The sequence below is a fragment of the Perca fluviatilis genome, chromosome 6, assembly GCF_010015445.1.
Source record: "Perca fluviatilis chromosome 6, GENO_Pfluv_1.0, whole genome shotgun sequence".
NCBI lineage: Eukaryota > Metazoa > Chordata > Actinopteri > Perciformes > Percidae > Perca > Perca fluviatilis.
This window is the reverse complement of record NC_053117.1, coordinates 4,017,435-4,089,523: the sequence shown is the minus strand read 5'-3', so window position 1 is coordinate 4,089,523 and position 72,089 is coordinate 4,017,435.

Genomic DNA, 72,089 nt, shown 5'->3' with positions numbered 1-72,089 from the left:
TTAAAGTAAAACAAATGAATGTTGCCATATTTTATTACTTTAAGATACAACGAAGCACCCTCAGAAAGTTGATTACAAAGTCGGTAACTGTAAGCTCCTACTTGGTCAGAGAAACTGAAGTGAGGCATCACTGACAGGATTATGACAAGTGAAGACTTTTGACAAAGCTTTTAGAAAAGGAGTACTTTACATTATATTCCACACTATGAGGAATAGCGCTTAATGGAGGACCTCATTGGATGATTGTAGGGATGAGGCCAAGGCTCTTGGGTAGCCACTTCCCTTCAGCTCTTGAGTTGGATGCAAGCTTCTGCTCTTGAATGATGAATGGGCTCCTCAACTAGCCCATCTGTAATGAGCCATTCGCAGCCATGACAACTGGAGTCTGCAAAGGTTGGAGGTGTAAAAGAGAGAGTAGAGCTGCACCATGCATTCATATATTATATATATATAAAATATTATATATAAATGATTCATAAGTCTCGGTGGTCAGCCCCCATTTTTAAGCAATAAAGATAGTTAGACATCTTTTTTCTTATACATAGTTTAGTACTATTTCTTTCTGGAAGAATTTATCATTACAATCAACTTAATTATTTTCTGGATTTTGTATCGTCATGGTCCCTAAACTTCTGTAGAAGGGACAGAAGGGCGTAGGTTTCTGTTCAACATTGGGTGGGACACATTATAACTGGTCAAATACTTCATTTCCTGCATTCTGGTGAATTTTTCTGCATCAATTTATGGTGCAAATGTCTTTAATTATGTAAAGGAAATTATTATTATCCTGTTTTGTCCAAAACTCTCTGCATATTCATCACATGTGTTGGATGTTTTTTTTTAGGAATGGTGTACATCGCAACAACAAATCTGTTAGATAATGAGACCATGTTAAAGCCAGAAGCTCCGAAGTTATATTACATATATATTACATATGTTATGTATATATATATATATATATATATATATATATATATATATATATATATATATATATATAAATGAGAGACTGAGAGATGATTTTTAACAAGAACTGTCTTTGTTGAAAGATAGCAAGGCTTTATTTTTTCCGAGACCTTCTGTAGCATTTTCCCCCTCTGGTTGGAGGGAGAGAGGACAACAAACCTGGCCTGTATTTTCCTCTCGGTTATGGGCCTGCCCCCTTGTGCCTGCAACTGCAGGGCGGTGGGTGGTGGTTGCCTGTTTGTCAAAGGCCCACTAGCCTTGTCCATTTTGACATTCACATGGGAGCAGTAATGATCCTAAAAGCTGCAATTAAGCTGACTGTTGCGTTCCGGGGAAGCGCCTGGTGCCGGCACTGTGCTGCACCTATTATTCCCAGTGGGAATACTCCTTAGAGAACAGCATTTTCTCTCCTTCTCGCTTTTTTTTGTTCTCCCCCCCCACCCTCCAGCTCACATAACTCGATTTCTCTTTCAAAATATTCTGAAGATAGAACATACATTTTCTGCTGAGCTAGATATAATGGATTTTAATTTACAATCATCAAAAATCAGAAGCATGTTTTTTATCAGTCATGTCAAAGGAGCCTAATATATACAGCAGGTGTTATTGCTGAACTAAACTGCTGTAATCCTGTACTATACTGGAATGGCTACATTGAAAACATGTTCTACTGTTCAATGTTCAATCAATATTCTCAAACTGATTTAATTCAATGTTTATTGAAAATTTCAGCAAACAACATTTGATATTGTTTTATATTTCATGTATTTAGTTAGCTGTTTAGTTATGTTATCAGATCCAGATCTTACAGTAGCAGTGGTCCAAGAGTTCAAATATCTGGGAATAATAATAGATTAACAACTCCCATTTGAAACACATGTCAAAAAGGTCGTAAACAGAATCAAATTTGACTTAGCAAATTAGGAACATTAGGAATAATTTAACCAGAGGCCTCACAGTTATAAAATAATGCTATGATTTTCTCACATATGAATTACTGTCTTACCAGTTGGACACAAACAGGACGGACCACATTACGATCAGTTGAAGCACTTTATTAATAGGCCTTGAAAACATTGGATAAAAAGTCAAATTCACATCACCATTGTAAAACCTTAATTAAATATGATCCGTTCAGCTGGGAAACATGATTACATTTGCACATACTTTACTTGAATGTAAAACAAATCCATCCACCAGAGCATCTAGAGGGGACTGTAAAATTCCAAGTAGTAAAAGTAGTTTTGGACAGTCAGCTTTTTCCTTTCGAGCAGCCCATACATAGAATATCATACCCACAGAACTAAGGAACATCATATCTATCAAATCCATCTCCAAATCCATAAAACACTGGTTATTGACTAATCCAATATGCTGCTGTAATCTGTAATAATGTGTTTGTCTTTGTTGCTATAGTAGTGTTAATACAGAGTATGTTCTCATGTGCTTGGTGCTTCTGTGTTGTTGATGTGTTTTAATGTGTGTCTATGCACTTTTACCTGTCTGCTGTATATGCTACTTGTGTTGTGTTTTTCTCATGCCATCAACCAGCCAGCTGTAATCACCTGGAATAATGCTTGTCATTTGACTTGTCTGTGCTTATGTGTTTTATCCTTATGTGTTGTATTGTTGTAGCCTATCTAATGTTTAAACCACCAACCTGCTAGGGACTGCAGATAAAGAATTAGCCTGCATGATCTGTTTTGTATTGAATCTGCCAATAACCCCCATGTGTTTTTAGCTGTGTCATGTTAACTCCACCTAAGTTGCTTGACCCTCCCAAATTGCCACAGAAAATACTGAGGACGTGACAGCAGTGTCCTTAACAGTAGCTACAGTCCTGTCTCTAAAGGAGGGGAGTGTATTGCAATATAGGAACACACATTACAAATCAACATTGATCAATATATCAGACATACCAGGTCACTTTTGGCCCAACCCAACATCACACACTTGTTAAATGCCTGATCACTGACTGATTCTGCTGTTTGACCACTAAATATCCATGAAGTGTAACTGAATCGAATATAAGTCTTATAACTGCTTGTACTACACCATAATCAAGAGATACACAAGTTATTTTCAAATGTCTACAATAACCATCCAGACATATAGCTGTGTATGTCAATACCATTTAGAAAAAATGTATTATCAGGAGCTAAACACAGAAAACAGAGGCTTATTGATTGGTTATTGGCTATGCTGATGGCTACATTAGAGTACAACAGTAATAATGCATGGCGGCCTGGGAATAGTGGATCCACAGTGAGTGGGAGGCCTCCACCGGGGGGAGGGGGAGCAGGGGAACGAGACGTACAGTAAAACAGCAGGTGGGCAAATCTATCAAAGCCCCTTGGCAAAACACAGAAAACAGACAAGAAGGGGGGAAATCATTTTAATTAGCTGAGTGAATGTGATTTGCTGAATGTGAGCGGAGCTGGGCTCTCTGCCCTGCGCATTAAAATTGGTCTAATTTTCTGTGCAGAAAAAGTCCCATCTGAGCAGCCCTGGCCGCAGTCAATCATGTTAAAAGCTACGGGTGCTTAATTTGATTTACCAATATAAAATGCAAATGAGGTGATCAAGTGGAGTGGAAGCCAGGAGTAGGAGGCTCTTTTAAGCCATCAAGTTAAATGGGAACAGACAGTGGACTGGCAATGTAAAGAATGTTTTAGCATATCCGTTTGATTAGCGCTACAAAAATTTAATTAGTATGGCTAATTGCTTGACAAATTGCTCCACATCCGAAAAAAAGGCAGAATATATTTTTAATACACTGCAACACGTTCTCTCAACCCATATGTTACATTTTGTAGCCCAACCTGGGTCTTTCTAATATGTGAAAAGCCTAATTAAATAAATGGAAGATGGCACAACAGTCCCTTACAAAAGTGAATGAGATAATGCCTGTAATTAGGCCCGCACAAGCCTGGCCATATGCCTCTGTACAGCACTTAGGCAGGACTAGGCTGTGGCTGCAAGAACAAATCAAATAACAGTGTGCAGGGAATGCTCCTGGGATTCAGCCTTCATTTGTTAAGCCACCTAACCAGCTATGCACCATTGGTTTCAGTAATACAAGCACACACTGGCCGTGCCACATGTGCACGACTGAGATACGTGGAGTAACACAGCAGCCTTACGTGTTCAAACAAAGGGAACATGTTTGCAGAGTTATTTTATGCAGTAACTCAAAGCTATTTGGCTGCAACATCCGATTGAAGTGTCTATCCACAGACTAAAATAATAGTCTGTTGCCTGGAGACAGGTCTAAAAACGACAGCCCACGTACTGCAGAGTCACACTGAGACTTATTACATCTGACATTTGGTGTTATCATCCAGTGTCATTGTCTTCCTTCATCGTTTCCCCAGCCGTCAAAAAATTACAGTCTGATCATTGCACCTGCAGATGCTTTGTAAGTTTTTATGAGTTTGTTCATTAGAATAGCTACAAACATGGAAATTACATTTTCATTACGTTATTTAGTGCATGAGGAGGTATGAATCTCAGGGAAACTTGCATAGTTTAATTAATGTCTTCAGCTACATATATGTTTGTAAGTTTATCTTTGTTCCATAAATCCCTTTATTAATATTTAAACCCTGTCAGTCTATGCACGAGGTCTTCAAAAATGGTATTAGATTATCTCGTAGATTATGAGATATTTTATGGGATCAGTTTGACAATTTGGTCCAAGGAGCACATAGAGTGTCCACACTGGTTATTATGGTTAATCTTCTGAAGTGCATGAATGTTGCTGGCAATCTGTTGCTTACATTTTGATATTTATTTTGAAAAAAATTGTCAATTTAGCATGGATAACAGTTCTAGACCATAAATATCTGCAGCAAATATCCAACGCAGCCTAAAATATCATATATATATATATATCTTGCAAAGGAAAATAAATTTCAAAATACTTATGACGGACCGTGGGAACGTTTTATGATGGAGACAAAGGAGGACAGGTCAGGGGCAACGGACGATGTTAGGGTTTTAAAGGAAGCAGAAAAAAAGAGTCAACAATGACAAACCAAGCATGGTCATGGAGTAACTACAAGCAGCAGTGACTAGGACTGGGTACCCAATTCAATACTTTTTAGGCAACGACCGAATTGCCTCTAAAGTATTGAGTTTCAAAAAATGCCTCGTCATTCAATACCCAATTTCAATACCTAAGAAGTAAATCTCATCAGAGTCAGTGAGCCAATCAGCATGCAGCATGCTTCTATTGAGATCTAATAATGTGGGTGATTGGCTGTCTAACGTTACACGTTGTAGAGACACGCAGGAGAAACTCTACGTTACACAGAGACGACTCATGTAGTCGGAGCTGGAACATAAATACAAAGATTTGTGCCGTAACGTGTAACGTTCAGGAACCGATATAGAAGTCACTATATCGGTAGCAGTATCCAACTTTTTTTGGAAGGATACCCAGCCCTAGCTGTGACCACTGCTCAGTCTGTATCTTAGTATGTCTTCAATATATACCCACATGGCAGATGATGTTTGCATCGGATACATCAGAAGTGAATAGCTACTGTGCGACCCATCATGCATCTTAATTTCTCGCTGATGGGAAGCGCATACTGTAGCTAATGTTGGCTAAGTTGTCAGATGTGCTGAAAATGACAAGCTGAGTGCTTTTAAATGAAGATGTGCTGGGGCTTTGAATCATCAGTTTCAAGTAGTTTACTTAAAAAAACAAAACAATGTTAACAATGTCATTATCTGAGCTCAAGGAGTATTGTTCACAGAGCATCACTAGTGCCCATTCAGTTCATTCATATGGGCCCGTTCAGGCACTTGTACGTCGTTGATAGTGACAGTAAATGTGACCTGGGATGCCGCCCTGTAAACAACTGGGTCAATGATGTTTGCCTTTTTGGATTCCATTTAGTGCTTATGTAATGGGGTAATTGTAGTTTCCATCAGATGATTCAGTGAGATTGCCATTACAGTAGAAATTGGATAATAAATGCATTCAGATAATATGCTAATTAATCTTTTCACGTGCGTCAGGTCAGGGTAGAGGTTTGGAGACTTCTCACACGTCACAGACTCTTCAACAGCTTCAACCAGTTTTACTTGTTACAGTTTATTCAGACAGACTTTTTTTTTAAATGTTTTTATTGGCCTTTATTTTACCAGCAATATTCCCATTGAGATTCAGAATTTATTTTCCAAGGGAGTCCTGGCCGAGACAGCAGCATAAAACATTGCTCATGAAAGTAATGGATTAGCAGTGTTCAGTAACAGGACATGTACACTTAGGGTGCCGTGGCTCGGTCCGGGGCTTAGCGCCACCCCAGACGATTGTGATTGGTTTAAAGAAATGCCAATAAACCAGAGCATGTTTTTCTCCCATCCAGGAATGCTGTGTGGACTAACCAGACCCTCCTCCGCAGCGCTGTGGAGGAAGGTCTGGCAATACGAGACTAGGTTTGGAAGAACTTGACTGGCCTGCACAGAGCCCTGACCTCAACCCCATCTAACACTTTTGGGATGAACTTGAAGGCCGGCTGTGAGCCAGACCTGATCCCCCAGCATCCTGGTTGGACCAGTTTGTGTCTGGATGGGAGATAGTCCCTGCAGCCAGGTTACAACATCTGATGGAAAACCTGAAGCCTGAAACCAGAAGAGTGGAAGTAGTTATCGCAGCACGTTTATGCCCATGGTGTTGGAGTCACATGTTACCCTCACTGGTGGACTGTAACTGTGTACATTTACTCCAGTACTCCACTTCAGTCCAAATGTTGAGGTACTTGTACTTTACTTGAGTCTTTTCTTTTCATGCCACTTTCTACTTCTACTCCGCTACATTTCAGAGAGAAATATTGTACTTTTTACTCCACTACATTCATCTGTTACAGTTTTAGTTACTAGTTACTCTACACATTAAGATTCCTGCACACAGAACACATGTAGTTTATAAATTCCATACCATTAAACACACAACTGGTTGGATCCTTTACACTTTCTACAATGTTTTAATACTTTAACTACATTTTCCTGATGATACTTACAGATTTTTTAAGTAACATTTTCACTTCAGGACTTTTACTTGTAACAGTATTTTCACAGTGTGGTATTTGTACTTTTACTGAAGTAAAGGATCTGAATACTTCTTCTACCACAGGTTACACTATCACATACAGTTTGGGTGTCCACAGACATTTAGCCAAATAATGAGATAAGGTGTAAAATACCATTACTTGTAAAATACTGTCTTATTGTTATATGTATGAGACAGCATCTATATTTTGCGTGTAGATATTGTGTTTGTGTGTGTGCTCTGTGTGTGTGTGATTATGTAGCATGCTGTTTTATGAGAAAAACCTATACAAATCTATATGATTCTGCAGCTACAGAATGTCCAGTACTGAGGTCAGAGCAGCAGCTCTGACACGGCAGCGTCACAGCTGCACACGGCCGTTACACGCTGCCAGCTTTGTGTTTGTGGTGTTCCGTTACAGTTCAAGTTTCAGTTTTGGGTGAGTGAGCCATATGTTACATAGAATAAAAGTGGCAATGCAAATGATCAAAATGAACCATGGTGCAGTTCAACATATCTGCTGCAAAGTAAACTCCCACACACTGTCTAACTTGCAAAAAATATATAAAAGTAGGCGACGTTTCGGTACTAGACCATCTTCAGGCAAATGGTGTTCCATCCTGAGAAGCCATCTTTTGTAGGAGGGGACTGTTTTTCTCAACAACTTCAACATGGAATCAGTCATAAATACACAGCCTGTTCTCATGAGCCATTCGTTCAAAAAGCTACGAAAAGTTAAGCACTGTAATCCGTAAGCATTCCATGTTTTTTTTGCTGTATTCACTACATTGACGACTGCTGTATAAGAACGCAGCTGGCTGTGTAGGGAGAAGGTCGGGGAGGATGGGTGGGTGTTAACACACAGCACTTTCAAGGCAGGGAGCAGAGTTTGCTTCTCGGGGAAAACTAAAGTCTTTCACCCAGGAAATCCGAAATATGTAGTTTCATTAAAAAAAAAGATTCAGTAATTTCCTTATACAGCTCTTGAGCAAACATTACTCAAACAGGAGTTACTCAAAATGGCAAAGGATGGTGTATGTGGGAGTCAAATTTATATTGATCTTTTCATGCCACTTTCTACTTCTACTCCGCCGAAGAGTGGAAGTAGTTATAGCAGCACGTTTATGCCCATGGTGTTGGAGTCACATGCTACCCTCACTGGTCGAATGTAACTGTGTGTAACATTTACTCCAGTACTGCACTTCAGTGCAAATGTTGAGGTACTTGTACTTTACTTGAGTCTTTTCTTTTCATGCCACTTTCTACTTCTACTCCGCTACATTTCAGAGAGAAATATTGTACTTTTTACTCCACTACATTCATCTGTTACAGCTTTAGTTACTAGTTACTTTAGTTACTCCACTACATTCATCTGTTACAGCTTTAGTTACTAGTTACTTTACACATTAAGATTTCTGCACACAGAACACATGTAGTTTATAAAATCTGATGTTTGATTCTAAAGTAAACTAGCCAACAATATAACGGCTACAAGTCCAGCTGAGATGATGAGACCATTAAACACACAACTGGTTGGATCCTTTACACACACTACAGTGGTTTAATACTTTAACTACATTTTCCTTATGATACTTACAGACTTTTACTCAAGTAACATTTTCAAAAATAGTTCATCATAAAAAACAGGGTTAAAGTGCACATACGCAGGCTTGGAGAGTAACATTATTAGGATATAAAAAAAAGTGTACTCTGTTAAAGAAAAACGACATAATCAGATTACCGATACATTTAGTAAAAATGGGGGATTATTAGCAGGACTAGGATTTGAAAAGACATTTAAAAATAAAGAATGATAGCGTGTACATACATGCATCATTCACGGGTCTCCCAAAACACCACACTGGTCTAAAGTGAAACCATAGCTAATAGTTAATTATTGTTCATTATGGCATCTGACACAATGCTCTCACTGGGTGGACATTTAACTGTTCTTTAGTATACACAGCTGAAAAGAAGAACAACATCACAGAACAGTGCAAGTGATGCCCATATTTAGTATTGAGGTAAACCAAAAGTAGCATAAAGTAATCAAATGGCGTTACTTGAATATTGTGAAACTTGGATTAGGTTACTGACTACATTTTTTTTACCGGGTAATTAGTAACTGTACTGCAATACATTTTTATCCCCCCCAACTAGGGCTGCACAATATATCGTTTTTGTATCGTAATACTGGCACGATAACCATTTCGCAGAAGACACAGATTCTTTGTGAAAACTGCACTTTAAAATGTAACTGTTTTTTTTAGTGGTTCCCTTGTAATATTCAATTCAATGTTCAATTTGTTCAATATAAGAATGCTGTGAATGATTTCCTTTCATTTGTTTTCAAATTCAACAAGCAACTTGTTGAATTTTAGCAGAATACTGAAAGCAGCAGAAATGCAGAACACTTTAATATCTGTCTATTTATCGCAAGTAATATCGTTATTGTAATATTCAACAATGTTACCGCGTATAGCATATTTTCCTCGTGTCGTGCAGCCCTACTCCCAACCCTGCGCATGAGCATGAAGGTTTCTATGGTTTAATGCAACTAATGGAACAGATAGCTGCTTTCTTCGGATGGCTGTAAAGAGTCTCGCATTCATCCTTATTCTGTCTGCCTGGCAATAGTGTGTGTGTGGGTGTGTCATTACAGAGCTTTGAGAATACATTATAAGGAACACACATGTACTGAGCTGTCGACCTGCCTGAATCAGGTGCGCTTATTTTTGCCACCAAGATTGCACTACACTGCTGGGCTGACATCACTACGCCTTCTAACTGCCCTTCTCCTCCCACTAGGGCACACAAAGATACCAAACTGGCGAAAGCGTTTCATGCTGTGTGCCGATACCAAAATAGAGCCCTCAGTCTTGTTTAAGCATATTGTTTACGGATCAGAAGTCTGCATTGTCAGTGTTTAGTCATAGTTTTAGTCATTTCTCTGAGCATACATTGTAGGCCTACTTAAAGAACATGAAGGTGTGAATCTTTTTACTGCTTTCCTTGTTCAAAAATGGTGAGACCATCTGGTTTTGCACCTGCTCCAAAAAGTTTGAAAGTGTGATACTTTACTGCAGAGCTGTAAACAATACCAGGCTAAGCGCTCAATGAAATGAGATTAATTTGACGCACAACCCAAACAGTTTAATAAGATAACCATGCACACACATTGTACGACATGACACAACATGGTGTTCATGGGAAATGTAGGATTAGAACTACAACCAGTGTTGCCAGATAAAGATCCAAAAGCACACAAAACTGCCCAAATTTCGGACTTGTCCCATTGTTTCTGCAGCCAGCCGATTCAAACAGACGCAGAGTTATCGCCGGCCAAACTGGCTCGTATCTTTACAATGTTACCTGCCAAAGTTCATTTTTACCCACATTTGGCGGGTTGGCGGGTGTCAATTTAAAGCCCTGCATGCACATATTAAACAGTTGATTAGGATCACAGGTTGTCCAATCTGCACCTTATTCATTTGAACAACTGAAGCCACATTTCTGGGCTTTGTCACTGGAGTGCATGTGTCAGCATGAGTCAGAGTGCACTGAGAGCCCGCTCTCCAAACAAGATAGGAACCACTTAGTAGCATCTAGGACCCCCTTCTTCCATAAATGCCCTGCCACTGTAGTTTGTGCTGTCCCTGTTTAGGGATTCAGATACAACACACAGAGATTATAGCAGGGCCTCTTATCCTCTGCTTGTCAGCAGCTGAGTGACATGAGCTGTTAACTTTCTATTTTAAGGATCTGGCTTGGGTGTTCTCGTCAATCGGAGCCCCCTGCAAAACAGAAGTGATTTTGTAGTTTTCTTTGTTCTCCCGGGGGTAAATCCTCTCCTCTTCTCTGCATTTGTCTTTTCAAGAGGAAAGGCTGAGCTCAGCTTTCATAGCAATCATAGAGGGCCTATCTCCCATTCAGCAGCCAAACAGTGCTCAGACATGTATGCCAGAGATGACAGCTCCCCCTCTATTTGCAGATGGAGAACATTGCATTAATTGTGCCCTGGCCCTGTAAAAGCTAACAGATTGCAGGCCTTTGCATCCATTTCAACGGGACGCAGGGAGCGCCGCGATGACATCTGAAATGACAACTGCATCTCGGTTTCCGCCTTAACATACCCACCTTTCTATGAGAGAGCTTGAGCAGGGATGCAAATGTCATTGGACAAGAAGACACAAAGGCTGCGTCTCTCAGCGCTGTCTGGTCATTGATAACAATTTAAAAAAGGGACAGAGGAGACTGGTGCCATGTCTGAGCTGGGAGGTCACACTAACCGTCCTCATGTGAAAAGAGAGGAACACGTCATTGTATGGTAGCGTTTGGGAATAAAAGAATCACCAGTTATGGAGACAATGACATTATGTGTCTGTGAGCCTATGAAACCTGCCCTTTGTCCACGGTAAACACATCAGTGGTGGAGTGGTGAAAAAGGAAGGAGGTACTGTACACTGTGACTATTTGTAGAGATGAAAAGTAAGAAAACATCCATTATACAATACTTAGATCAGGCGATCTGATTGGTCAACTGGACATTTAAAACATGCTCAAATCGGCATGACAGCACACCATGTTGATCACTAGAATATATTATAATAAAAATAACATTAAAATTATTACTTCGAGATTTTCATGTCAACATTCCAGAGTTGAATCAAAACAGTTTTTGAAAGATTTCATAAGCTAAATCAGGAACCACAGTACTCTCCGACATATTTATATGCCGACTTATTTCTTACAACGCTCTGGAGTTAACTGTTACTGGCAATGTTTGGATCAGCAGTGCCTGTGACTTGGCGCTATGGTAAAAATAGCTGCTAAATCTGTTGATGTAAAAAAAAAGCAGATATCTTACTTATAACAGGATAGAGCTAGCAAAGCAGTTGGGTGTTTATATGTGAGATAGGCTATTAATTCAGTTTGGGAAATCCCACGATCTCTACAAAGCTAATATAGCCGCTATAGCCACGACATTTCATTTAAATCCAGACAGCTAGCTAGACTATCTGTCCAATCTGAGTTTTCTGTTGCACGACTAAAACTACTTTTGAACGTACACATGTTCCAGCAAAACAAGGTCCTTCCCGAGGCTATTTTGCAGAGACACCGTTGCCTGATCTCCACAGCGCTGCGGAATAAGGTCTGGCTACACCACAGCTGCATTCTGGGATAGGAGAAAAAACGCTCTGGGTTGGTGGCACCCCTCGAAATAAAACGCCACATCCAATATTAAATGAATTTAACACAATACAGCCAAGTGAGTGAACATTTTCAGCATGCAGCTCGCTAGCTCGAAGGTTGTTGTTGTTTCCCATATCGAAGGGATTTTGACAAAGATTTTTGAGCTCAAGACTATGGTGCTTACTATGTATACTGTTTCAATTGAAAGTCTATAATAAGCTAAGAGCACTTAAAGGATAACTACCGTTTTTTTTTCAACCTGGACCCTATGTTCCTATGTTTTTGTGTGTAAGTGACTGATGGGAACAACAATCTTTGACATTGGTCCAGTATTAAGCGTGAACGCTTTAACCAGCAGCCACAGACCGGGCTGCAATGTAACCCTATGGGGCAAATATGAATCGTGCTTTATTTTGTCACTGACAGGCTCAGATTAATATTCTAAGTGTCTGACAACATTATAGAAAGGATCCCTTCAGAGATAGAGTTTTTTTAAACCTCTTTGAAACCTTTCTGTTTAACCAGAAACAGCTCTGAAATCGCTAAACGCTAAACCCACCAGACTCCATTAAAAAAAACAATACTTTTAGCGTGTATAGAGCCAACATATTTTCACATGTAAATCAGTAAACTATGTGTTTATTTCAACCAAAACTAGAGTTGTGATGTTGAAAAAGTGGAAAGATGACCCAAAACGGCTTTTCATAGTTTTATTTTGTTTCTGTCGACATTGAATGAAGTGTATTTTACAGTGCTAAAATTACGGTTTATTTACATGGAGTCTGATGGATTTAGCGAATGCAATTTCGCTGATGTATTTTTTGTTTAAAAAAAAGGATCTTACTCTTTAACAGAAAGGTCGACCTCTTTAGAAATCCTTTCCATAATATTGTCAGACACTTAGAATATTAATCTGAGCCTGTCAGCGGCAAAACAAGCACTTTTGTGAAGGTATATATAAGCTGCACAATTGCCCTATTAACTTACAATGTTGCTTGTTTCGCCGCTGCCGACTGCAGCGATCTCACTTAATACTGGACCAATGTCAAAGATTGTTGTTCCCATCAGTCACTTAGACACAAAAACATAGGAGAATAGGGTACAGGTTGAAAAAAACGGTAGTTACCCTTTAAAGTAGCCCTACTCATTTTATCATGGATGCTTTGGGAGCTGACTCGTGTCAACCTGGCATGCCAACAAGTCCTCTGAATTAAATTCCAAAAAGTACTTTGTTTGTAATTGCCCTTATAAACGATCTGAAGCTCCTGTCAGCCGGCAAAACATAATTTGTCTTTACCTTGAAAAATGAATCTATTTTATGTGACAACGCCATGATTACGATTTGGTTTCCCTTATCTTAACCATACAGTGCCATGCACAGATATTGTCTAAATAAATGATTTTAAGAGCTTTTGTTTTGGACATCGAGGATCATGGAAGGAAATGATACAGGGGCTCGTAAGCTGTACAGGTTATATCTATTTAGTAGTACATAAATAGGGTGGTCAGAAGACAAAAACATGAGGGCAAAAACTGAGCGAAGACATTCTAGAGGAATCCCTCTCAGTAATGTGCAGGGTGTTATGAGCTCTTTGCATCTATACTGCTTAATTGTGAACTCTGGATTACACACTGGTTAACACATTGTGTTCTGTAGCTTCTTTTCTTTGGAGGGCACACAATAGAGCGAGGCTGTGAATACACATCAGGAAGCAGGCTGGCAACCTTGTGAATCTGCGTGAAAGGAGAGCAATAAAATCTTGCGATATTTAATTATTTCCCCACAAAACCTTTTCTCTGTCAGAACCAAGGTTTATTCAAGTATTGAATTGATTAACAAGGTGTTGTTAGAATACAATAGGATATGATAGATAGAGCCTGCTATATTCACTGCCTATCAGACATATACCTGCTCAGGGCCATGCAATAGCAGCCGCTGCTGCAAACTAATACTGATAAACACATTCTGGTCCTCTCTCTGGGGAAACTTATCTGAAATTCTATTTTTATGTTTCAACTTTCTTCCCACGTATGTTTTTTTCACTGATTTATGCAGACAGGCCTTATCCATAAATCAAAATGACCTTTTTTCATCATGGAAATTAGTGTTATTGTCAGTTGTACATATTCCCTGTGTTGTACATTCCTAGGTTAATAACTGTCATGCCTGTTGTAGTCCACATTTTATTTGCCTATATCTAGCAATTTGACTTTTGAGATCGGAATAACTACATCCATTTGTTGCCACAAATATTTCAGGTTAAAAGAATGACAAGTAAATTCAGAGAAGTCACAGGGAAAATGGCACATTGCATTTATGTTCCACTACTTGAATTATATTTGTAGGGAATGTTCAAGTAGATCTCAGCTATGTTCTGCTATATGTATGGAGATGAGCTAATCTACAGTATTTAACTCAATAGCTATGATTTGAATACAGTTTGTGCAGCGATTGGCATTGCAGTATTCTCCCCTTGACAATAAAGATTAACCACCCAGGTCTGCGATAACAGCACACATGTGGCCCCTTTGAATAATTTGAACCAAGAGATATCAGAGAATCACAAAACAGCAGCTGTACAGCAACACTGGGAAGGCTTGCAGCTGGCAAAACTGCAGCTCTACAACGATGAATATTTTCAAACAACACATATTCACTCCTTCACATATTTGCATAAGGAAGTCGATCAGTTTTACAGCTGGCAAAGCAGTGACTCAAAGAGTAACTTTTGTATGGCAATGCAGCATGTTGTTCCTGCAGTAGTACAGACTATCGCCTGCTTCTTGTCTGAAGGCATCAACCACAACTAAAAGAGTGTTCAGTTTAGTTGTTTTTTTTCTCGAACAATCAACATACTTTAAAATATCATGTTTTCCATTGAATCGAGACTATCTCTCCACAGAGTTACATATAGTCTCTTCACTCAGAGAACCAAGGTTAACTTGTAACCGGACACTCTCTTATTTACTTTTCAAAACAAAGGAAAATAAATGATAAGTAAGAAGTTATGAAAAAGCTAATAATCTAATCTCATGTCACCACATCATATAACTGCATCAACACGCATAGAACACATTCTCATTGCAATGTGAAATCCTGTGACATGTACTGCAATAAAATGTCTCACTATACAGCAAACCACAAAACTGACAGCTATTTTCTAATCTCGCTTTGCCAGCCCTTCCTCCACAGCGCTGCGGAGGAAGGTCTGGTTAGTCCACACATCATTTCTGGATCGGAGAAAACGTGCCCTGGTTTATTGGCATTTCTCTAAACCAATCACAATCGCCATTGGGTGGCGATATGCGCCGAGCGCAGCCACGGTGGGTCTGCAAACTAGCCTCGGAAGGAACTTGTTTTGGTGGAATCAAACCTTACTGTAACCCAGACTGATAGTTGACCAGAGTAGTCTTTGGCTGATGTTTGATTCAAATGTCACGGGGCGGTAGTTTATTTTATTTTGAGCATGCTTTTATTGGATTGCTGTGGTTTTGTTTGCTGTGTTTTTATCTTTTATTGCATGCTTTTATTCTGAAATGTGTGGTGTTTTTAATGTTGACTTCCGCCAGTGAACAGTGTTAATCAGGCTAAGGACTTGCACCTGAGAGTCAGAAGGGGTTGATTGGCTTTTAAAGAGCAGAACAGCAACAGGAACGAGGCACATGGGAGAAGGAGAAGGCCACAGGCACATGGGAGAAGGAGGAGGCCATGGAGAACATGAGGGAGGCCTGAGAGTATGAGAAGAGACACATAGAAGATGGAGGAGAGCACACCAGGGAAGATGCTGAAAGCACGACGGAACAGGTGGAGAAGCAGCCAGGAGATCGGACGAAGAGACACGGAAAAAGAACCTTAGAGCCCTGAAGCTACAACGAATAAAAAAGTGGGAGAGCGTAAAACCTCTCCCTCCCGCATAAGTCCCTTTTGAGACCGGTGTTGGTGGTGGTGAAGTGTATGAAGCAGTAGCAGTTCTAAGGACGTTTTACTGGCCAGAGTTTCTGTTGCAGGTTCTGCCCCAAGGAAGGTGACAGATGAAAAGGAGGCTGCTTCCTGGCTGAGCCCTGTGGACATGTTAAAGCCGAGACTCCTGTTCCTTTTGGACTGTTTTAACTTTATTTTTAGTGGTTGTGTTTTTTTAGTTTTTTAAATGTTTTTTTTTTTTTTGAAGGAGGAGGAATTTTTGTTTTATACTTTTTAAAATAAATGTGTTATTCCTCATTGTTTTTACTCATTGTTTTAAAATGTTACTGATTTACTGCTCTTCCCCCGGCACAAAGAACCTGTTTTTAATTTTTTACCTTTTGTTTTTAATTGTTGTAGTTTTAAAGAGGTCCTAGGCCTCAAGCAAAACCTAGGTGGCGTTGTCGCCCCCCCCCCATTACATTTAATTTGTTATTACTATTATTATCCCATTGGTCTTTCAATGAAGCACACAAAGCTGGTGGTGCATACCATACAAAAATGACTACAGAACATTTTCTGAATGATCTGAAGTTATCTCTTTAGTTTGTATCTTGTCAAAACATATTTAGAAAACTGTAAATGAATACTGTGTCTATTGAACTAAAGAGAACTCTGATATGAGAAGAGATATTGTTACTGATGCCTACTTTTCTATCAAAGTCTGCACACACACATGATCCACTTTGTACTTATTATACACACACACTCTGCAGACATAAAGGTCATTATTTTGAAAACCCATATTACGGATAATATTATAGTAGCCTACTTGTTTCATGTTCCCCTACATTATATATACATGGTTCTCTTTTTTTTTTTTTATTATATCTGTATTATATATTTGTTGGGTGTTACTTTCTTTCCCTGTAACAATCTATTTTTATGGATAAGTAGACCGAGGCACCACTTGAAATGTATTTTCCTGCTTCGGTTTTTATATGGTCTTGTGCTTGGGTGGTGTTGTATCACACATGTCTTAGACTATACATGTAATATATCAGATGACAATTGAGCTGGTGACCCTTGTGGAGTACTTACCTATATGAGAGTACATATTTTTGTGTATATATGCAGTTTTTTCCCCTTGTGTACATCATGCATATGTGTATATGTTTTGTACATGTACTTTATGTAACCTCGATATATTATCGGTACATGAACTGCATATTTGATATTATGTATTTTCATGTATTATTGTGACAGTTGTGGTATGCTACGTGTTCACTCTGGGTATTTAAGATGGTGACTCTCTGCATGGTATCAGAAGTGTGAGGAAAAGCTGTGGGCTCAGAACGTCACTAAAATCCTTCTAACGGAGCTGTTAGGTGTGCCGGTCTGTTTCTTTTTTCTGTGCTGTTGTTTCGATCCAGCGACCTGCCCATTGGGGCGCAAGGGATGTGCGTGTCTTTTCAACACATTCTCATTCCCATTGCATAAAATATGGACGCTTGGTCAGGAGCCTTTGGCGTTGTTATTGACGCTAAAAGTCTTCTTTAGCGTCAGATCTAAACGCGTTTATCTAAACGCACTGAGTCAGGACTATTGGCGTCACTTTTGATTCAGTTATAGGTTTAGGAAAAGATGGCGGGTGGGCTTATAAAAGGTACGTTTCCAGGACATGTGGGACAAGAACGGGACAGTTGGGTTCAGGATAAGAAGAAAGCAACAGTTGGGTTTAGGTGAAAAGGAACGAGACAGTTAGGTTTAAGAAAAGAAGAAAGCTACAGTTGGGTTTAGGTGAAAAGGAACGAGACAGTTAGGTTTAAGAAAAGAAGAAAGCTACAGTTGGGTTTAGGAAGCGTGACGTGCAGGACACTAACAATGGTCTCCTGAGTGAAAGTCCTGTGTTGTTTGACCCATCCGCCCCCCCAACCAACCTCCTTACCCAGTGTCTTTCACACTACTCTCTACCGTTGTCTCTCTTAAAGGTCCCATGGCATGAAAATTTCACTTTATGAGGTTTTTTAACATTAATATGCGTCCCCCCAGCCTGTCTATGGTCCCCCAGTGGCTATAAATGGCGATAGGTGTAAACCGAGCCCTGGGTATCCTGCTCTGCCTTTGAGAAAATGAAAGCTCAGATGGGCCGTTTTGGAATCTGCTTGTTATGAGGTCATAAGGAGCAAGGTTACCTCCCCTTTCTCTGCTTTACCCGCCCAAAGAATTTGGCCCACCCATGAGAGAGAGACATCATGGCTTTCAAACGAGAAAAGTGGCAGTTGGTCAAGGCCACACCCCCACCCTCCACCTTGCCACTCCCACTCTCCTCCTCAATAGCTTCAGACACAGAAATGGCACATCCTAAGGAAAGCTCATTGTGGGACTGGCTCTAGTGGCTGGAATTCTGCACCAAGGCTGAATTTCTGGAAAGAGACTTCAGATACAGTATTAGGGGACCACTAAGGTCTATATAAAAGAGACTTCAGAAACAGTATTAGGGGACCACTAAGGTCTATATAAAAGAGACTTCAGATACAGTATTAGGGGACCACTAAGGTCTATATAAAAGAGACTTCAGATACAGTATTAGGGGACCACTAAGGTCTATATAAAAGAGACTTCAGATACAGTATTAGGGGACCACTAAGGCCTATATAAAAGAGACTTCAGATACAGTATTAGGGGACCACTAAGGTCTATATAAAAGAGACTTCAGATACAGTATTAGGGGACCACTAAGGTCTATATAAAAGAGACTTCAGATACAGTATTAGGGGACCACTAAGGCCTATATAAAAGAGACTTCAGATACAGTATTAGGGGACCACTAAGGTCTATATAAAAGAGACTTCAGATACAGTATTAGGGGACCACTAAGGCCTATATAAAAGAGAACTCAGACACAGTATTAGGGGACCACTAAGGTCTATATAAAAGAGACTTCAGATACAGTATTAGGGGACCACTAAGGTCTATATAAAAGAGACTTCAGATACAGTATTAGGGGACCACTAAGGCCGATATAAAAGAGACTTCAGATACAGTATTAGGGGACCACTAAGGTCTATATAAAAGAGACTTCAGATACAGTATTAGGGGACCACTAAGGTCTATATAAAAGAGACTTCAGATACAGTATTAGGGGACCACTAAGGCCTATATAAAAGAGACTTCAGATACAGTATTAGGGGACCACTAAGGTCTATATAAAAGAGACTTCAGATACAGTATTAGGGGACCACTAAGGCCTATATAAAAGAGACTTCAGACACAGTATTAGGGGACCACTAAGGTCTATATAAAAGAGACTTCAGATACAGTATTAGGGGACCACTAAGGTCTATATAAAAGAGACTTCAGATACAGTATTAGGGGACCACTAAGGCCTATATAAAAGAGACTTCAGACACAGTATTAGGGGACCACTAAGGTCTATATAAAAGAGACTTCAGATACAGTATTAGGGGGGCACTAAGGTCTATATAAAAGAGACATCAGATACAGTATTAGGGGACCACTAAGGCCTATATAAAAGCATCCAAAGAGCACCATGTCATGGGACCTTTAATACTACATCATCTTACAGCGCCGTGTAGCTGCTGCTCTGCCCGGTGTGTTCTATACACGCTGAAGGGGTGCCCAAGCGTATGTATTTTACGAGTTCGGAGTGAGAACGGGTTGGTCTTTTTTAAAATCATTTGTTAAAATATCTTACTCTGAATCAAAGTGTTGTACACGTGGACCGACTGACTGACCTACGTCGCCATCCCTATCAGGGCTGCACCATATGAGGAAAATCTAACTTTGATCATTTTCACGATATTGGAGGGAATTATAATTTTTGTATCATTATTCTCATTTTCATTGGAAAATATTCTGATTAAAAAAATGATGTGTGATTTATGTGAGGTTCTGTACCAATCAAAGATGTTTTCTTTAGTCTGTAGGAGAGGATTTGTAGGCCGGGACGTCTCTGCATGACCAGAATACTAATTCAGAATGGTTTGACATATATTTTGTCAATAACAAATAATTCATCCCCTGCCATTTGGATATTGCACTACTCCATATTGCCATTTCGATAAAATTGCGATTCATTGTGTAGCTTATCCCTATGCCACTAGCAGGACAGCAAGTTAATATAATATTCATATAATTACATCTAATTTGTTTGACAATAACACATCTTGATGGTAAACTACTGTATCTTCAGCCCAGGGTCAAATTGTTTCCTTTCCTTGCACTGCTTTTGCATCAGGGTCTTACAGTTCTTTGTATCTGCAATAACACAGGATTAACAGTGCTAGATTATTAATTATGCTGTCACTGAGACCTGCTGGGCTTCGTCTGCAGACTGATGTGCATGAAACACAGCCCATGACATCACTGGCTGCATACATCTAATCCATACTAATGTCATTCAGCTGATATTGATTCCAGATGTTGCAGTAAGAGCATAAATACTAGACCAAGAAACACTCAGGAGGTGGAGGGATGGCCATAACATCCTACTGAAGCAGATATTAAACTACTGTCATACAGGGGCGACTCCAGGCTGTTTTAAGTGGGGTGGCACAGGGGGGTGGGCGGGAGGCAATAATCAGTCATAATTCTGCTTTAAAATATAGGAAATATTATATTGGATAGGATGGGGGGGGAGTGGGAGGGGGTGGATATGAGATTTCAGGGGGCCCCACCCCTACTGTCATAAGATACATTAAAGTTTAACTTCAGAAAAAAAAGAACACCAGTGCTTATGCATTGCCAAATAACTCATTTGATTTTTGGACAGCTGCTGTCTGTATATGCAGTACCGATGGCGTGCACCGTGCTACTGTGAATCAGCTGCTGATGATGTAATGTTCATGTTGATGATAATTAATTTGACAAAGATGATGGTGATTATAAGGCTGAGGATGCCGTTGGGAAGCATCAGCAATAATTAGTGCCTGCCACTGTGTCCTCCTTATCTCTTCCTATTGACTGATGTTGGTCTTTTCTCTGTCTGTCAAGTATGCTACCCATGTTTCTTTATTTGTCTGGCTTTTGGCATGTTTACCGACTCTTAGGCTCTACAGTACGTAGCTACAGGCTGATGGGCTACTATTATACAATTTGCTTTTCCTAGCATGTAAAAATTCCCTTGCATAAGCAAACAAATGCCCAACAGTGAGCAGTTTGCCTCATTTAGACCTCGTCATAAAAAATGGAGAGGTGCTGGGGTGTAAGCTGTGGGTTGCATGTAACCAATTTGTAAGGGAAACCTTTTCCGGACATGGAGTGTCCTGCCCAGGCAGTGAATGACCAGGCAGTGAGCAGCGTGAAATCAAATCTGAAAACCCTGGCGACTTGCTTGCCTTCACACGCAGCGCAGCCACGCACCTCAATCAGCACACACTGAGACATCAGAGTCCCATAAGGTCTGACCAGGATCGGCTGCAAGGAAAAAGACCCTTTGGCTGAAGTGGTTCCTCAAGGGATCATTGCCGAATGACTCTATCAGAATCATGTTTTACTCTGAAAAACTGTTTTTAAAGAAATAGTTCTTTGTTGATGCTTTTGAGGGCAAGAGGTGGTTCAAGGGTAGAGTCTTTCAGTTTTCTAAATTGTCTTGAATACATAGCCTCTTCTTTAGTTGTGAATTCTTTTGAATGCATTTAGTGAAGTTTGAGACAATCTGCCCCTTAGATTTGTAAATTTTGAAAGAAAGAAAGGTCCGTAAGTCCCCAAAGTCATTAGGATTCATTAAGAGAAATATGACAGCAACAGTTGCTTGATCAAATGACAAAGTTAAAGTATGTCAATGAAAATGCTAAATATAACTTTGAACACTAGAAAAGGCAAAATGTTTTGAATTTCTTTTACACACTGAGAGTGCTTGCTTCAGCTGACAGAAAGTGCTTTGCACCTGCTGCACATGTACAGACTGTTGTCATGAACCGTTCGTACATATAGCTACGAAAAGTAATGCACTGTAATTTGTATGTATCCCAGTATTATTTATTACTGTATGCGCCACAGTGACTGCCGCTGTACTTAAAACACATGGCTTAAAGCAGGGGAGTGGAGTTTGTGTCCAGGAAGAAGCACACTGACTTTCACCCAGGAAACAGGTGTTCATGTCCCACACAAATTGATTGTGCATAAGTTTTTTTGTACGATATCGCACAATCCCGTTCATTAGAATGCGTTGAAATTTAAATGGAAATGAAATGCAGTTATATAACGCTTTACACGCTGCAATCACCATTCCCCTTTCACACACACACATTCATACGCTGGTGGCTGCAATACAAGTGCCACCTGCTCATCAGCGTTACTTGCTCCTAAAGTTGGTAACTATTTGACATCTCCACGAAAAAAATGGCTTTAAAGAGTCAACGAGATGTCGCCACTCTGTTTCTCAATTCAGTTTGGGTTCTGTGACAGCAAGCCCTGCCCCCAGCAGTGATCCCGCCCCTGTAATGGTGCAATCTGACCAACTTTAGCGTCCCGATAATGTCTACGTGGAATGGTGCAAGACACATTCCCTTCCAGTCCTGAATTACCCTGACTCCTTCGCTTTGCGTTCAAGTTCAAGTTCAAGTTCAAGACCTTTATTTGTCCCCGAGGGGCAATTAGTTTTGCTAGATTATAGATTTGCGTAGACACCATTTAATTTGATAGTCTGACTGATCAGCGGTAAAAAACGCTCTGCGCCAGCTGTGCCATTGCTTTAGCCTTTGCAAGCGCCTGCACTACCAAAGTAAAATAGTTTGAAGTAAATATAGTGTGCTAGCAAATAAATAGGGAGCGATTTCATACCTTTCATTCATTTGTTACCCTTAGCAACTAAAAAAGGCAACGATATGACACTGTATCATTTGCCTCAATCAATCATGATGATAGATTTTTAGTTTGTGGAAAATGGTAAATGGTTTTTGTTAAGACACAACATGTGGCTGTCACCTGTCAATAATCTCTCCGAGCAGCAGTCTGCTCAGGTAAGAGGAGACAACAGGTGGCAAATTCATTCAAGTAAGGCAACATAAAGCCAGATTTTGGTATTTTTGGTGGTAAATTTGTCAATAAAACCTTTTTATTTAGAGTGCAATTTGTAGGGCATTGCATTTACATGTTATGTAAAAAAATAGCATCCATACAAGATGAAGTTTTGCTGTACTGAAATGTGACATTTATTCTAGTTGCTTTAGGATCAATTTTCTCCTTTTACCAGTCACAACAAGCTATGTCACTCATGGCAGATCACTGTGGGCAAGAGGTGATACCATACAAAGCAAAGTTCTGTAACAATACTCCCCAAAACATTTTCCTGTATGAAAAGAGACTACATGCTTTTGTTTGTTAATATTATGCTTACATAATTGGAACAATAGAAGCATGTGTTCCTGATTCAGGAAACAAAACGGTGAGAATAATATTACAATATCACACAAATTACTGTTTGAGTTGTAAGGCCAATAATATGCCTCAGTCCCCTTTATGAGCTGTCATGAGGTAACCAGGCTTGTGAAAGGACAAAAGACGCCCGCCTTTTGCCCACAAGCCAGAGGTTTTATCCTCCTTCCTGATGGAAACCAGTCACATTCAGTGATAACAATAAGATAGGTCACCGGATCTGTGGGATTCCTCTGAACTTGAAAATGTCTTCCTGACAACAGCTGCCTCTCTGACAAATGCTGCACACTTAGCGTGTGTGCAGCAGTCGCCCATATTTACCATATATTACATGGAAATTACTTTGTCATTACTTTACCGTACTTTGATGTAGATAATAGATTTAAAGAAATGTTTTCCTCCATGCCATTTCTGGCTCCATGTCCTCTATGTGTTTTTGCGTGTGTAAAGAGCAGCTGCTTGTCAGAGATGCTGGCTCCTCAGCAACGTGACACATACACTCTTTTCATGGTCAGGTGGCTCTGCTGGAAACAGGATCTCAGCCACATAAGCCACAAGAGGTTTGAATTGGGACAAGATAGTTGCAAGGGAACAGAAATCAGACAGTGCATCCTGTATTCTGATACACTGCAAAAAGAGAATGTGCCTCATGTGAGAATAAAAAATGGACCCCTCCCCTCTGCTCCAAAGCCTCCTCTTCCTTTTTAAAACTAGTGAAGCGTTGGTATTGTCGCCATGCTGATGCCCGGAGTCGGAGTCTGGGTAATGTCTGCTGCAGCTGATCGTCTGTCACTCATTGTTACTATCAGTGTGATAGTGTTCCTGACTGTACACGGAGACTAGACTGCTGCTCGGAGAGATTATTGACAGGTGACAGGCACATGTTGTGTCTTAACAAAAACCATTTACCATTTTCCACAAACTAAAAATCTATCATCATGATTAATTGAGGAAAATGATACACTGTCATATTGTTGCCCTTATGTAGCTGCTAAGTTAACCACTGGGGTTGTGTATGAAATCGCTCCATATTTATTTGCTAGCACACTATACTATACTGAATTTGGTGTCTGAATTGAGTGTGTAAAAATGTACGCACTTTGTTCCCTTAAAACAATATAGACCATGGAATGTAGCCAGCAATAATTCACATTTTATAGATGTAGAAATGAGTTCAGTGGTGGCGCAACATGATGGCGATTCGGGGGCGCCTGGGTAGATCACCTAGTAGAGCGTGCGCCTCATGTACAGAGGTTCAGTCCTCGCCTCAGCGGCTGCAAGTTCAATTCCAACCTAAGGCCCTTTGCTTGCGTGTCATTCCCCCTCTCTTCCCCCTTTCATATCTAAGCTGTCCTATCAAATAAAGGCCTAAAATGCCACACAAAAAAACATGATGGTGATTCAAGTGTCTGAACTTCAAACTCACTATAGAGTTTACTATTATTAGTGTGTATTATGTTGAGAATATTGAATTGGCAATGCAATAATTGTATAATTGTAATAATTAAAAAAATATATATTCTTGATTTGTTTTATTAATTCCAGGATCTTTTAAAAAGTAGTAACGTTTCTTTCTTTTGCAGATTGTTGTAGTGTTGAGTTATTACTGAAACCTCTACCAAACCCATTTACAGTAGTTTATCTTTAAATTAATCCATCAATGAAGTTTGGAATAATGATAATCTTCAAACGTATTTGCAAAAATATTGTCAAGACTTAATGTCAGATTGATTTTGTGTGTTGTCTGCTTCACCGTGTGAACTTTCTCTTTATTTGATCTGATTGTTCAGAGTTGTGTATGTTTTTAAAACATGCAACACATTAAGTCATTAGTTTTGTTGTCTTGTACATGTGTTGTGTGTGACTTAGTTATGAATAAAATATAGAAATAGCCTACAAAATAAATTCTAACGCACAAAGATTTATTGATGCATCAATAATTATACCAGGAATATCCCAACATGTCATGTTGGGATATTCCTGGTATAATTGTGCGCCTTCATCGGGCAGAAATAAGAACATCTTAATAAGTCAAGAGACATTTCACATCAGCACACAGTTATATACATTTCTTTTTTTTTAAGGAACAAATTATTTTGTGATTAAATTAAGGAGTGTTGTGTGATGTGTGAATGTAGTTTGCCATCCCATCCTAACTGGGAATTATTTTCAAATACAAACAACACCACTATTACTACTATTTAATACAACTTTCAGAATAATAGAACAATATGACTATATTGTAAATAAAGTATAAACGGCAACATAAGAAACCCATATTCACAACCATTAACGTTAGCTTGCAAATGATAATATAATTCAGATAATGAGAGTTTAAAAGCCAAAACAGTTGAACATGAAATATCTGAGCAACAAAAATATAAAAGGATGCTTCCAATTTAAAGAAAACACCAAATTGCACACGGCACCTTATCTGCAAGATGACATAAAGCAAATATAGATTTGTGTACCAGCTTGTATTTTGTTCCATCACAAAGCACTGAGAAAAATCATGAACATAAGTGATTGTCTGCCCTTTAAATTCAGCAACTCTACAGTCACAGAAACTCTCACAACGCAGCATAACTGACAATTAACAGCGACAACCGCTCCAATATTCCCCTCCAATCTATAGACAGCATAGAGGTCTAGACTCATCATCTGAAATGTGCACACCCCACCCTCATCCAAAAAGATAAATTAGCTTGGCTTACCTTCAACAACCAACACATGTATATGTTTTGTAAGTGGAGTGGTTGGAGGCAGACAGGGCGATTGCCTGCAAGGTGCTAAATCTGAAACTAGGGGGGAAAAGCGACAAAAAGCTCATTGGGAATCAGCAGACGTTCTTTCCCCCCTTTTTATCAAAGAATCTTTCATAAACACATTAGGGACGAAGCGCCCACCTGCATGATGTTTTCCCCTCCTACTTCGCCTTCCATTTTTCCAGCCAACTGCCCCGGACAAAGCAAAAGGTGCACCTCTAAGGTGTCCTCTCAGTGGAGAGCTTTTTTCGTTCTTTATTTCAAACAGGCGAGCCCTTCTCTCCCCTCACACCAAATGCAATGCAGTGGGGCCCAGCTTTATTTCCCTCCGTGGGGAAAAACCTGAGCAGGGGACAACAGAAAGTGGCTTTAGAATACAGGTCTGAAAGAGGGCAGCTGTAGTCTGAATGAGAGTCTATGTGCTTTTGTGTTTTAAATGAGCATTGTCTGTCACTCAGTCCAGGGCATGGGTTCTGGGGCAGCCATGGGGGGAACATCTTAAACTAAGTGTTAAACTAGGAGCTGAAGTAATACAACAGGAGAGTGTGTGGAGGGGGAGGGGAAGAGGTCAAAGTGCCCCCCCCCCCCATCATTCATATGTGAAGTGTATACACGAGTGCACAGGTCCCAAAAGGCAACTCTCAATATGTTAATCAGCAATGTTACTAAAGGTATCATACTACGGCCAAGACATGTGAAACGTATGTGACAGTCTTTGCATACATCTGTTGTTACATTTCTTCATACAAAAAAAAACAACTATAACACGACTAGTCTTCCCATCGTCACACAAATGATATTTCTTTGTGATTTATTTGTTAGCATTCATGGTTCTGCTGGCTGCTGTATAGGGCCCTCTCCAGGTGAAGGGAAGTGAGGAAGGTGCTTGTCTTTGTCGCCCCGTTTTCCCCGCCTTGTCCTGCATTATGTCACTGAAAACATAATGAGATTTTCAAGTGTAGCGCCACCTGGTATATCCACTTTCTTTTCTGTACTCCTTTGCCCTCTCCACACGAGCTTTGGCTGCTAAAGTATCCGTGAAAAGAGCTGTTTGTCTGTCCCTGGTTAAAGCTGCACTCGGCACGCTCTCAGGCAGACCTTTAACCTGATTCATAAAGTGGAACGGAGAAAACAAAGACGAGTGGCGCATCCGCCACTAATTGAGATGCTACAGACTCGCATTAATGATGGTAAATCCTGCTGTTGATCCAGTCAGTGGAAATCCTCTCCACACAGGAAGAATTTAGCATTTGACACTTCTAAAAGTTAAAGCCACAAGAAATGTTGATACCAGCCCTTCAAAAGCCTGGATTACGTGTTCTTATTCACAAGGTTTAATTTGCATACATTATCAGAAGATACTTTAACATGGACTATATAAGAAAACATAGCCACACATAAGGGCCTGTTATAACAATATAACAGTTTGATTAAAAAAGTATATATGGCCAACTTGGAACTAACAGTGTTTTCAGTGTTTTGCGATTAGTATAACTTTTTATATACAGTGTATAGCTATTTTGTGTAATGTAGTGTAACCACAACAGGGCCTATCCCAGCTCTGATCCAGGCCCATAATGCATCAGGGTCCTGCATATTACTCTGAATGAATGACAAAGCAGAAGACAAGTCAAGATACAGATTGAGCATACGATCTAACAGTCTTCTTCCTGTAACTGTGCAATGCATTAGCAAGAACGGGTTCGTATGATATTGTACGAAAAGTTATGCTATCATACAAAAACTGGGAGACAGCAGGAATTAGTAGATGTGTTTAGCCGATACAGAGCTCTGCAACGCCGGCTATGGTGCTCCGCGTGGTGCTCCGCGTGGTGCTCCGTCAGGTCAGCTGTAGTTGGTGGTTCAGTTATTCGAGAATAGGTGACTGTGAGCTGGGTACCGTGAGCTGCCATTGTTTTGGCGGAGATTGTGGTTAAGTTTAGGCAAGAGTGTTATGCTACAACGAAAGTTTAGGCACTGAAACTACTACTTAAAGATTCAGTAGGTAAGTCTTATAAAACTAACTTTCTGTCATATTTGCTGAAACTGACTCTATGTTCCAGTAGAACTACATGAACAACCCGGCCTCACGGCAGATCGTGTAAATGTCCACGTTATTCTTAATCTATTGATACGTGCTCACGGAGACGTTTTTCTCGTTTTTTACGTGTAAATGTCACGTTATTTTCTCGGGGAAGAGGTCGCTCCATAAGCCGGGAGGCTTTCACGGGTGGCCGGTCCTGGGGACCGCGGTGGGGACCCGCTGGGGACCGCGTGATGATAAGGCGCGGGTGGCGGCGAAAAGGACGCTCCATAAGCCGGGAGGCGCCCCGAAGAGCGCCCCGCCAGGGCAGCCCGCAGCTGGGGACGCCCCACAATAACGGGATGGCGGAGGTTGGGTTTAGGAAAAAACTTACGGGGAAAGGGCGCCTTAAACGCCGGGAGACGCGCCACAGTAACACGCGGGACAAAGCGCCGCACGCGGGACGCGATCCCCGCTAGCCCGGGTGAAAGTCCTGTGTTGTTTGACCCATCCACCACCCCGACCAACCTCCCTATGCGGATTTTTGGCTTTTTATATCACTCCTACGTGATATTTTGTGCTGTGGCCACAAAATATGCTTCCCATTGAAATACATTACTTTACATTTTCGTGTTGTCCACCACGTAAAAACCGACAAAAACGTCTCCGTGAACACGTATCAATAGATTCAAATAACGTCACATTTACACGAACTTCCATGAGACCGGGCTGACATGAATTATGCACCACCTACAGCCTGTAGTGCGATTGGCAAAATTCCACCGCTCCCGGTTGATTTTCTCCAATTAGGGCCACAGGGGAGGTCTATCTGCCTGTCAATCACTGCTCATGCACGCACACGCATATAATAGGGTTCTCCCCTCCCCCTTCCCCGCGCACGAGCTGCAGAAAGGTTTCCCAAAACTCGGGTGAATATTGCAGTGGCTTTTCAGAGGTGCCGTGAGCTCCAGGATTTTAAAGATCTGAAGAAAGATGCAGATGTAGCCACATTTCTTCTCGACAGGTAACATAATTACCATAAATGATTTATCTTTCACTTGGTTATTAGTAGTCGAAAGTCCACAAAGCTACGTTGATGAGGATAATAGTAACGTTTGTGGTCGGACTTATATGATGCTGAAATGGCTAACGCTAGCCTGCTAGTTAGCATCGTTTTACGGTTGGTGAGTAAACATTGTTTTAGTGTTTAGTTATTGAAAATGTTGTCTGACATGCTGGCCGGCAACTCTGTCAAACTCCCTTGTGTGGGAGGGGCTTAGGAGACGGTTTGGGCTGCAGCAGAAAGGGGGGAGGGACTGAGAAGTTGTCGATGTTCAAATTTGTTGGCAAAGTCCTGGATCTTCACAAGCTTACCTAATGCAGCTTTAAGTTTAGGAAAAAGATTGTGGTTTGGATTAAAACATCCCCAAGGAACACGCATTTCCTGGGTGAAAGTCTTTTGCTTTTCCCGGGAAGTGAACTCCGCTCCCCGGCTTGAAAGTCCTGTGTTTTAACACCTTACTGATCCCCCCCAAAAGCCTACCTATGCGGCCAGCCACGTTCTTATACAGCAGCAGTCAATGTGGTGCATACAGCAAAAACAACGTGGAAATCATACAAATTACAGTGCTTAACTTTTCGTAGCTTTTCGAACGTATGGTTCATGAGAACAGGCTGAGCTGTGTGCATTTGGACAATAAGGTGTCACTGTTCCTCCACAGATCCTCCTCTGTCACATGTCTCTGGAAAGTGTTCCTAGCGCATCAGTAGTCATCATGTTTCCTTGACGCTTGCCTTCCCTAACGCCAGGCCCTGTCACTGGCCCTAAGGTGTCGATTCAATCTTTTCGGTCAGTTGATCAGGGCTGTGTCTTGCACACAGTGTCCACTTTTGTTTGCGGCTCAGAGGGTGAAAGAAAGCACTGAAGGAAGAGCACCGGCATTAGCTTTTGTGTTCAAGGCTTGGGGGAGGATTTACGAGCAGACCCCCAGAGTCAATCCCTGTGCTCCTCTCAATCGTCACCTCTCCTGACCGCTGCTGAAAGACGCCACAGACTTTTGTCACCAGCAGGTTATTGTATTTCTAATTAAGCCAGGTTAATCTCTCCAGCTTTGTGCCATTTGCAAAGTGATATGGGTGCGTCACCATGGCAGAAGAACAGTTATTGGACCAGCATGGACTCTCCTGTACCAGGATTGTACCATGGAACAGAGAATTCTTCTTGTAATGCAGCAGCCTGGGAACACAGACATGTCCAAGGAATATACACATTCATTTCAAATCCAAATTAATTTTTTTAGGAATTCATGGCTTTATTATCAAGTGGACAGTACATAGAGAGATGGCAGGAAACAAGGGGAGAGGTATGTGGGGAATAACATGCAACAAAGGACCCCGTGAGGATTTTGTCTCATGGTTGGCCCAAAATTTGCCAAAACCGTTGGGTTTTTTGATTGATCAAACTGCCAGTTTTACTTTTCTTGTTTCATCTTGTGTTTATTGCCAGAGATATGCAAACAAGGCAGTGCACAGTATCAAAACAGCATTAAAATGATGGAGGACTCGTACAAAGACACCTGGCAGCACTCTTTAACGAAACATTTGATTGATATGCCATAGCTCAAATCTATGTTACATCCTGATTGTTTGACAGGACTTATTTGACAGGTATTGCCTATAACATCCTTTTTTAAAGTTCATTTTTAGGGCTTTTTTAGGGGGGTCGAACCCAGGCCGCTGCATTAAGGACTTGGCCTTTGCATATGGGATGCACACTCAGCCAGGTGAGCTACCAGGGAACCCCACCTACTGTATAACATTCTATTAATAACAAACTATAAAAGTTCTGTTGAAAACCTACCTGGTTATTGGTCCAAATGAGTATTCTACATCAGCTGAAATAAACCTCTCTCATCTGAAGGCTCCTAACTATACCATATAGTGTTGATGTTTTTAAAGGCCAACTTAAAAACTACCTTTTTTGTCATGCCTTTTATCAAACAAGTATTTTTATTAATTTTCTTTATCTATCTACTAAGGTCTATTTATTTATTTACATGCAGTTTGTTTTGTTATTAGTTGTTTTTTATTCTACTTATTTATGTATCTGTATTTCATGGATTGAAAATCTACAGTTTATGTACTTATTCGCCACTGTTTATTTATTTTATTTATTTATATATTGCCTCTGGTGTTACTCACTTATGATGGCATTTCCTCAGCTCAGTTCCTGTTTTTAAAATTTGTATTTTTGCCGATTCAGGGGTGGGTGGGTAGGTGGGCGTACAGTATGGGGCTGGGGGGAGGGAAATTGTGTTATGTGGGTATATTTGTGTGTGTGTTTGTGGGAAGGGGACACACTTTCTCATTCAAGTGAATGGGAAAGTGTGTCCAAACCTGGTACTGTAAATGTATGCAAAGTGCTGTATAAATAAAGTCTGATTGATTGATTGATTGATTGATTGATTGATTGATTGATTGATTGATTGGTTGATTGATTGATTGGCTGACGTCTCTCACTGTGTGGCTGCCGGAGGTGCACTGTGTTACTTCAGTCATCTCAGAGGCCAAACACAGTGACAGTGCTCATGTTTGTTCTGCTGGCTGGGTGTGTCCTACAGCCTAACTAAAGAACCCAATCCGTCCTCCCCACATGTGGAGCTGAGACACTTTTACAGAGCAGCCCAATGTTTGGGGACTTCTCTCTTCCCTCCGATCAGATTTCAGGCCAGAATAAAAAGAGTCCCAACACTTTTGTCAGTGGAAAGAAAGACTCTCATCTCTCTGTGGGTCACCGTGGACGGAGGCCAGCGCCACCGTACATCCGACCTATTTACCTGACTCAGCAGCAGACTTCCACAGTCCAAACAACACAAAGGAGCCATCTGTATGACAAATATGGCAGCAGGTTGGCACTGGCGTAACAGCTTTTCTGCTCACGGTGTGATGCTTGGTGTCACATTGATACCTATTGATGACTATTGATGAAGTTCATTTCATTTGGGATTTGAAACCACTATTAGAATGAATAAGTTTGTCATGCACGCAAGGGCGTAGTGGAGACGGGGTACCTGAGGGACATGTCCCCCGCACTCTCCACGTCGGGGCCCTCTGTCCCCCACACAACACTTCTGAGTTGATTTGAACACATCATAAGTAGGCGAGTGTGCACGTTACTCAGGTTGTGTCAGTTGATTGAAAGACTCATAGATATAGGCAATACTAATAAAATAATATATAATAAAAATATATACCCAAAAATATAGGGAGGAAAACACATTAAATAATTAAGATCACTGTATATGATGGAATAGTGGCATTATAATGTGCCAGAGGCCACCAAATTTGGGTTATTAAGGCATGCCCCCTGACCCCCCAACACTACCCCCTAACGTCAGTGTTTCCATCAATTACAAATGAAATGTAGGCCACTCGGAATCCACAATTTGGTGAGCCAAATGGTAGAGGATCTTTTGAATAAAAATCCTCCTCGTGAACAATCTGTCCCTTGTCATTTTGCCCCTGCATGCACGTACCTGTAAACATGAAGTAGAACGCAACATTAAGTAGGCTACATTATATCACAAAGCTATCTCTCAAAATATTCACAAACAACAAACTTAATTCCAGTTTATTACAACTTGGGTCATTCCTATTACTGAGACTCTGTACTCGCCAAGTTCAAAGCTAAGATCAGGGAAGATGGTGACATCACTTAAAATGGTCACACAGAAGCAGGGGCGACTCTAGGATCAGAGCTTTAGGGGTGCCTGGCACCCTGTTAACGTAATTTTTTTTTTTTATGTTCTTGTAAGGTTTTTATTGTGTAAATATGTTTGTTTTATTACTATTATTATTATAACTAATTCTATTTTTTCCATTTCTTATACTTTATGTATATTTTTTTCTCCTGTCTACTTAATGTGTATTTGTATTATTCTGATGTGTGTAAAACATTTTCTTTTGAGCTGCTGTAGCACAGGAATTTCCCCAGTGTGGAATTAATAAAGTCTATATTATCTTATCTTATCTTGTACTGTGCTAACTGTGAATTTTAATATGATTTTGGACCATCATGGTACAGGAACTAGAAAGACACCAACAAATCTGAGAAAACTTACTTTAATGCTGAGCCACAGGGCCATTACTACAACAGTGAGGTGATATTACAAATGAAATGGTAGTTTGCATATATATCAATATCTTGTGAAAATTTGAGATTTATGCAATTTTGACTAAGGCTGGATGTGCATTTTCAGCTGATCCTGCAATCTCAATGGTGGCTCAAAAACTGATCCCGTGGGAGCTCATCAAACACAGACCGCCTGAAACACAAGCCGACACATTATCAACGATAGCTTGGACACAAAGTATAAGAATGGAAAACAGTAGAATTATTACCCTAACAGAGCCACTTCCTGCATTGACTTTGACCTACTGTACTTACTGTATATGTGCGTCCACAGTTTTCTGTTTTATTACCTTTTTGACCTCCAAAAAAGTGGTTTAGATCATCTGAAAAAACTTCCACTCTGTCTGATTGTCTGGCTGCTCCTATTTGTTGACCGGTCGGCATGATGTCACTTTATTCTCACGTAGATTTAATCTTAATACTCTTAATTTGAGAACCATTGACCATCATTTTCCGCAGCTTTCCATTTTATCTCCGACAGATCTCTGCTTTCAGTCCCAGCTGAAGTGAATGACTTATTTTGTTAAATTCCTGTTCCATAAGGATCGGGGTGTCAAACTCAGTTTCTCTAAGGGCCACAATGGAAAACAAGAATCACATGAGGGGCCAGACACGTAGAGTTTATTAAAATGATTTTGTTTAATCAGAAAAAGTCAAATATATTTGACTGTATTATTGCATGTCTCATATAGCGCTACAATTTGGTCCACATATAGCCCTAAAAAAGTCAGCAAAAAAGTTCCTTAGTAATCATAGAATTTAGCAAAAGAATGCATTCAGATTACATTTTCAAAAGTAGGCTACCACACAGTCGTCTCACGGCAACCTGTTTTACAGCCTGAATATTTTCTTCTGTGGGAATGTCTGAGTCTCAAACTCGACAAATCTGCCAAATTTGGCTTTGAGTGGCGCCTTATTGCGGTTTGCAAACAGTTTCCCGTCTTTTTGGTTTGATGCACAACTAGGCAGGCCAAAATTTATTGTGAACCTAAATTGAAATGCAAGCTGGATTACAATTTCCGAGAGGCTAGATTTGGCCCGCGGGGGCCTTGAGTTTGACACAGTTGCCTAAGGTCAAGAATGACAATTGACGCTCAAGACCACAATTAAAATAAAATGGCATTATACTTAAATGAATTGTCTCAGGTTTCTCATTATATTTTTTCTTTAGCCTGGCACCCCCATCTTCTTCAATAGTTAATGTATTTTTTGAGGCATGGGTCTGTTAAAACAAGTCAGATAAGTTTAGCAAAAAAAATCAAAAGATACATTTGAATTAATAATTGTAAAACTTGAGAATATTGTTATTTGATTATTTGAGCAGCAAGTAATAAAGACATTACAACCAATGAAATACTGCATGAAAATAAGAATAACCAAATCCAACAATCAGGGATATTAATGTCAGTAATCAACAGGGGACGTTTCATGGTGGAATCTGTTAGCTCAAATCTTTACCACTTTTCATCTGCAGTGTCTTGCCTCACAGTAATAACGATTACATATAAATGATCATAATTTATATCTTCTGTCATAAGACTGGTCTGAAATCACACACTGATCTGCCGGCAAATGCACACAAATTGCCATTAATAGCCAAAAGGTAATATATTGGTGAAAATGTGAAGAGAAACATTTATCTAATCATGTCTGAAATCACCCACCGAGCTATAGAATCAATAAATGTGTTTTAAGCCCCACACCTTATCTCGAGACTTTAACATTAACCTTCCATTAACCATTACACTAGCACTTAATTGCCCCTCAGTCAATAATGTTAATTCAGAAAGGCTTTTGCTTTAGTTTTAGAGACATGTGTATTCATAGTATGGTAAAGTGGCGATCTTTGGAAGGGGCTATTAGAAGTGGGAGAAGCTAATACAGAGTGAAATATTTCATGCTGGGGTGAGTTATGACGCTGAATGTGTTTCTTTGCACTATTCTGAGTGAGAGGTCAATGCCTTTTAGGACAGTGATACCAAAGTGATGGGGACACCCTCTGTCATGCCTTAACCTCCCACTCTAATTTGGCCCAGTGGAATACAACAAATGGTGTGCATAATGGAACATTACTTCCCTGATGATTTCTGGCAGGCCTGGCGGGGATTCTCCCAGGTCAACACTTATGTCACTTTAAGGGAAAAAATGGGACTAATTTTGCTCTTTGATCTCTCTTAAATGATAATTGAGGCCAAGAATCATTATCAGTCTTTAAGGAAAGTAACTCAGAGAGAGTGACTTAGGTATATCATTTCCAACATTACCTTAAGTCCAGGAGAGTGTGGTGCAGTACGCCTGCAAAGCAAAACAGACAGCAACATAGGCAGGTTATAAAGGGACTTGGATAGAAATGTCTCTGACAGCACTCCACACCATTGGAATAATGCTGAAGTGGACACAACTTTTTTAAATCAATGCTGAAAATGCAGCATTGTTATTCAACATTCGCTGTATAATTTGAAGCTTAAGATTTCAAATTGAAATTCAAAATGTGTCACATTGACCTCTTTATTTCGAGGTTTGAAACACTGTAACATGATATTCTTCTTCTAACTAACATGAGGCACTAGGTTCATTTTAAACAGTAGTGAACAGTAACGCCCTCTGCCCTCCCTTACCCCGTCAGGAAAAAAGAAAATCACACTACCAGCCTAGCTTCTTGTGTCCTCTTTTATAGTGCTGCAAAAAATCAACACATTCTCACTCCCATTACGTCAAAAAGAGACGCTTGGTCAGGTGCCTTTTGTGTTTGTTACTGACGCAAAAAGTCTCTTTTAGTGTCACTTTTTGGCGCTCTGGGTCGGGACGTACGTTTAACTGACATGTGGCAGAAAAGCGGGACAGCTAGGTTTAGGAAAAGATGGTGGGTGGGGTTACAAAATGTACATTCGGTGACACGCAGGACAAGAACGGGACATGAACCCCGGTCTCTTGGGTGAAAGTCCTGTGTTCTTTCATACTACTCTCTACCGTTGTCTCTTTTAATACTATGTCATCTTACAGCGCCGCGGTCGAGCTGCTGCTCTGCCCTGTATTTTATGAGTTGGGAGTGAAAACGGGCTGCAAAAATCATAATTCCAACTGGGAAAATACAAACAAAATGGAGAGAGTGCGTTATCACCAAGACAAAAAACAGCAAATTTCTTACGCAAAATGCAAATGGTCCTCACAAATAATTGCATCATCACACTTCAGCAGAATATGGTGACAACAGGATGGTGTGGAAAACCGTAGAAATGAAATGATAAAGCTCATTCTCATTTAATCAGTCAGAGCGGCAGCCATGTTTATGTGAATACCGTTGCCATGTTAAAGGACTAAAATTCCCTATAAAACAACCGCGCTGCCTTCTTGGTGGTCCCATCGGGTAACATGGAGGGGTCGGGATACACCATACCTCTCAGATATCATTTCCTTCATATAGAGATATACGGTTGAAAATAGAGTTTAGGTTCTCTGCCCGAGCCCGAACTCGGCCCTTCATCAAGCATTTGTGTTTTTTTAATCAAGACAGATACAGGGCAATCCTGCCACATAAAGCCTTGTAAATAGACATTAAACAATGATGCCCTCTCCTGTTGGTGAGAGAGGGCCAGTCCACTTTTTGATACAAAATGCAATGATGGGTGAGAAACCCATCACCAGTAATTAAACGCAGAGCGCTGTGATATACCGCATCAAGCGGCTTCAACGTGGCAGTTGCAGCATGCATGTAAAGAATAAAACCTACTCCCATCAAAGGTAGCCAGACAGAACGGTGTCAGGTATTTCCAGATCGTCAGAGCTGCTTCTGATTGACTGGCTCTGCACACAGCAATGGAACAGAGTGGACGGGATTTCAATCCATTTAGTAGAATGTACCTTTCCCAACCATGGCATTGTTTGAAAGTTTCTGAATTCCTTTATTTCTTACGTTGTCTGGATCTTATTTCATGTAGGAAGAAAAAAAAGTTTGGTGGCATGATTCATCACAATTTCCTGAAATGCAGCTTGCAAAAAAAAACTTAACATGCAATTACTGTGTCAGACAGTAGGAAGAAATGGCTTCAGCTTACCGAGGGCTCTGTGACAGGTGCATTGTGGGAGAATTGATTCCTACATAGGGGGTAAGTGAATTGTCATTACCTGTCTGTTTCTTATGACACTTGGCTGGGTGCCATCTGATTTGTTACAGGAGTTTTGGATTGGCCTGACGCCCTCGCTGCGGCTGGCGGCTGACTCTCCAGATTAGCAGCGGGAAGACATAAGCCTTCTCTTCACAGGTCAAGAGCTCAGCCACTCAGAGGTTACACATCAGTCAAGCAGGGTGTGAGATTTGTGAAGTTGAGCAGCAGAAATGTAACATGTTTGCTTTTCTCTCTATTTGCTTATTCAAACCTCACGAGACGGACAAGTGTTGGAGGGGGAAAGAAAGGAAAAAAGATGAAATGCGGGATGGCTGCTCTGCTTGGAACAGCCGTCGATTCATTCTGAAAACCACGGCGAGAGGAATCAATACAATATATGTTGCTTCCATTAGCTTGATTAAAAAGAGGGATGGATGATGGCTGCAAGCTGAACAACTTCATTCCATGGATTATAAAGGGATAAGGGCTTTGTCTATAAAGAGACGCAGATTAGGAGGAGACCGAGGGAAAGGGAGACTCAGTCCCAGCACCACTGTCTTACTCATACCACAGTATGGCTGACTTCACTGTAAGGCCCAAAATATGCAGCACCCAAAATATGCACCCACTTGTGTAACAGCTAGGGCGGTGGGATTCTGGTCAAAATATGGGTAACACTTTACAATAAGGTACACAAAAATCAGCTCATAAGAAACTGCATTAAATGCTACATTCAGTCTGTCATTTGAAAAGGCTCCAACTGTTCATGATAAAGACATTTTATTCAGGCTCATGTATGATTTCATAGTTTAACCTGACAATAAATCTGCCATGGCCTTAAATATGTAACTGATGCAGAGGTGTCAAAAGTATTCACATTCATTACTCAAGTAGAAGTATAGATACTAGGGTTTGAAAAGACTTCTGTAGAAGTTGAAGTATCAAATCGAGCTTTTTACTCAAGTAAAAGTGTAAAAGTTCTGGTTTCAAAACTACTTAAAGTATAAAAGTAAAAGTAAAGTAAGGGGGGAAAATTAAGGACAAAAGCTTAGCCCGCCCCACAGGGGCCTATAGTGCACTACCCCACCTCCACATTTTTTTTCTAAAGGCCATAATGACTATAATAATGAAAAAGGTGACACATCTCTCTCTCTCTCTCTCTCTCTCTCTCTCTCTCTATATATATATATATATATATATATATATATATATATATATATAAAAGGAGCGTCTTGTTCAATTGTATTTGTCTGTTCTGTATGTTCAAAAATATAAAACAATAAAAAGTTGATCTAAAAAAAGGAGCACAAGGCGACATTAAAGAACGGCTTGTGTATTGCTGAGGCCACAGGGTCATAATTAAATGATTTATTAAAAATGTAATAACAATAACTTATAACAATAACTTATTTCAGGCTGAGTCTGTGTTTTTCAGACAAGGGCAGCTACAGTCTGGTGTTACAATCCTTTACAGTGAAATACAGACACACTTTTACACCGTGTTTACTCCAGCTGCTAGCTAACAGTAGGCTAACGTTACCTAGAAGTTCTTTGGTGTAGTGTTAACTAGCTAACAGTAGGCTAACGTTACCTGCTGCCAAGTGTAGTGTTAACTAGCTAAATAGGCTAACGTTACCTGCTGCCAAGTGTACAGTTAACTAGCTAACGGTAGGCTAACGTTACCTGCTGCCAAGTGTAGTGTTAACTAGCGTCCCGTGCGGCGATGTTTCAGTTTCCTCTAACGTCCGTTTCTAACAAGCATCAGAGAGAAGCGCACGCATTTAAGTGGCACCTAAATAAGGCACCGGTATTAGGAATGGTATATGTTTATACTTCTCATCCAACCACAATCACATTCACTATCCAGATGGCGCGATTTATCTGGATAGGTTGTTTGTGTGTGTGTGTGTGTTTTTGAACGATGACGAGCCGGAATGAAAACAAGCCGAACTGAAATAGGAGTAAAGAAGCTATTTTTAAAATGTAAGGAGTAGAAAGTACAGATAATTGCGTGAAAATGTAAGGAGTAGAAGTAAAATGTCTGCTGTAAAATAATTACTCCAGTAAAGTATAGATACCCCAAATTTCTACTTAAGTAATGTAACAAAGTATTTGTACTTTGTTACTTGACACCTTTTTTTTGCATTACTGCCTTGATTGTTGCTCTACACTTAGGTGCTGAGTTTAGCAAAGCATTAGCTGTAGCTTTGGCTCACTTAATAAGTCACGTCTTCTGTAGTCTTTTAAAGAAGACACATTATGTTAATGTCCAGGTTGATATTTTTATTTAGGGTTTCTACAAGAACATGTTTATGTGCTTCAAAGTTCAAAAAACTTTTTCTTAAAACTATCTGCCTGTGGCCAGTTAGCAGACCAGGTACACATATATAGTTTTATTCCTCGATGCAGAATGTCCAGGGTTCGAGTCCGACCTGTGACGTTTTATTCTGCATTTTCCCCTCCCTTTTATGGTGAGGTGGTTTTTTATTAACTCTTAATAAACATTGATGATATTACGGGTCAAAATGACCTGAAAAAAAAATTTCCAAAAAAAAAAAATAAATAACTGTTTTACCAATTATTTAGTGAAAATATTTCCGGTATACACTTGCATATTCCATGCATAGTAGCTAGATTTGGCATCCTAGGATGCCCATATTTTGATGCCATACTGCAGGCTTGTTGGGCATGTACTGTCAGAAGGGACGCGCGCGCCCTGAATGGAACAAGGTGTTCATACAGTGACATGGGGACCAGGATTGTACAAGACAGGTACAATTTTGACCCATTCATCCCATACATCTCTGATCTCAGCTAGTTTGTCTCTTTCACTCGACCAGCTCTGGTGTTGCGGAACACCCAAGCTTTCGTATGAATTGACTCCAAAGACATTGTTGCTAGAAATATTGGCCTTCCACTCTCATCATTCCACAGACTGACAATTGCTTCTCCCTTTGACTTGTACACTCCAGCTAATACTATTCAATTTTATTTTATTTATAGTATCAAATCATAACAAGAGTTGTCTCGAGACACTTTACAGATAGAGTCGGTCTAGACCACACTCTATAAATTCCAAAGCCCCAACAATTACAGTAATTCCCCCAAGAGCAAGCATTATCAGTGGCTGTTGCTACAGTGGCGAGGAAAAACTCCCTTTTAGGAAGAAACCTCGGCAGACCCAGACTCTTGGTAGGCGGTGTCTGACAGGGCCAGTTGGGGGTGTGATGAACAGTGGCGATAATAGTCACATTAGAGATAATGGAACAGTGACTTTGAGGTAGTCATGGAAGTTCATGTCATAGCAGGGCACATTGTGTCGTACTGAGTAGTGCAGTCTCCAATACCGGATCCTGACTACTCGTCGACTACTGACTACGTATGAACATCACAGCAGGTTGTTGCGGGATGTAACATGGCACTGCAGAGCATGGGTGGATGCTGCGGACGCAGCAGGACTAGGATTTCAATGTATGCATGCAAGTCAATCTGATCCAGTGACTTCCATTTCTTTTGAAATACACACCTCCCCTGCAAGTTGGTCATGTCCACTATGATCCTATCTATTGGTTGGGATATGAAGAGATGAAATGGTGATTGAATATCATCAACTAGTGTGGCAGAAAATCTTGTGGGGCTTGGAGTCATCTTGATGACAGTCTGCCTTGGCGTCAGTGTTTTGATGTTGACCATTTTATGTTAGCATCTTTAGCTGTCCATGTTGAGGATGATTGCTGCCCATTGTTTTCAGCTAATGTATACTACACCAGACTGGTCCCCTGAATCCTCTTCATCATAGGAAAATTCACAATCCGGATCGTCAATAGCATCGCACACACACACACACACACACACACACACACACACACACACACACACACACACACACAAACACATACACCCCCCCACACACACACACACACGTACACACACACACACACACACACACACACACACACACCTAAATGGGTGTTGAAAGTCTCCGGGTCAAAATGACCCGCAACATCATCTTTGTATACAAACTCTGAACAGACATTCCACTACACATCAGTGTGTCCAGATTTTATGAAGTTCATGACCCTAAATGAGGAAATGTCATACAATTTCATGGAGAAAAAGATAGGTTAACCAGTATTTTGGTCAACACAAAAACGCAAATGGGTCAAATTGACCCTTAACATAATATGAGGGTTAAAGGCGAAAATGACCACAAAATTAATCTTTAAAAGAAAATAAAACGGTCTGCCTGTCTGCCTACACCTGTTCTGCGATTTTCATCCTTATTGTTATGTATCTGAATGGGATATGGTTTGATAAAATCTGCTCTACTTCTGTACACCAGTGATGTGAGTGGTGTATGGAAGAGTGCTACTTCAGCTGGAGGCTCAATGCTGTTCACAAACTTCCATGTTCTTTTCTCTTGTATTGCAAACTACTAGCGTCATTTCCATCAGCAGTATATGAGTGCAGAGGATGTTGTTCGAGGAGTTTTTTTTGGGGGGGGGCTTTTGGCCACCTCAGATATTCAGCTGAGACTGAGGGAAGATCCTCTGTAACAGAGTTAAAAATGTTATATATGATTTTCGCCAAAAGAAAACAGCCTTGTTTAAAGCTGCTGTAGGTAAGCTTGTGAAGATCCAGGACTTTGCCAACAAATTTGAACATCGACAACTTCTCAGTCCCTCCCCCCTTTCTGCTGCAGCCCAAACCGTCTCCTAAGCCCCTCCCACACAAGGGAGTTTGACAGAACTGCCGGCATGTCAGACAACATTTTCAATAACTAAACACCAACACAACGTTAACTTTACTCACCAACAGTAAAACTATGCTAACTAGCAGGCTAGCGTTAGCCATTTCAGCATCATATCAGAACGACCACTGTGCAAACGTTACTATTATCCTCACCAACGTAGCTTTGTGGACTTTTGACTACTAATAACCAAGTGAAAGATAAATCATTCATGGTAATTATGTTACCTGTCGAGAAGAAATGTGGCTACATCTGCATCTTTCTTCAGATCTTTAAAATCCCGGAGCTCACGCCACCTCTGAAAAGCCACTCCTATGATATTCACCCGAGTTTTGGGAAACCTTTCTGCAGTTCGTGCGCGGGGAAGGGGGAGGGGAGAACCCTATTATATGCGTGTGCGTACCTGAGCAGTGATTGACAGGCAGATAGACCTCCCCTGTGGCCCTGATTGGAGAAAATCAACCGGGAGCGGTGGAATTTTGCCAATCGCACTACAGGCTGTAGGTGGTGCCAGAGGAGCTGGATGTTTTTTATATTACATAATTCATGTAGTTCTACTTGAACATAGGGTCAGTTTCAGCAAATATGACAGAAAGTTAGTTTTATAAGACTTACCTACTGCATCTTTAATAGTTGTGAATGGGAGCCACCTTTGGCCATATGGTGTACTGCAGATCTGCTGCAGTAGTCTGTGTAGTCTCGCGTTGCTTCCCTACCCGATCAGATAAGCTGTATACTTTTGATCTGGTAGGTTCAGTGTATAAAGTACTCCACCCTGTATATCAGTTTTCTAAAAGTAAATTGATGTTTAAGTTGATAACTTTGCTGTATCTCATGTGTTGTATTATTTCCATGCACTGTAATGATCGTACTGCATTTTGCATGTTTTGACAGAAAGTTTGTTAATGTTTCCTTTTGACCGCGAGTTTCTGCATACTGAGGTTAACATGTCTAGCCGTAAACTCCGCTAGCCACGTCCATGCATTGGAGACCTAATATTACTCTGTGTCTGTCATGTGTGTATGTTTAATCTCAGTATAGTTTCGGTATATGTATGAGACAACAGCATATGTTAAGTGAGTATTCCCGAACATTAATTAGTTGTCATTCCATTCTGTCTGGCGTGCCTCGCTTGCTAGCAAGTACTGATAGTGTACAATGGGATATTGACGTAGTACATGTAGCATATATGTAACACAATTCATTCTTTATATTTTGCTTGTGCAGATGCTGTAAATGTGTACACCAAAGCCTGAAGACAATGTTTTGATTTATTTTCCAAAGGTATGTGGCTCCATAAAGTAATAAGGTTTTAATGAACTGCTGTAACTTTATGCACTTAGGCTGCAGTTATGCCCATTCTATATGGGAAGTTAAAAATTGTGATTCAGATAATAATTTTGTATGTATTTTCTATTTTTGAAAGAGTAATTAGCAGAGAAGCTGTATACTTTTGATCTGATGCTGTAAATGTGTACACCAAAGCCTGAAGACCATGTTTTGATTTATAAAAAGGAAGAAAAATTCAACATTTCGCCTCTGTCAACCTGATGCTTGACCATCGTTACACCTCCAGAACCTGAGCTGCCAAGAGCAAACACCGGGTGATGGTACCCTTTGGTCAAATTGTATTTGCCTCCGGTAAATATTGCTATTTATATCTCTCTGTCACATAATGTTGGCTTAGTATAAATGCATAAACTCTGTAACGTGAACACTTACAGTAACAATTAGGATGTGGGGGTGAAAAGTACAATATGAACCAATATAGTCAAGTAATTATTTCTGGTAAAAAGATAAACAGAAGCTGGACTATGTGCAATGTGCAAGGTGTCCTAAAGTGGTTAAAAAAAAGAAATTAGAACAAAGAAATAACATTGATTTTGCATGGAAAGGCCCTTGGTATCCGGGGGAGATTGGAAAGATGTGGGTCGGGGCCAGATGGGGCTGAATGATTGACAGCGCCCCTGGATCATGCTGGGGGGATTATTGACCTTTAATGTGTCAAATCTTAAAGTGATGGTTCGGAGTAATTTCACCCTAGGGTCCTTTGCACCATGACCTCGAGCCAAACACCCCCCCGGAAGCTTTTTTCACCTGGGTCGAATATTGGACGAGTTAGCGTTATCAGCTGAATAGCTTAGCGCAGGGGCTAATGGATCCAGGCTTGTATATCGTAAATGACCCCACTAAATGATACCAAACTTCTACACTAGTACAAATAGGTTATGTACTCAAAAAACGATGGACTGGAAAGTTTGCAAGTACACCAGAAGTTTATTTAAATAACACTTGCCTGCTGGCTTCTGCTCTCTGCTGTTGCTGCTGCTGGTATCATTTCGGGCATTATTAGTGGGGTCATTTACGAGATACTAATGTGGGTCCATTAGCCCCTGCACTAAGCTATTCAGCTGATAACGCTACTCTACGCTACTCTACGCTACTCTACGCTAACTCTCCCAATGTTCGACCCAGGTGAAAAAAGCTTCTGGGGGGGTGTTTGGCTCAAGGTCATGGTGCAAAGGACCCTAGGGTGAAATTACTCCGAACCATCACTTTAATGTCTCAGGCTCAGTGTGTGTGCTAAAGCTGTATAGCAGTGTGTGCGTGGGGGGTGAAGTAGCGAGGTTGGCAGGTAATCTGGCTGATACTTGGCAAAGTGCTTGCTGGCCTCTAATTGGCCTATCAGTGGTGCTATTCACACTCAGCGAGTGGCGGCAGGTCTGCTCACAGGAGTGCAACGCTTGGTTTGGATGGAGGATGAGGAAGACCTACGCCTCCTGCCACCGGCTGTCTGGACACATTTCACATTCAGGTACATGTGCTTTGAAGATATGATGTTTCATACTGGCGCTGACGAATGGCATGTCAGAACGTTTGTTCTATGTCCATGTATGCCTAGTCCAGTGAGTTTGAATTGATCTATTTCGAGATGGTTTGAAGTATTGTAGCCAGGAAGCAATGATAGTGTTTGGTAGTTCTAAACCACCACGATCTTTTGCTTTGTGCAGAGTTTTTAACCGAGATTTTTTTCTATAAAAATCTATACCCAAGCAGACTTCACATCGCCTGAATTCATGTCCCATATTTACGTACATCTTTGTATTGTACCACTTTTAAATTGTTCTAGGTAATGTATCTTGCTTTATTTTTGTTTTTATATGAATTACTTCAGGCTCTATCTTGAATCTTTGGAGTGTATTTTGTCTTCTTTTTTTTTTTTAGGTCTATCTTGGATACACTGGATTATTGGATTGGTGTTATCTGAACATGTGCACCATGAGACCTAAAATTCAGTTTTGCCACTTGATAATAGCAATAGAGCTTGATTATATCACACCTGTCATTTGTTCCCCTAATTCATCCAGACGTCTGTGATCCGGGTCTTCATCTCTCAGGAGGCCAGTGCTCTTACAAGATAACGTGTCTACAATGAACTGCTTCATCCCCTAATAGCATCTCTTGTCTCTTGTCCCTCTGTGTTGTTAATATGAGCCAAAATGGAAAATTACATCAGAGGGCTTTACTATCCGAACACACTCATTTCATGTCCGGCCTGGAAGGAAGATAAGTCCCTCTTCTGGAGACTGTGTTCCTTTTGTGTGTGTGTGTGTGTGTGTGTGTGTGTGTGTGTGTGTGTGTGTGTGTGTGTGTGTGTGTGTGTGTGTGTGTGTGTATTTGTGTGTGTGTGTGTGTGTGTGTGTGTGTGTGATTTTATTAGGCTAATGACTGAAAAAAATGTCAATGACGTCATCAGCGACTAGTCGACGTCGACTTAGTCTCGCATTGCCAGACCTTCCTCCACAGCTCCACTGCAGAGGAAGGTCTGGCTACTACTTTAAAAAATCTCAAGTCATGCAAACCCTAGTGTCTGTGCATGTGTGTGTGTGTGTGTGTGTGTGTGCAAAAGCACTTTTTTTTGTGCTGCAAGGTCCTCATGCTAATTTCGGTCTGAATGCACTTTAAAATGGAATGATCCCTGGATGAGTGTACTCACTCACTGCACTAATTCTCAGTGTGACACACCTAGGTAGAGTAATGATTGTGGAATATGGAAGTCCATATAGATGTGATCACCATAAGCAAATGTTCTGACTGTTCTTGTGGTGGAATTTCCAGAAACACCATGTTGTGGTATGATGAGATAAAGGGAAAGCTTAGACAACATCAGGTCATTCATAGATCACAGGTCAGGGGAGAGAATATTCTCTAACAACCAAACCTGTTTATGTATAATTATGCAACACATTCCCACTCCTATCGCGTCAAAAAGCAAAGCTTAGTCAGTTGCCTTTGGCGTTATTGACGCAAAAAGGAGGACAGGAACTTCAGAGAGTTGGGACGGCACTGTATAGCACATCGTGGTTAAACTGTACTGCCTGCTTAATTGTCTCCTCAATTGAGTGCTCATTAAATGCTCCTGTGTAAATCATCAAGGTCTCCCGAACCTTCTTCATGTATGTGAAATGAGTTGTGCTGCTCCTGAGGTTTTCCTTAACAGTTCTCCATGAGAAACAATACATGGCAGAAGCCAGGCAGGGTTGCCATGACTGAAGTGAACTGGCTGAGGCCAACTTTTTTTTTTTTACGACACAGTCCTTCCATCACCGAGTCACTTTCAAAGGCACTTTGGCAAAGCTTCTCTTTTGAAAATCCCTTTCTTTGGTCTCACATCTGAGGGAATCACAGTCGATGTTACAGACAGCACAGAGGTGAAAAAGGCATTCGAGGACCTTTCAGAATTACCTTGGTTGTCCAGGAGAGTTTTGCCGTTCCCTTTTTGAGAAGTGAGGTGAACCTCTGAGGCACAAAATTGATTTAGAGTGAGAGCATCATATTGTGTGTGAATGCTGCTTTGGGATGAGAATTGATTGAGAGAGAAATGAGATAACATTTTCCCAATTCAAAAATCTCTGATCAGTGAAAGAACTCCTGGAAATCTTATTGCGGCGCAACGAGTACAAACTCTAATGTTACAGATCTTTTGGATGTGCATCTGTCCTTCAAAAAGTGTGGGGCGGGGGAGGGATGTGTAAGATTCATTGATGATATCAAAAGAGCACCCACCGTTGAGAGCATCTATTCTGAAGGTGGACAAAAAGCAGTGGCATCAATTCAGCAAGATTAAAAGAAAACCTACTGTACTATTGAGTGCATCAATTCTAGAGTACAAAAGAGGTAGGTAAGTGTCGAGATGAGTAGAGGGCTGGCTCTAGTCTCTACATAACCTCTTGCCCCGACACAAAGCTGTGGTTTGAACCTCTCAGAGCAGCCGCATACATACAGATCGGCTTGTCTGCATGCTAATTCCAGGGAGATACAATTTGAAGCACTAAAACCCTCAATGTCACATGCAAATCACGTCTCTATTTAATTCCACGGACACAAACTGTCAAATACGGCAGTGATCAGCCTGTAGCAAGAGTGACACTGGTACTGATTAAAAAGAGCAAGGGGGGAAAGAGGCGCTGTGAGAGCAAAAGAAATACAGTCACAGTCCTTTACCCCAGCATTTCACAAATCCTTTTCCCGTCCCTTCAAAATAGGGTGTTTGATTAAAAAAGATTGCACGTCATGTCTGATTGAGATGTAGCGGGCATGGTTAAATGATACTCTTCAGCTCCAGCATGCAAGCAGGGTGTAATTGTGGTCCCTTCCTTTGCTCTATACGACATGCTTTAATATAGTCTTCACCAGCAAGTAGGGAGGAGATAAATTGAGCAAGGCATCGTGAGCCATGGATTTTACTGCTGTGTTTTCCCAACAAATTAATTAACTTAATTTTTTCTGCAGAAGGTAGAGGAAATTGGAAAGGTAGGGCAGTGAGGAATTGTTCATTCAATGTCATCTCAAGAGCACTTATTCCTTCCCTGCTTGGAAAATCAGCATCCTCCATGTGAATGTTTGTTGCCCTCTCTGTAGACTGGACTGGAAAAACTGATTATTTTTGACAAATGAGCATCGTTCTATTGGAAGAATAGAAGAAATAAATACACTATTTGTCATTTGTCCAAAAAAGCACTTTTGTTTGTGGGCAAAGAAGTATATTGACAACGTTTCATCGCCGGGATTGCTACGGTGCCGCCGAAAATTCTGCTGGATGTCCCTAATTTTCGTCCGGATGTCCGTCCCCTTCCTCTTTCTTTGTGTTGTTGTTCTAACCTCCGGTGGATTTGTGAGGACTATGGTTAACTGCTCCTCAGATCTCTGCAGGGTAAATCCAGACAGCTAGCTAGACTATCTGTCCAATCGGAGTTTTCTGTTGCACGACTAAAACTACTTTTGAACGTACACATGTTCCACCAAAATAAGTTTCTTCCTGAGACTATTTTGGGTCACCGTGGCTCCATTAGTGATTATGCCATTAAACCAGAGCACGTTTTTCTCCCATCCCAGAATGTAGTGTGGACTAGCCTCTGCAGCGCTGTGGATAATGTAGAGCGAGCCAGCCATTATTTCGAATTAGAACTCCGAGAGGGTGTTGCATCGGGGTCAATTCTCTACTCTTCTCCTCTACATCCATTACTCATCAGCCTCATAGATGGTTTAGAAGGAGCCTGCTTCACCAGCGTCAATAAAAAACTATTGGGTTCAGAAGGCCATTATCTATCACATGGTAACGGTTAGCTTGGTCAAGACCCCTTGGCGTCATTTTTTAACACTGTGGGAGTCCAGTTGGGAATTCTATCAAAACCTACTTGGTTAGGTTTAGGTAAAAAAACTACTTAGGTTTGGGAAAAGGTTGTGGTTTGAGTTAAAATACTAATGTTTGTGGCGTTAGTTAAGAACATTACGTAAGAAAGTTAACTTACGTAACCTACGTAACTTAAAAGAAGTCCACCTTAAAACATTTTTTTTGGTGAAAGTCCTGTGTTTGACCCATCCTCCATCCCAACCTTCCTCCTTACACAGGTTCGGTCAATCAGAGTTTGTCTTTTAATTCTACTCCCTACCATTGTCCCTCTTCATACTACGTCATCTTACAGCGCCGCGGATATTGACGCAGAAAGTTATCCTATACATTTAGGAGAAAGTAAAGGCTCTGATCTTCTTAGAAATCTACATTAGAAACACTACTACAATGTGCAGAACAATTTGTATATATTCCAAAACTTTGGCTTGATTGCAATTAAATTTTGCATAAATATTTCATCGTCCCCCAGAGGAAGAATAATAATTTTGGGGACTGCTTAACCAAGTCCCAAAATTTCATATAGTAAGCTAAATGTGACTATTGGTTTCAAACTTCACTCAATGAAACATAATATAATAGCTATAACTTTGACAAACTGAGATAATACAAGATATTACCGGAACATGAACGATATTTAAGAGGTAATTTAAGGGGTAACCACTATTCTAGCCGATAAATGATCATAATCAAACTTTGTTAAAATGGAATCATAGTAATGACAAATGTCTAAGAAAACAAAGTATTGAATTTCAGTCAGTCAGGGACTTGGGAAGGAAGAATAGGCGCGAGACAAAGAGAGGAAGAAAGAATATAGAGATAAGGACATAAAGAAAAATCCACTTTGTTCCTGGGTACAAGAGAAGGATCCAGAAGTCACTACAATCACTGCAAAAGTTCTCCGCTAACTACAAATCACAAGCCCTCATTCATCCTTTGCTTTGGTTACCATCCTCTGGACAATATGGTCAATCCCTCTCCGTTACGTTGCCGTCCCATGAATTTAGTCCCATTGTGGGGAGAGAAGCAGAACCAATCAAACCCCAGTAACCAGCAATCAGCCTGGGACCCTTCAGCCAGGGCGTCCCATGTGCCCCTACAACCCGAGACAAAAAAGAAAAAAGCCACACGCCTGGTTAAATCAGGATCCTGAAGACACTCAATAGCAGCTGCCAGCCTCTGGAGTTGCACCGTGCAGCATGACAAAATGGTAGTGGGATGCAGCCATCACAGACACCTTCCAGCGGACACATTTAACTTCTGTCACTTGCACCTCAATGCACAATCAATTCAAGCCTTTCCCTTAATGCTTACACCTCAGTACCATGAAATGTTCTTTGGGCAAAAGCAAGGGAGCATAACATGAAGTATTTTATTTATTTATTTTTTTGGTATATAGAAAAGGAGAGCAATGGCAGGCATTTTTACTGTCACACATTCACTGAAATAGAAGAATATGGAATGTAAATAGCCATTTTTGATGTTGGCTTTCACAACTATTCTGAAAGCTATTGATTGCACATCCTGCACTGTGGGCTAGATGCATGGTCCTTTTCATTGATTCTTTTGATTTGAAACTAATTGCCAAAAAAAAAAAAGAAAAAATGTTTAAAGGAAGTCAACAAGAGTGGGGCACTTAGAGAACATATGATCAGCTTAACCACGGGTTGCTGTGATGTAATTGCACCTAATAAATGGCTGTGAAGTGCCCAGTTTCAAGTCTTGATCACCACTTTTCCAAGGCTTCTACCACAGCAATACTGCTGATCAAGCCCTTAGGAATTTGGTTTTTCTTTCTTCCCAAGGCTGAGAATAATAGTTAACCTTTTCTCACAGCCATTAGCTATGTTTCCTCCTAAATGTTGTGTGTGGATTTCAAAAATGTCAGCAAAAAATCAAGTGAATGTGGCTTTCCATCGGCTAGAGATATGCAAATATGTTTTAAAGGTGAATAACAATGTTATACTTAAAGAAGCAAATTCATTCTTGAAGTATGAAATTTGATTCCTGTTCCCCAAGATGAAGATGAATTCATGTTGATTTCATTGATGGATGTGTCACCTCTGGCCAAGCCAGCCAAATTCTTTCCAGTATTTTTTGCTTAATTTAATGTGTTTTGTGCACAGTCAAAATCTATATAAAAAGAAGTGGATGTAGTCTAAACTACTATTACTACTATAAACCACTAGCATTTTTTATTTATTTTTATTTTTATTTTTTTATCTTGACCCTTACCGCAACACATTTTTTGTCTTTGAACCTCCCTGAGGGGCTGGGGGAAAACGCATAACCCTCCCTCCACCATAAATAACCATATTTTATTAGATTCACAGCAAAGGTTGTCTCCCATGCCCAGACCTATCTCAACAGTGCTGCATAACATATATACAGTATATAATCACATCATAACACAAGCTGTGTGTGCACTTCAACAGAATATAGATGCATGACAGCCACCTCTTCTACTACTACAAAAAAAATTTAAAACACACAAGCACGCACAAACACACACACACACACACACACACACACACACACACACACACATCATGTGCATTTTAAAGCTGGAGTGCAAATATGGTCTCCCCGGCAGTTTGAGTAATGACACAAACTGTTGACGTGCTTAAGAAAAGCAGTAGGATTCATAATAACACGGCGCCGCTATGCTCCTCCCCCTTTCCTGTCTGTAAGTTATTGGGTAATACCACAGACTGTATATTATTAACAGTCTATGGGTAATACGGGTGGATTGATCAACAAGTGCTCCAAACAATACAATGATATAGGTGGTTTATTCCAACCCATTCTTACTCCCTAACTCGTCAAATACGGACTCTTGGTCAGTGTCTCTCAGCATCAGATACCAACGCAAAGATCCCCCTTAAGCGTCTGTTTTGAACGCACCGGGCAGAGCAGCAGCTCGACCCGGGCGCTGTAAGATGACGTAGTATTAAGAGAGACAATGGTAGAGAGTAGTACGAAAGACCGAATATCTGCATAAGGAGGCAGATTGGGGTGGATGGTTAAAACAACACAGGACTTTCACCTAGGAGACCGGGGTTCGTGTACCGTTCTTTTCCTGCATGTCATTGAAACGTACATCCCGACCCAGGTCGTCAAAAAATCACGCCAACAGTCCAGACCAAGCGCGTTTAAATATGCGCTAAAGGAGACTTTTTGCTATAATAACAAACGCCAAAGGCACCTGACCAAGCGTCGCTTTTTGACGCACTTGGAGTGAGAATGTGTTGGACCCCCAGGAGTGTTTTCCATGCTCTTATCTAAACCAGAGAAGGTAATGGTCGCGGTATTCAATGCATCTCTCTTATACATTGTCTCACTACCTATTGCTTTGATCCCACCACAATAACTACGGCCATTAGAGGGCGCCACCCTGAGTCATAAGTGGTGCTTGAACAAACAACCTATGGGAGCATTTTTCGGGGGAGGACTCGTGTTCGTTGTAAAACAGCCACAAAACTCCCAGACATTAGTTTACATTGTTTAGGTAAAGAATGACTTAATTTCTTTTACGTCATTTATAAACAGCTGAATAACTGAAAAAGTGTCCAGAAGAACAGGGAAGAATAATACAGATGTGAGAACACAGTAGGTACACATTCTCAGTGATCAGGCTCAAAAAAAAAAAAAAGTGTATAAGCATCATCCCTGATATCTAGTAAGTAAGGTATATACTTACAGCTGCACCTCTGAAATCCTTTAAGGCACTTTTCATGCTGATTTACATTATACATCTGAATTATTACTGTCAGCACTGTGTCTCTGGAGGCTCTATCCCAGGGATGACAAAATGCTATTTTCCACCTAAAATATGCGTAGCAGTCTAATTTTTTCTTTGTGCCTCAGCGATTACAAGCCTACCTTCAAGACTAGACTCTGAGGAATAAGCCAAAATTAGCTGAAGTGCTTTTCATTTTGCAATTACCATACTTCCGTATGAATGAGATGACATAATTGCAGTCTCCTCATGACATTCATCACTTAGCGGCAAGATTGAAGATGTCATGTTTGTCATATAATTATGTATTCCAGCATTACTGTCTGGGATAATTAATAATTACCCCTCATGTCTTACTGTATACACCGGAATCTGCTGGGGACTTGTAAAGCACCATGCACTTACTCGTTTTTGAGGGAAATTACTCGGTCTTGCACTTTTCTGTTTTTCACAGGCCTGCCTCTGTGCTGCCGTCAATTTTCTCCAAATTGCAATAATGGCTGGTGAGATTTGGTCACATCATGCACACACAGTCTTTTGGCTCAGAGTGACATGGGGCAAATACACCCGCAGCTTGTTACCTCACCTTGTGGCTCACTGCGTTCCCTTCAGCCTCCGAGGGAGCTGTGACAAATTATGACATTTTATCACAGTAAAAAAACTATTTACCATCACACGCCACATATTTCAGATTCATCCCCATTTTTTTGTCTAATTTTATAAATATGAATACCATTTCAATGAAGTGTTGTTCAGCAACTGTTATGTTATGCTGGCCACAACATTATCACAGATCCTGACCTAACAACAGTATTCACTGAGGCCTATTCATTTCATCCCATTGAATGAAGAGACACCAAGAAGAGCCAGTCCTCGATAAAGACGAGATAAAGAGGGATGTAAATTATAGGCAAATTAGTCTATATCGATGACGCTTCATTCCCGGGAAATTCCACCGGATGTACCTTATTTTTGGCCGGATGTCCGTCCCCTTCCTCTTTCTTATGTTGGTGGTTCTAAACTCCGGTGGACACCGTCATAGCGCAAGACAATTGTGATTGGTTTAAAAAAATGCCAATAAACCAGAGCACGTTTTTCTCCCATCGCTGTGTGGACTAGCCAGCCTTTCCTTTGCAGAGCTCTGAAGGAAGGTCTGGCAATGCGAGACAACAAGCAAATTAACATGCCGCTAAAGTGGGAAAAAAGGTCCTCAGACTTGGTGGGAGGCATCAAATGTTTGGTTGGAAGAGAGACAGCAGCCATGGATGATTAGAAACAAACCCCAGCCCCTCTAGGAGCTGGTGGCGTTTGGAGATCATTATTCGTGGCCACGATTCAATGTATTTTGCAATACTAGTGTTTATTTTTGGTAGGTAAATGTGAGGGGTGGTAAGTCAGCAGCCAGTGTCTAGCCAGGAAGTTAGATGTCCTTTGCTGTTCAGCAGGTAGTGCGTATTCTAAGAACAAGTGCTGGTACACACACAGACTCCATAAATTGAAGGTTTGGTTTGCGATATGAGATCATAGAAGGCTCTGGTTTGGTAAAAAAAATTACAAAGACTTTAGAATCTGTGAATTGGAGTGTTTGGCTGCAATATACAATACATCTTGAGAGTTAATGCTGACTGAGAAGACATTTCAGGGAAATAATGCACCAATGATTGTACCGATATTAAACAGGAGTTCTGAATTTGATTCTTTTATGCTGAAATGGGTGCTGATGGGTGAAATTTGCAAACATTACTCCAATTTTGCGGACATATTGCAGAGGCTAGAAAACAACATGTTTTCACAAATCATACAGAACTTCACTGAAAACCTTGATGGATTGTGTAATTTTAACCCACCGTACGCTATGAGTTATCAGAGCAGAACAGAGACTGATATTTGATATATTGTTGTCTGTAACCCTAACAATGATATTCCTATAAATAGTTTAGCCAAATACATTTTAGAGAAAACACTGGATTGTGGTGGTAGCTTGGAAGATGGGCGTACAAAGCACAAAACTTTGTTACCAATTCAATTGATGAAAAAATTTGATTTCTGGCCGCATTATGTTGCGAAAATGTATTTGCTGTCACAAATTCGCAGTATAGAGTTCAAACAGTGTAGTGTTGTGTTGTAGGTGCTTCAGGGCTGATATTTTCAGACTGAATTCTCCTACATTCATTGCAGATTTTGCCTCATTTTTTGGCTGAAAAACCTCAAAGCTCCCTGTGACTGTACTGCATGCTCGGGTGTGAAAAGCCCAGAAACATTTCGACCAAAATGAGAAGTTGAAACATTTTACTGTAACCCACACTTATAAATTCCCTTTCTGGGGTCACCAATAGTCAATATACAAATAGTCATTTCTTAGAGAGTTGTCAGCTTCCCCTCATGTGGCTTATTATCAGATGTTTTTGTATCCTGTACTTGATATGTTAAAAAAGTACATAACAGCTATACTGGTCTAATGGTGCATGAGTCCTGGGGATAGCTTTTGTTTGTAATGCAACTATTAATTAGCATTCCCCATATTACTGACTGTTTGGAGACAGGGTCTGCCAAACGTATTATGTTTCCCACCAGCATTAGTATTATAATAATTCCCTGATGAGGCAATATTGTAGCTTTTTAATAGTCAGTGTTTACACCACATTTGTTGCCAAAGGACAAAAAGTAGAAACTGCTGATAATGATTGGTTCTGGCAACAGCAAATGCTTTTATGTAAATGCCTGTCCCTAAAATGTGACCTGGAAACAAAGGCAACTTAGTGGTGAGTGTGCAGCTAAATGCATTAGTGGATCAATTAAACACTAGTCTTCCTCGGCTTGGGTTGCTATGGCAACTGACCTGCAAATGCAGTGCAAAAGGATGGAAAGGAGTGCACATTGAAATCCCTCGTTACATGCTTTCAATGTGTCTTCATCATGAGAACAATATACTGTGGCTGCTACAACCTCTCTCATAGAACTAATGGAAAGCCACAACTGGAATATCACACAAAGATGTCCTACTGAAACCTGCCTCACAATCATGCTTAGTGTAGTGCTTGTGGGAAATTGTTGGGTCTTTGTAAATTATAGAGTGCGTTCTAGACCTACTCTATCTGTAAAGTGTCCTGAGAAAGCTCCTGTTGTGATTTGAAACTATAAGTAAAATGTTATTGAATTGAACTGACCCCTTTGTCATTCACGTTCATGTGTCTCGCTGTAGACACAGCTGACAAGTCAAGAAAGCCAAAATCACCATAAACCTGGGTGGGTTTTTTTGTAAAATATTTGGATGCACTGTGGTCTTTCTGTATGTGATTACCTGCCTGGCTTGACACATTCGCTCGTGGCTCGCAGAAGAAATAGAGGAGACGCCGAAACAATCGCCTGATTGCAGCTGGTATGAACGGACAGATTGGATAACAAGGGCGCCGAAATTAGCTAGGTTTAAGAAAAGATGGTGGGTGGGGTTATAAAATGTACGTTTCAGTGACACGCGGGACAAGAACGGGACATGAACCCCGGTCTCCTGGGTGAAAGTCCTGTGTTGTACTCTCTATCATTGTCTCTCTTCATACTACATCATCTCACAATGGTCACTGCCGTTCGAGCTGCTGCTCTAAGCGGTGTGTTCCGTACAGATGCTAAAGGGGGACACTAAGAGCCACTGACCAAGCGTCAGTATTTGACGATTTGGGAGTGAGAACGGGAGTGAGATTGTCCTTATCAACCTTATTGGATTGTCCAATCAATAGTGTAGTATTCCATTTCTGTGGCATTCGTATGGTCCAATCAGAACTTTGAATCGTCTGCTACATGATGTCCGCATAAAGACACCCTCGACCTTGGTGATTGTGTCTAGCTTTTATTTTCATAGCGAACTTTAACATGCATGGAGTCTATGGAGGCAGCTGTGCTACACTTTGTTTGCTCGGGCTAGAAGTGAATTATATGAGAATAATTGGCCATGGCAACAAGTTTGCCGTGAAGTTTGATCACCTGCACTGACCAAGCGTCAGTATTAGACCAGTTGGGAATTAGAACAGGTTGCTATATATATGGTATTTAATTTGATCAAAACACATTATAGCTTGTTTGGGATTCCAAACACAAAGTTTAAAACCTGAGACCGGCTTTTTTTGACTCTGGACATGACCTGACTTGAGACTTGCCAAAACAATGAGCTTGTGCCCCCTCTAGAAAGCAGTACATCTAACAGCTTTCATGAAGTGGACACAGATTATGTCATCCTGGGATGGAGGGTATCAAAACAATTATTTATTTAGTATGATAATGCAAAGCTGCTGTAAAAGTCTTGATTCCTGCAGTCTTTATGTATAGTGTCTGTGTGTGTGTGTGTGTGTGTGTGTGTGTTTGTGTGTGTGTGTGTGTGTGTGTGTGTGTGTGTGTGTGTGTGTGTGTGTGAGTGTGTGTGTGTGTGTGTGTGTGTGTGTGTGTGTGTGTGTGTGTGTGTGTGTGTGTGTGTGTGTGTGTGTGTGTGTGTGTTATATAGTCAGAGGAAGAGACATAATTATGAGCAGAATCTTGAACCAATCTTCATGTCTGTGCACAGTGGCGAGACAATGGATGTCAGCTGGCAGCAAAGAGAATTTGTATTGAATATGGAGAAATGTAAGGCAATTAGGTCAGGGGAAAATGCAATTGATGGTCACATGAGCCAGTGATGCATATGCCTTCAGCACATTTGTAACTCTTCAGCTGTGAATAACTCATGTCAAGGTTGAATGCTGAGAGATTAATCATCATACATTTGAGAGGCGAATGAGGGAGCGCAGGGATCTCTGGGAGCCGCATTTAAACATTGAGATGGAAAATAAGGCTAAAGCATTATTGCTGCTCATGTGGAAGCTGTAGTGCAGTGTACTGGCTTCAACGTGTATACGGACTCGGAAAATGAAGGAGACTGGGTTCTCTTTAGTTCTCATATACGCAAATCCATTTAACAATTTGATTATAGGTCAGATAAATAAAATCAAAGGCATGACAATTACTGTTAAGAAATCATTTTTTTATAGTATTTTTTTTTTCATTTTGATTTTAAAAGAACCTTGTTTTACTTGTTAAAGTAGTCACCCTTTATATAATAGTCACCGTATTACATTATTTCTAACTTAACATGCTGAAGAATTTTAAGCGCACTTTCACTGTGTCCAGATTGCTAAAAACGTAGGAATGCTATTCATTCTCTGAGTTGGGGCTAACTAGGGAAATGGGTGTTTAAAAGAGAGCTACAGTTATTTTAATTAGAAGTAATGTTCCAATGTCATTCCTGACAGAGTCAGAGGAATGCATTGCCAACATTAACACTGTGTTAAAAAACAAAATGTCTAGCCATCCATGCCTTAACCCTTGTAATGTGTTAGAAAGCTGCACACATTTTTTTTTTTTTTGACCCATGATTTAACTCAGCCCAAAATACTCATAAAACAATGATTATCATCCAATATTGTTTTTCACCTCATAGTTAACTTATTATGTATTTATTTACATTTAAACATTCTTGGACCTTTGATCTTAAAATATACCACCCGTTTTATAAATTTAATTTTTTTTTTTAATTCACTCAATATATTTCCAATAATGAAGACAATGGGTAATTATGTTATCCGACTACAATATACTAATATTAGAACACACCTCCAAAATGATTTGCATGTGTGCTTTTTCAATTTAATATTACAAACCTTGTAAGTCTTTGAACAAGAATACACATCTAATGAAGAGGAGGGTCTAAATGACCCAGATGCTCAAAAAGAGTTCTTTAAATTAAAAATAACTGACATTTAATGGTCGTCAATCCATTATCCCACCCAAGGCGGAGCACCAAATGAGAACATCAACCCAACATGGAAGGTTGTTTGCTGGATGGGAATCAACAAAACACACCTGGGTGCTAACATGGGGCTGTTGCTTCTTGCTGGGGTGTACAGATCCTGGAATGAGGCTACAACTTATGGGATGCTGAGTGGCAGAGTATATTGAATGCTACCATGTCACTTCAGACTTTTATGTCATCCTCTGTTTCAAGAGATATCTGCTTTCACATTCGGGAGACAAGAGTTGCTTGCCTTGTGAATGACAGCTTGCTCCCATCAGGGATATTGGGGACAAATGGGTGGAACACTTGCCATACATGTAGCCTCATTCGAGGATCTGTACACCCCAGCAAGAAGCAACAGCCCCATGCAAGCATCCAGGTGTGTTTTGTCGATCTCCATCTAACAAACACCCTTCCATGTTTGTTGTCGGTTCTTCTCAAAAGATGGCAGTATGAACAACTCAAATGCTGTCTTGATGTGTTGGACATGTGACACAGCATATCTAGTATATCCCGGGGTCATTGTGATGTCTCAGTTGGTGCTCCGCCTTGGGTGTTATAAGGGATCGTTGACCCATATGATTTGTATATCGTTCATGCCACCCCCCTAAAGATGATACTAATTTGTGAGGGCAAAAAAGTGCTTGTGTGTGAGGGGTTTTAAAGGTGTGTGTGTGTGTGTGTGTTTGTGTGGTGGGGATTGTTAACATTCAAGTTCATTTTGAGAAAAAAGTTATTTTTCCCAGTATTTTGGGGTAAGTTGCGTGTGTGTGTGTGTGTGTGTGTGTGTGTGTGTGTGTGTGGTGTGGTGTGGTTGCGGACCTTTGAGCTAAATTTCATCTACAAAGCAGCCCACAACCGTCAATATTCTCTGCCAGGTAACACCACATATGTTTGTTTTTTTGTTTAGAGACATTTACAATTCACTAACATTTTCAAATCAACTTTAGTTGTGTTAGAATAGCCATGTCTGAGGATTTCATGATAAAAAGTTTTTACACATCTGAACTTGAAAACAGGTCAAAATTGACCCTAACACAATATAAGGGAGTTAAAATGACCTGTAAGAGGAGGACTTTCTGCTCGTCTTAATGTGCCAAAGATTATATATACGGCCTGTGCAGCACTTAGTAAGTAGGTCCTTTCTTAATGTGACACGTTGTATCTCTTTATGAGTAGGCAGTTCTTTCTACATATTGATCTGGTGTTAAATAATCATTATGGGCTCTAGACTTAGTGATTAGTGGTGCTGTAAGTGAACCATTTTTTCTCTGGGTGACAAAAGGGGCTTCCAATCCTCATGACTGTGTCTCCCCTGTGTTTCTGGTGGATGCATTAAGATTTATCCCAAGGAAAAGAGGAAAGACCTCACAGTCAGATTCATTATGGCAATGTTATTTAGCACTGCTCAGTGCAGCAACAATGGAATCCATTGTTTAAGCAAATGCAGAACAGCTAATGAATCTTCTGGATGTGTTGAATGGCTGAATCTGAACACTGTCATTTGGTGTGCCTACTTAAAATGCGCCAAAGGACCAAAGTATGCTAATTGTAATGATAAGTTCCCTGCAATTTTGACTCTGAGGATGAGATAATTTTCTCAAACACAGCACCCTTCAGATAATTCTGTGGATGGAGTGTCTCATCTCAGCTGAAGTACAGGGGTCATTAAGTGTTGTTGTGGGGAGCTAACAGTGGGGATGGACCTAAGCCCCCCAATCACCCATCCCCCTACACTCCTACCCGCAGCCCTCCCCACCATCACTTCTAAACATACAGTCAGTTCTTCCATTGCAGTGCCTGTGCCACTAGAGCTCTTGTGTGTAGTGTTGTAGAGTAGTGCACAATTTATCACAATTTTCTATATTTGGATTTTAACAAGACTCAAAAAGAGTAATTCACGTAGAACCTTATATAGGTTTGAAAGAAAAATATATCTTAACTTTTCCATTAGGGCAAGATTTTCCAAGATACTACCATTGCCAAACCACTCCATTGTGTTAACACTAATAAGGCCCTTATGACAAAGGCAAACAACAAAGGCATGTTGGTGCCATGAGTGCCATCAATTCATAAAGAGAATCTATTTTTCCTTGGGCGAGGGAGTATTTATTGCACCTCCAGCCTGGGGAGTGGAGTGCACAGCGCTCTGCTAGAGGCCCAAATGGATTTTCAACTATGGACCCTAAACCTTTCAAACCACAACGCTGCTGAATAGCAGTTAGGGGTTGCCATGCCAACGCCATCTAGAGGGACATTTCAGCTGCATCAGAGAGAAAGCTTGGCCAGATGTCTTCAACAATTTGCTCTGAAAAGATTTACCATCCACCATGCTCATTAGAGAGCAGCAATCAGAGGAACAGGGAGATACGTGGCTTTCCCGTCTGGATGGCACGCTTCTCCATCTCTCTCCTGCCTTTAGAAAAAAGAGAAGATGGCCACTAAAACATGGCAGTCCTCTGTGATGTGCAGCCTGTTCCACTGGCTGTTTCTGGCGTATATTTTCTAAAATATTTATGTCTTATTTCTGCATCTGTGACATGCCCAGTTCAGTGTGCAGCTGACACGCTCTGGCAGTGCAGAGAGGCATCTGGCCAACACAGAAGAGAGCAAGCAACTTTGTGAATTATTAATGGCATAAATCAACACCTGTGGTGTGGCTGACGGTTTGCAGAAGGCCACTGCTGCTGTCGACCTTGGGGAAGCTCTCTGACCAGCCAGCCCAGCATGGAGTCAATTAACATACAAACTACACCAAAAATACTGGAATTTACAATCACAGGACAACTCATTTCCCCCAGAATCAGCACTACCTTTAAATGTCCTCGAGGCTTGCAATTTGGACTAATTATAAAAAAATTTTTTTATCAGAACTCAGCAAAAGTAACAAGATTCCTCTTTTGCAAGTGACACTAATTTGAACAATTGCAATGCCCAGAACTGTATGGAATAACATGGAAAATATCTTTAAAAAATCTGTTCATCACAGATGCTGAATAATTTTGTTGCTTTCAGATTCATTGTTGTGTCTTTCTTCACATAATTTTGAGCCTTTTGAAAATATTGAATGCTAAATATGAACAGAATATATTATTTCTCTGCTTATAATTCAATTCTAACATTGTGAACCTCTTACTAAACACCAAGTTTCCTTTCAAACAGGCTGGATGACCAACCATTCAAAATGAGCAATTACAGTTGGGCGCCAGACCATTAGAGGCCCCAAAGTCCTGTCTACAGTGTGGTCTTTGAATAGCACATATGACTTAAAGTTCTCTCAGATCTTATGTGCATCTTGTTTGACACTGTGTTACAGAGTGTGGAAACAATTTACAAAAAAGAAGGTTCAGTTTCGTGTTAGTAATGTGCACTAAGCGGAAACATTCATTCCCCTTTTTAAAAGGCTTGTAATATGCTTTTTGGCTTTTTCCCTTTACTTTATTGTGTTATATACTGTATCTTTTTTGTGCATGTTATAGGTTTACAAAGTGAACAAGCCCAAAGTCCACCCCAAAGGGACTTACAATCTCCAACAGAAAACACTGTTCACAAACTGCTCCAAACAGCTCTGTTGTAGTCCAGCCTTTACATCAAAGAGAAACGCGCATCGGCCTATCAGTGCCCGCGAAGTTTGTCGTCCCATTACACAGTGGGCACGTTCAATCTCAAAACAATGTCAAACAGTGTGCTACGGTTTCCACGGAACGGTGTGTGGTGTTATTGGCTGTGTCACAGGTGATACCCTATCAGCAATTCAATTCAATTTTATTTAAAGTATAAAATCATAATGAGAGTCATCTCAAGACACTTGATAGAGTAGGTCTAGACCACACTTAGTGCAATAGACAGTGCCAGTTGGGGGTGTGATGAACAGTGGCAATTATAGTAACAATGAAGATAATGGAACTATGACTAGAAATAGTAGTTGTAGTAGTTCATGGCATAGCAGGGCATAGTAGGGGATATTAGGGCATAGCAGGGCACTGCAGAGCATAGCAGGGCGCCGAGCAGGACCATGGCGACAGTAGAGACGTGTCTGTGAACTCATGATAATCAAAAGGCAGATCGCTTGCACACACAACAGGGTGTTCAACGCACCCCTGTTTCAGTTTAAAAAGTGTTGCTACATTTTGTCGGGGCTGCACGTGGCCCACACCTCAAAGCCGGGTTGCACAACGTTTCACATTGTTCCGAGGAAAACGTAGCAAAACACTGCACACTGTTTTGAGATGGAACGTGCCCCATGTTTAATGGGAAGAGGCTCTCCATCGGCTCTGATAGGCTGCTTTATACGTGGAGAATGTGCCAACCATTTCCCGCATGTTAACACAACATAGCACAGAGTGAAATGGACTGCTCGATAAAAAACACACTGCTCCTCACATACGCAGAAGGTGGCAGTAAAGTTGATCAGAAGGCACTCGGGCTCTGCAGTGACAGCCACAGTCTCCCTGTGGGGATGTTGCAGAGTGAAGGATGGCGCTGAAGCTGGACTCTGACATGAGGCTGGCTTCAGTTACCCAGTCCTCCTCCTGCAGGACTGCGGGAAGCAAGCACACTCACTCAACACAGCTTCTGATAAATCACAGCATGGTCCTCCATAACTTCAGAGTCTCAAAGTTTTGTTTTATGATTGTGGCTGCAAATGTCTGAATTTGCAATACTGCAAAGATTGCCATTTTTTAATCAGCATTTTTAAAGAATAGAAGATTTTTTTTTGACATTCTGTAAATATAGAGGATTCATTTTGAAGGAAAGCATCTGGATCTGTTCTGCTGCACTTCTGTTTGTTTCATTAATTCATTCATTCAATCTTTAATTAAATTTACAATGACATCGATAATGACAACAAAACAATAACAAGGAAAATAACAGCATCAAAAGAAACATAAAACTGACAATAAAACTTTAAACTGTGATGTGGATGGTGAAATGTTTTAGGGAATACAATAACAAACCAATCATGTTTAAATGTCTGTTATCCATCTGTCAAGTTAAAGGATCATCTCTGGTTTTATACTCCTTGCTCTTTATTTTCATAGTTTTGGCCATTATTCCTTTCCGCTCTAATTATGGAAACAATCCCTTCACTTCTTGCAAAACCACCGGGTCCCCCTCACGCATTTTGGTGTCACCAAAGATTTTAAATCCTCCATCTGTAGCAAATCTTTTCAGTGAAGAGTTTGCCCTGAGAAAAGAATTAAATATTTCAAAAGTTTAACTTCCGAGTTACATTTTAAGAGGAGCTGTCGTTAAAGTGGCTATATGTAACTTTCAGTTTGTGTTGATTTCAGCGGACCAGATTTGTGTTAGACAGCCAGAGCTTCCTCGTCTGTCTCCTGCATTCACTTTCTTGGGAGTGTGTGTAAAGGGGGCAGGGAGAGGGGGGTTTACTGTTACAAATTTCAAATTAGATATGTCAAGTTATTGGTTGCATTTGCAAGTTTTAACACATAGGCATAAATCAGACAATGCACAGGTAATTTAGCGAAATAAATAGATGGAATACATATGACTTACAGTGCATTACTTTTCGTATCTATAAGTATGAATGGTTCAGGAGATCAGCCTGTTGTAGCTCACAATCACCATGCACAGCAGACAAAACCAACGGGAATTAAAAGAGCTATCCTGAACACATCGCTGCTAACAGTATTCAGGCGCAGCTGCTATTTTCCGGTATCGATGTTACGAGTTGACATAATATCTCTGGGGAGTAAAGAATGTTAGGAAGTTTGGAGTCTCAGTTCAGAACAAAGGCTGAATCGAAGGCTGAAAAGAGGAGCCTGAAATAATGTTATTTGAAGGAGTAAGGCCAGAAACAGTTTACATTACTGTTGGTGAGTAAATAATGAAGATAAAAGATGAACAACACATCTTTCTACACATCAGAGACCCACTTTTCAGTGGGCACTGTTTCTTAAGGCTGCTAATGGACCAATGAATTGTTGGGACCACAGAAAGGAGAATTAAACCGGATATTAAACAGAGATCTCAAAGCGAAACATGTGTTTGTCCTGAACAAAGAGATCTGGGCCTCCATGTAAACGTTGCAGCCTTGGGTTCACGCCTAGACGTTACCTCCACGTGGAGAGGCTTCAGAGAGGCCGGAAGTCTAAAGAATGCTCTGGATTTCCATTCGCTAGCGGACCTTAAACGCCCCAGGAGGTGCATCCGGTGCTGCAAAACTATAAAACTTTTTGACACACAGAAACCTCTGTCTTACTTCGGCGACTTTGGTTGCCACCGGTTTGCACGGCAAACATTTGTGCGAAATAGTTTAATTTCTGGAAAAAGTGGACTATTTCCCGGTGTTCTGGCGAACATCTTGGATCCTGTGTTTTCACCTCTGGAGAAGAGAAATGACGTTTCTCTAGAAGAAAGATGAAGACATCACGTTTTCTTTTTCTTCAAAGTCGACTAACTTGGTCTCCTGCTGCCCCTGGGGGAAACACAGTTTTCGTGAGATTATGGACGGGCAATTCGGATTTCGGTTCTGTTTACCGTGGGAATCTATGGACTGAACGGGCTGAAAACACAAGTAAAGCTTGAGGTTTCTGGGCAGAGAATTAGGTGTGTTTTTATATGTCTGTAACTGCTAATGTTGCAATTGTGTTATGACATTGAATGTGATTGATTAATACCGGTGCTACTGTTGCACGTCTTGTTAATCTGATTGTGACTGCCGAGTCAAATCTATTTCTGTGAAAGTCCTAGATCACGGGACATTGTTGATGTTGTGTTGAATACTGTAACTTGTGAAACTATAAATGCTACATTGCACGGACTCCTGAGTGAACGAGGGGAGAGTTTATTTTCAGAGCCCCAAAAATCAAGACTCCCAAGTGTTTCATTTCTCTCTAAGTGTGCTCTTTCTTTCTCCTCATGCTAACCTACACACACACATTTACACACGCGCCATCTTGAACAGCTGGCCTCGCAAGCTACGACCGCCACGTACACACATGCATACACGTGCGTTGAATAGCCAAACAGCTAGCCCATAGCGATGTAGCCTATTGTGTATCTCTGTTGTCTGTAACACGTTAGCTTGAACAGCTAACCGGCCAACTGATAGCCACGCGGTCTCCTCGACCGCCATCTTGAATCTCACGGAGTCTCGGTCCGCCTCTTGATATCGGGTTAGCTAACCCCGCGGTCTCATCACCTCCCCCCTCCTCCTCACACTCTCACACACTCACACACACACACACATACACACACACACACACACACACACACATAGACACATACACACACAGAGAGACATGCTCACCACATGCTTGCTGTTTGTTTTGCCTTTTGTTGTAGTTTGTAAAAAGTATATAGGTTTATTGTTTGAAGAACTATTGATTGACGATTGATAATTTGGAAGTAAATCAATTATGATATACTTTAAGTAGCAGTTGTTTGTGATTATTTGTGTATTTGTTTGTTAAACAGGCCTGTGCTCGAATTCATCCTTCCTTTTGTTCCTTCAAAGATACCATCTAAATTAATCAAATTAATTAAGATCTGTATTTTAAAGGGAACACCACCGATGAGACCATTTCACAGCTCAGTTATTGGTCCCTGATTCCAGGGTGGTGCCCCGTTTTGATTGTTTGTCAATTTGGTAATTAATACACCTAATCATAACTTTATTAATATTGATAAAACATCTTTGATAATTTGCCAATAATTGAATCTGTACCCATACAAATTCCCAACAGAATGCAGCTGCATCAGACCACAGTCAACGCAGTCCTGATGCTTTGACATGATTGGTGCATTATTTGTATAAAAGATTAGCTCAGTTCATCTGAAATGCATTAAGAGACCAAAAACCATAACACAAAGCTGCCTAAGTAATTAAAAATAAACTTTGAATTAGAATTTTTTTATTTTGGACTACAACCAGATGTAACCTACTAATGAGGAGAATGCACACATATAGATGTTGCATATTAGACAGCCACCCTCTAATATTAGTGATGGGAGGTGGCATGTCAAGACCCACTTCCTCCCTCCAACCCTCTCCCACACTGTTGACTTTCCTCTGTTTCTAATCAAGCCTTTGTCTCAACTGAGATAAGCGTCTGAATAAATTGTCAGCTCCTGCTGTTTATCAGCTCCAGTGTTTCGCTCCGTGTGTTTGTCAGCACATCATTAGGGCCTGGTGGACGGCTAATTAGTTGTTTATTCAGTCAGCTGATTAGACGTTGGATTTGCATTGTGTTACACCATGGGATCCATGCAGAGATGCTGTGCTCTCAGTCGGAGCTTTGAAACTCATTTCCTCCTCTCATTCTGTAAACCAAAGCAAAACTGAGGAAAGTTATGAGCCAGTGACAGATCACTGACAGAACAGCACCGGCTCACTGAGCCACTTTCAACAGCAAGAGGGCAACAACTTGATTTTAAATTCCTTTAATTCTTTGACGAGACTTTTTTTGTATGCCTTGTATGGAGGGATTAAAGGGCCATAACTAAGTAAATGAATGCATAACTAAATGTATAATTATATAAGTAAATGTCTAAATGTGTGTATATATATTTACACTTTCATACTTTTATACCTCCATAGCCTTGGACTCTGGACTTCTGATTCTCTGTGTGCAACTTCAACACAGTTTGTGCCTCTTATGAAATCATCATTTTTAGAATTTGAGTCTTCTCTACTGATGAGTCACTGTTTACCTCACACAACAATACTTTATAACTTTCCTGCAAGCAGGCTATTGGCTGGTATCATATCACAACTAAATGTTATGGTATCACCTACAACTGGTAATGCATGAGTTTCTTCATAAATCCAAGGACTATAGTCCACCTCTATTTATCATTTCCTGTAATTCCCAGCATTAAATGAAAACTGTCATTCAAATCATCCATTCTGGCATAATAAAAGGGCACATCATCCATACAATTCTAGAAGTGCATCATAACAAGCCTTCCTGCCTCTTATAAATCTCAACATTTGAGTATTTTTGATGTTGTTGCCTGCTCCCTGCTCACCCTGCAGGGGCTGCTTTTTATTGATTTGTTCTCCTGCTAAGCTAATCAGGCCTGCCGTTTATGGGCCAGGGAGGCAAACAGACACTTAGAGCGCCCCAGAGACGGCAGTTTAGAGCCAAGTTGTCCACAGTGAAAGCAAGAGATAAGATTTTATTACACCTGCCGAACTTTAAATAAAACCACAGCACCATAAAAGCTGGAATGCAGTGACACAAATTCATTCCCTGTGTGTCAGTCAGGTGCTGTCCTAATGTCCACCTGAATATGACAGACTGCCCTGTGACAGACACACTCTACCGCTGTGCACGAGGACAGAGACACAGCTGCTGTGCAGAGGCTAGTGTCACTGCCTGGCTTTCGCTCATTCAAATATATGCTATTCAAATACCAGAAATTGTTATTGTAGCATCTAACTTAGGATCTAAATTATCCCCACAGTGACCCCATAAATCAAATATTCACTACAGCAAAAAGTCAGTCTTAATTAGTAATGATATACTTCATTACGTCTTTCTTCTTAAAACAACTGAAAAACAATTAAATGTCATTATTTGTCTAAATAAGACATTAGATCTGATTCAGTGGTTCACATTATTTTATTTTATTTCAAGATATTGACACAAATTGTCAATTGAAAAAATGAGTTGCACCAGGAAGAAATGGAGATATTTCAGCCCACAGGCTGATCTTTTAATCCATTTTTAAATTATTATTGCACTTTGATTGGGGAACTTGCAAGAGACAGTTTAAAATAAGACATTTTTCAAAATGTGTGCAGCTGGGGCCACAATATCCTGACTTGAAGTATCTAGCATGTATCCAGCTAGTCCATGTCTCCGAATCTACATCCTACAATTCCAACAATAGTGTCTTAGTTAATCCCTTCCTGCGACGTCTTTCAAACTCCACACCCCCAGTCTGTTAGGCAGGCTTCCTGTTAGACATTTGTCCTCAAGCCCTAGTTCATTCATTCAACCTTTATTTAAACTTGAGAGAGCATTGAGGGGCGGCCCTCATTTACAATGACATTGAGTAATTACAAAGACAACAACAAAACAACAACAAACAATAGAATGCACCATAATAAGAAAGATAAAAAGACAATACAACTTTAAACTTTTCTGAATTGAACATTTGACAAATAAAATGTGAGGAGTAAATTAGGATAATACAGATACAAAATAAAGCATGCACAAGTCAAAGTTAGCATGTTTACAACCACATTTCTGAATTGTCCGAAAGGCACTAGTGAGTAGATGAAGAAAGTGCTATAATTGGTTCCAGGAGTCACAGTAGATATACTATAACCTTTCTGACATCACTAAGACATCATCAGCATTATTTCCTTGGCCTCAACAAAGCTCCTCCAGAGCCAGAGAACACATTAGACATGATCTTGGCATTTTAAATGTTTTTTTTTAAGACAGATATTTCTATGTATTGCAATCTGTTTAAGCAATAAGGAAATACTTGTGATTTTAGCCTAGAATCACTATATTATCATATGCATTTGGACTTTGAAGATGCATATAGTTGATTTCTCACATAAAAAAGTCTCAGAAGTGAATTTGGTAAGGAAACATTGCAGTGTCTGCAATATGAGATTCTGTCACGTCTCTAATGTGTGTGTATGGCAATTCGCTCAACCAATCAGCGCACGTCTCTAATGTGTGCGTGTGGCAATTCGCTCAACCAATCAGCACGCAGCTCATCTAAATATTCATGAGCATACCATATTTGGAAGAAAAGCTCTTGTTACAAATAGGGCCAAAACACAGGGATGCATAAGGGCCAATAAAATATCAACCAGGCCATTTTCAGCCCAACCAATGTTACATACCCCATTAGGAGACCATAAGGAACAGTGTGAAATACCCTATATAATCATTCTATCACTCCTTTAAAGACGTCATCTCTTTCAATGATAATTCAGGAAATGGTGCTCTTGAGTATCTAATTAATTTCATCATTCTATATGCCAAATTTTATATTCACAAGCATTAATATCCTAATTTTGTACCTTTTCTCATAGAACTAAAATATCTACTCAAGTCACTTAGATTGTGAAACAACAAAGAACGTATTAAACTTGTGGAAACTGTAGAGCTTTATTTTATTTTTTTTCGTGTTTTTTAATTCATATCTTTATAAGATGAACACTTGATGTGTATGTGCTATTGATGTTTACCTGATTCTTTGGATAATGCATTTTGTAAAAAATAAATAAATATAATAATAATAATAATAATACCTTCTTCCCACCCTGTGCCCAAGTCAGCCACAGGTGTGCAAAGGAAGCCTGGCCACCAAATTACCAAGAGGGCTGCACCGCTGGCTAAGAGAGTTACAATACCATAACACCTGAAAGGGGGTGGACAAAAACTTGTGTCGCCGTATTCTGGCTCTACAACGCAACTGACAGATGAGGATCTACAGGCAATTTAAATATTGATGGTACAGCAGGACACAACACAACAGATCATCACCGCAGGCATACTAGTACACGGCAAGCAGCGGCGTCTGTTTGACAACGTTGATCCAACCTTGCATAGTGAAGTGGCTCCTCCCAAAAAAATTGTAAATTTGTGACTTAAATCTCACATAATATACACTTTTTTTTGTAAATTCACATTTTTTCTCCACATTTATTTCTTCTCTGTGTACATATGCGCTAATACGCAGTCTTAGGGAACACTATTCCCCAATGCAAACTAATTTGACAAAAATGTGAAATTTTATTGATTCATGCAGCTCAAAGGTTATGAAGTTGTTTATAAGGCATCTGGCCATATTTGTGTCCCTAGATACCATCTCATGTGTGGTGAGTGTGGGCGGAGGGGAGGGCAGAGGCTGTTGACTTCTTCTCAGTTGACTGGGAAGAGAGCGAGCATTGGGAGTTTGCACACCATGATTGATGCCTTTCCTTTTACTGGCGGCTGCAACCTGCCAACTTGATTGTTTCATTGCCATCAAACAAACACTGCTTCGGACAGAGGGGACAACTGGAGCAACACAATGAAGTGTGAGGAGTGACTGATCCCTGAATGCTTACTCCCCAGGTCTCATCCCTAGTTAAACATTAACTTTCTGATGGAGCACTGTCAGTCCACTGTAGATAAGCTGTGATAACAGGCAACATTTAAACTGCATAAGCATTCCCAAAACAACCCATATGAGCATATGAGTGTTTTGCTGATCTTCCACGTCTATGATTAAGCGCTGGTTAAGATTAAGCATCTAAAGCTACTTGGTTAGGGCTAAAGCAAGATCTTTCATGGTTAAAAGAAGCCAACATTTACCGCTGATAGGAGAAGAACAAACCCTGGTGCTGAAGTCACAAAGTTTGTACACCCAACTATAGCTGGGCGATATAGAGAAAATCAAATATCACAATATATTTGACCAAATACATTAATGTCAATAATGGTGGTATTGTAGGGTTGACTATTGGTGCTTTCACAAAATATTAACACAATGACTAAGTGGGTAAAGGTAAATGATAAAACATCTACTAAGTCTGGTAAGTTCAGAAAATGACATCACTTTACTGTAATGCAGCCTTTAAAACTAGGAAAAGACACCACTTATGTCATTATGATATGCAAAATTTAAGACGATATCTAGCCTCATATATCAGTGATGATATTATATTGATATATTGCCCAACTTAACACCCAATAATCCACCATAATGTCTTTTTGCATTTTTTTAATGTCACACTAAGTCTGCCCTTGCTACGGATAGAGTACAGCCATTGTTTGCATGACAACATGAAACCACTTGTTGTGTCAATGAAGCATATAAAACAGACAACCAATGTTGTTTTGTGTGGCTCACTCAATGAGGAAAGACCATGAGTTAATAAAAAACAAACCAATTCCATTGGGAGTATGGGTGTGCTCAGTGAATTTTATGCCAATCTGCCATCAGGTCATCCAATGTCTTGTGTACAAAGCTACAAAAGCAAAGTGAAAAAAGTTCATCGTTTGGGTGCATGAATGTGCTCAGAAATTCCTTTTCTCATGTAAAGTAAATATGGTGGGAGCTAAAGAGGAAAAGTCGGGGGGTCACAAATATAGTGACAGCCTAGCCACAGTGGCCAGTAGTTGGCTTATCTTTCTCTGAGCAAACGTGTTGGGAGGACAGACTGGTAGATCAATCACTATTTAGGCCTCGGTTATAGGGACAAAAATACACTATATCATTGGAGGTAGCAGACCATTTCTGACTGCTTGTAACAGTAAATGTCCTTGCACACTGATTCAGAAATTCAGAAATTCAAAAATTTCGGAACGGGTTAAATTTTCTGCATTTTTTCGCATCCGTAGCAAATATTTTTATGTTTTGACAAGGAGAAGGTATGAGCCTATCCAGAAATGCAGCACAGAAAGACACTTTCAGAGTGCAATATATCACTTCATAACTCAGATAGTCTGCTGTCAACAGGTCGGATGGTATTATCCAGGAGGAGGATGATGAGGAGGAAA